This window comes from Carya illinoinensis, chromosome 5 (genome assembly GCF_018687715.1).
Source record: "Carya illinoinensis cultivar Pawnee chromosome 5, C.illinoinensisPawnee_v1, whole genome shotgun sequence".
NCBI lineage: Eukaryota > Viridiplantae > Streptophyta > Magnoliopsida > Fagales > Juglandaceae > Carya > Carya illinoinensis.
Window position 1 is genome coordinate 23,568,384 of NC_056756.1, and position 72,089 is coordinate 23,640,472.

A 72,089-nucleotide genomic window follows, 5' to 3' on the forward strand; every position below is an offset into this window, starting at 1 on the left:
AAAAATAGACGGGAATTACGGTTTCTTTTGAAAATTTCTTTTCTTTTCATGCCAGGATACAAAAGACTCCATATTTAAAAATAAAACTTGTTTTCTTAATTAAAAAGGTTATAGCGGAAAACATAAATTTTATAACTAATGTTTATCATACAAAATATCTTGCCTAGGCTTTCGTGCTCTTGCCCTTCGGTTGTGCCTGTGATGACCCGCTTTTAAGTGTACTTTCGCTGAAATAATTGTTTTTATTTTAATTAATATATCAGTTATTTTATTTTAATTTATTTGCATTTTTAAAATTGGTTTTTAATTTAATTTAATTTATTTGAGGTTGTGTTTTATTTCTTTTAGTTGTTTTGTGGTTTTAATCTTTTTTGGCGGTTTGTTTCGTTTTCCCGGAGTGAGGATTGGACCTCATCTCTTTTCACATCTTTTTCCTTTTTTCTCTTTTTCCTTTTTTCTTTTTCCCTTCTTTTCCTTTTTTCCTTCTTTTCCTTTTTTTCTTTTTTTCTTTTTTTCTTTTCTCTCTTCTTCTCCCGCGTTCGGACCCCCCCGTGCTCTCTCTCTCTCTCTCCTCCCTCTCCCTCACGCCGGCGCCACCTTCTCTCTACCCTACCGCTGCCGTCCGGCCACCGTTCGGCCTCCCACCGGTCCCATTTTCTTCCTCTCCCTCCGGTGCACCACCCCTCCAAAACCCACCCCCAACCGGCCGGCCGTTTGGCCGGAAAAGCACCAAGAAGGGCGCACGGATTTTGCTCCGATTCGCCGCCGTCGCTCCACCTCCGGCCACCATTTCTTCACCACTTCATCACCGACTCCTTGCCATCCTAACCCACCCATTTCCGGCCTCCAACGACCACCGGAACAGCTCCTACGAGCTTAGTTTCCGTTTTGGGTAATCTGGCCATTTCCGGCCATTCCGCCACCACCCACGGCCGTTCATCACTTCCAATAGCTTCACAACCATCCCTAGACCATTCCCTATCAATCTCGTGTCCTAGTTTGTCCCCGTTCAAAAGTGGGTTTTTCAGACCCACGGCCACAGTGAATTTTCACTGTGACGTTGCTGTTTTTCCGCCGCTTGCAACGCCGCTTGTTTTCTAAAATTGCCATATAGCGCTGTAAGTATTTTCCAAACCCTATTTTCAGATTTTAATATATATTGCTCATTCAATTATTTACTGTTGTTGGTTGTTGATTCCGGACTGAGTCCGAGGAGTTTCGGGGGTCGGATGGATGGAGGACGGAGTTGTCTGTTTAATTAATTTATGTTGGTTGGTTATTTTATTATGCATTGCTTTGGCATTTCATGGTGCATGCATGTGTATTTTTGTTCATGTGTGAAAAGCCTGTGTATTGGCGTGCGTGGTTTTACGGGTGCGTGTGTATCACGAGCCCAAGCCGGGATGGGTTATTATCTCGGTGGAGCTCCTCTGGTCACTCGGGAGCGGAATAAACTGAGTGATGTCCCCTGAGTTGTCGAGAGAGATGACGGGAGTGGGGCTAGGGGATGCTTGGCTACGAACGCGCCGGGCGCGGAACCGGGCATCGCCCTACTCACCGACTCCGTGGCCCTTCGCTGGCGAGGGCTAGAGGATGCTTGGCTACGCACGCGCGGGGCGCGGAATTGGGCATCGCTCGTTAGGTGTCACATGCGTGGTGGTACTCTACGGTGTGACACTGGAGCCAGGGTGTGCGGATGACCCCTAGGGGAGGTCATGGTGCATACGGTTAAAATTGGATAATGGTTTATGAGGCCAAATGGGACTTTTGGCGTGGGCCGGATGGACTTCTGGCGAGATATTGGGCCAGATGGACTTCTGGCGAGATATTGGGCCAAATGGACTTTTGGCGGCCAAATGTGACTTTTGGCGTGTTTTTCAGAAAGGATATGCTTTTGGGCCAAATGGGTTTTTGGCGTGTGTGGAAACCTTGGGTTTTTATGGGCTTTGTGCATTGGGCATGTTTCATGCATCTTGTTTGAGTTTTATGTGTTTTTATCTGGTAGTGTTTGGGTTTTACTTACCTGCGGTAGCATTCGTGGTTCCGTAGCTTTTGGTGCAGAGTTAGAGGACGAAGAGGAGGAGGCTGAGCCCGAGGATGCGGCTCCGCCGGGTTGCTGATGCTATCTTTTTTATTTGTTCAAAACTGTATTTGTGTTTTGTAATATTTATCTATATACGTTTTAAACAGCTTGTATTACGTTAAGAAAAATTCTGGTACTTAGTTATGACTTTCTTTATCCGCTGCGTGTTTCTCTGTACACATCCGTTGCCTTGCACACACTCGGCACCCGTCGATGGGATGGTGACCCGGGTTGTCACCATCCGGACGTCTCAATTTTCCCATGTTCGGGCGTGGGGATTTGGGGGCGTCACAGGTGGTATCAGAGCGGTTTGGCTCTGGGTAAAACCACATGTCCCGTAGGTAGTACCAGAATGTTTTTAAAGTTGCGTTTTGAAAATTATGTTAAGTATAGTTGTTTTATTTGTGTGAGCTTGTTTGTTTGTTTTTATTTATTTAGTTATGTTTTGGCATGCTGGTTTCTTTTGTTTCTTGCTGTGTAGTGCTGTTTTTGTTTTTGTTGGTTTTATGATGGTTTTATTTGTTTTCTTAAAGGAGGGTCAAGAGTAGTGTTGTGACGGGAATATGGGGAGACCAGGGAGACCAAGGAAAAATACTTAGGAACCGCAAGAAAATACCTCCAGAGATGACTCCATAGCCGAAGCAATTCGGCAGATGACAGAGTTTATGCAACAGAGTGCGAGGTCTCAACAGGCAGGGCCTTGGCCACCACAAGGACCTTGGCCACCACAAGGGGGTCCTTGGTCACCATCAGGAGGGCCTTGTCCACCATCAGGAGGACCTTATCCACCGTCAGGAGAACCTTGTCCGCAACAAGGAGGGTATTGGCCACAACCAGGAGGTCCTTGGCCATATCAGGGAGGGCCTTGGATGTATCTAGGAGGGTCCAGCAGCATGGTGCAAGCCGGATGCACCTATGAGCGCTTCCTAGCGCATCGGACTCCACACTTCACGGGAAATGAGGATCCAATTCAGGCTGGAAAATGGATCAAGGATCTGGAGAAGACTTTTGAGGTGTGTGGGTGCACTGAGGCACAACAAGTACTTTACGCCAGCTACCTCTTGCAGGGCACTGCTTCTGATTGGTGGGATACCAAGAGGGTGCTGTTGGAATCTGAATTGGGATCTTTCGCTGCGGTGACTTGGCAGCGTTTCAAGAAAGAGTTCAATGACCGCTTCTTTCCCACATCGGTAAGGAAGCAAAAGGCAAGAGAGTTCTCCAATCTGGTCCAAGGGGGCGCGACAGTGGAGCTGTACGCCCGGAGGTTCATAGAACTTGAGCGGTTTGCTCCTCACCTTGTCGCCACTGAGGAGATGCGAGCAGATCGTTTTCAGGAGGGGCTGCGTCATGATATACGCCGCATGGTGGTCAGCCATCGGATAACCACTTTTTAGGAGTTAGTGGATGTGGCCACCCTTATAGAGAGGGAAAATAATCTGAGTTTGGGCTCCCCTTCAGGGCAAAAGAGGCGGAGTTTTTCTGGTGAAGGAAGTAGCTCGGGTTCGCCTCAAAAGTTTGTTCAGCGGACTGGAACCCGATCTCAAGCATCCTCCAGTGTTCGCATGGGAGGACGTATGCCTGTTTGTGGAGTTTGTAATAGAGCTCATGAGGGCGAGTGTCGGACGAGTAGCGGACCCCAGTGTTATCGGTGCGGCCAAGTGGGACATATTGCTCGGGATTGCCCCGTTAGAGCTCAAGGAAGCCGTGGAGGTAGACACGGTGGAAGAACCAACCCGAGACAAGCAGTGCAAGCCTGGGTTTATGTTGTCACGCCCGGAGAGGTGGATGATGAGGCACCAGCGACCCATGATGCTGGAGTAATCACAGGTATGGATTAATTTAATTTTTTAAAGTTGGATTTAATTTTGGTGCATTTGGTTTCTTCGTTGTTTTTGGATTTCATGGGTTGTGTGTTTGGTTCAGGAAGAGTCCGTTTGTATGAGTTTTATGCTTGTACTTTGTTTGATTCCGGTGCTTCACGATCGTTTGTGTCTTCCACGTTTGCTCGGGTGTGTAACTTGGTCACGGAACCGTTGCCAAAGGCTATGGTAGTGGCGCTACCCGATGGCGAGATGGTGTGGTGTTCCAAGGTTGCTTTGGGATGCCCGTTAAATTTTGAGGGAAGATTCTTGGATGCCGATTTGGTGGTGTTCAAGCTGTTGGGTTTTGATATTATCCTCGGAATGGATTGGCTATACCGATATTCTGCGAGTATTAATTGCAGAAGTCGGATAATTAGCTTTCAGCTTCCAGATGGTGATTGTCTGGAATTTGTGGGGAGTAGGTTAAAAGAGAAACCGATAATTATATCAGCGATTCAGGCAAGGCGAGAGATTGCATGGGGAGCGGATGCATTCTTGGTGCAGATGGTGTCCACGCCATCTGAGAAGAAGTCTTTGGCAGACATTCCAGTTGTGGAAGAGTTCCCCGATGTATTTGTGGATGACTTGCCCGGACTACCCCCTGTTCGGGAGATGGAGTTTGTCATAGATTTGGAACCTGGAGCGGCTCCTGTGCATAAAGCTCCTTATCGCATGGCACCGGCTGAATTGAAAGAGTTGAAGACTCAGTTGCAAGAACTGGTAGAGAAGGGATTTATTCAGCCTAGTACGTCGCCGTGGGGTGCACCAGTTTTATTTGTTAAGAAGAAAGATGGAACCCTCCGTATGTGCATTGACTATCAGGAATTGAACAAGGTCACCATCAAAAATAAATACCCTCTCCTGCGGATTGATGATTTGTTTGACCAACTTCAAGGAGCAGCCGTGTTCTCTAAGATTGATCTGAGGTCGGGATACTACCAGCTGAGAATCAGAGACCAGGATGTGCCTAAAACTGCTTTCAGGTCGAGGTATGGGCATTATGAATTTAAGGTGATGCCGTTTGGGTTAGCTAATGCCCCTGCAGCATTCATGGATTTGATGAATAGGGTGTTTCAACCTTATCTGGATTCCTTTGTGGTAGTATTTATCGATGATATACTGATTTATTCCCGAGATGTTGAAGAGCATGTGTATCATCTTAGTCTGGTACTTGAGAGATTGAGAGAACACCAGCTGTACGCCAAGCTCAGCAAGTGTGAGTTCTGGTTGGAAGAGGTTAAATTTCTTGGGCATGTAATATCCCGGGGCGGAGTGGCAGTCGATCCTAGTAAGGTAGAAGCCATTTTGTCATGGCCACGCCCAACTACAGTACGCGAGATCAGGAGTTTCTTGGGACTCGCCGGTTACTACCGAAGGTTTGTAGAGGGTTTTGCTCGCCTATCCGGACCTCTCACAGCTTTGACTCGGAAGAATACAGAATTTGCTTGGTCAGAGAAGTGTGAGAGAAGCTTCCAGGAATTGAAGAACAGGTTGACAACGGCACCAGTGTTAGCACTTCCAGAACCGCATAAGCCGTTCGTAGTCTTCAGTGATGCGTCTAAGTTTGGTTTGGGTTGTGCCCTTATGCAGGAAGGACGGGTTGTAGCCTATGCATCTCGTTAGCTTAAGGACCATGAGAAGAATTATCCGACGCATGATCTAGAATTGGCTGCGATTGTTTTTGCACTCAAGATCTGGCGGCATTTCTTGTATGGGGAAGCTTGTGAGGTATTTACTGATCATAAGAGCTTGAAGCATTTGTTTTCCCAGAAAAATCTGAATATGAGGCAGAGGCGATGGCTGGAGCTAATCAGTGACTATCAGTGTGAGATCAAGTACCACCCGGGGAAGGCTAATATAGTTGCTGATGCTTTGAGCCGGAAGTCTCATTTGGAGGATGAAGCCGAACCGTCAGAAATGGATTCGTTACTTTATGGGATGAGAAGACTCCTTATAGAGAGTTCGCAGCAAGTAGAGATTTTGTCTTCAGTTCTTGACATTCGGGTAATAGATTTTGAAGAATTGAAAGCTCTCCAAAGAAAGGATCAGAAGCTGTTGAACATCAGGAAAAGAGTCCGAAAATCTCGAGGGCCGTTGCACTATAGCATGGATAGTGATGGGATACTTCGGTTTCGAGATCGCAGAGTGGTCCCGAAGGACTCAGATTTCAAAGAACGGATCTTGGCAGAAGCTCATGCGGCCCCGTATTCAGTTTATCCCGGCAGTACAAAGATGTACCGAGACTTGAAAAAAAATTACTGGTGGGATGGAATGAAGAAGGACGTTGCCTTATATGTGGAGAAATACCACACGTGTCGTCAGGTAAAGGCCGAGCATCAGAGACCTGCAGACATGCTCCAACCCCTCCCTATTCCTGAGTGGAAGTGGGATGACATCACGATGGACTTCGTAGTGGGTTTGCCGAGAACGCCTAGTGGGAAGAATTCTGTTTGGGTGATCGTGGACCGGTTAACGAAGAGTGCTCATTTTTTGCCTGTTAACAATACCGACTCTTTGGGTAAGTTGACCCGTTTGTATGTCAAGGAGATAGTGCGGCTACATGGCATACCAAAGAGTATAGTGTCGGATCGAGACCCGAGGTTCACATCGCAGTTCTGGAAGAGTTTGTAGGCAGCTTTGGGTACTAAGTTGAAGTTCAGCACTGCTTATCACCCGCAGACAGACGGCCAGTCAGAGCGCACCATACAGACCCTGGAAGACATGCTGCGAGCATGTGCCTTGGAATTCCAAGGAAGTTGGGAAAATCACTTGCCGCTCATTGAGTTTGCCTACAATAATAGCTACCATGCGACCATTCAGATGGCTCCCTACGAAGCTCTTTATGGGAGAAAGTGTAGGTCGCCCTTGTGTTGGGATGAAGTTGGGGAGAGTAGGGTAATTGGACCCGAAATAATTCAAGAAATGCAAAGCCAAGTCTGGATCATCAGAGACAAAATGGCGGCAGCTCAGAGTCGCCAGAAAAGCTACGCTGATACCAGGAGGAGAGAATTGTCATTTGAAGTTGGTGATTGAGTTTATCTTAAAGTCTCTCCCATGAGAGGTGTTAAGCGTTTTGGTAAGAAAAGGAAACTAGATCCGAGGTACGTCGGCCCTTTTCAGATTCTGGAGAGAGTAGGGTCCGTCTCCTATAGAGTTGCTTTGCCAGATTATTTTGGGGATGTTCATGATGTCTTCCACGTATCATCCCTGAAGAAGAGCTTTGGGCAGCAAGAGCCACGTTTCGTCGACCCAGCAGGTATTCAGTTGCAACCGGATCTCACTTACGAAGTTGTTCCGTCGCAGATTTTGGATTGGAAGGAGCAACAGTTGAGGTCCAAGACGATACCTTTAGTTAAAGTGGCTTGGGGAGATCCGTTAGCTCAAGACTTCTCGTGGGAGCGAGCAGCGGACATGAGGGAGCAGTACCCGTATCTGTTCGAATGATGAAGGTATGTATTTTAATCTTGATCTCATTTGGTTTATGAGCGTTTATGTGGCTTGCTTTAAGTTGGTGGTTGATTTGCAATTTCGAGGACGAAATTGTTTTTAAGGAGGGGAGGATGTGATGACCCGCTTTTAAGTGTACTTTCGCTGAAATAATTGTTTTTATTTTAATTAATATATCAGTTATTTTATTTTAATTTATTTGCATTTTTAAAATTGGTTTTTAATTTAATTTAATTTATTTGAGGTTGTGTTTTATTTCTTTTAGTTGTTTTGTGGTTTTAATCTTTTTTGGCGGTTTGTTTCGTTTTCCCGGAGTGAGGATTGGACCTCATCTCTTTTCACATCTTTTTCCTTTTTTCTCTTTTTCCTTTTTTCTTTTTCCCTTCTTTTCCTTTTTTCCTTCTTTTCCTTTTTTTCTTTTTTTCTTTTTTTCTTTTTTTCTTTTCTCTCTTCTTCTCCCGCGTTCGGACCCCCCCGTGCTCTCTCTCTCTCTCTCCTCCCTCTCCCTCACGCCGGCGCCACCTTCTCTCTACCCTACCGCCGCCGTCCGGCCACCGTTCGGCCTCCCACCGGTCCCATTTTCTTCCTCTCCCTCCGGTGCACCACCCCTCCAAAACCCACCCCCAACCGGCCGGCCATTTGGCCGGAAAAGCACCAAGAAGGGCGCACGGATTTTGCTCCGATCCGCCGCCGTCGCTCCACCTCCGGCCACCATTTCTTCACCACTTCATCACCGACTCCTTGCCATCCTAACCCACCCATTTCCGGCCTCCAACGACCACCGGAACAGCTCCTACGAGCTTAGTTTCCGTTTTGGGTAATCCGGCCATTTCCGGCCATTCCGCCGCCACCCACGGCCGTTCATCACTTCCAATAGCTTCACAACCATCCCTAGACCATTCCCTATCAATCTCGTGTCCTAGTTTGTCCCCGTTCAAAAGTGGGTTTTTCAGACCCACGGCCACAGTGAATTTTCACTGTGATGTTGCTGTTTGTCCGCCGCTTGTAACGCCGCTTGTTTTCTAAAATTGCCATATAGCGCTGTAAGTATTTTCCAAACCCTATTTTCAGATTTTAATATATATTGCTCATTCAATTATTTACTGTTGTTGGTTGTTGATTCCGGACTGAGTCCGAGGAGTTTCGGGGGTCGGATGGATGGAGGACGGAGTTGTCTGTTTAATTAATTTATGTTGGTTGGTTATTTTATTATGCATTGCTTTGGCATTTCATGGTGCATGCATGTGTGTTTTTGTTCATGTGTGAAAAGCCTGTGTATTGGCGTGAGTGGTTTTACGGGTGCGTGTGTATCACGAGCCCAAGCCGGGATGGGTTATTATCTCGGTGGAGCTCCTCTGGTCACTCGGGAGCGGAATAAACTGAGTGATGTCCCCTGAGTTGTCGAGAGAGATGACGGGAGCGGGGCTAGGGGATGCTTGGCTACGAACGCGCCGGGCGCGGAACCGGGCATCGCCCTACTCACCGACTCCGTGGCCCTTCGCTGGCGAGGGCTAGAGGATGCTTGGCTACGCACGCGCGGGGCGAGGAACTGGGCATCACTCGTTAGGTGTCACATGCGTGGTGGTACTCTACGGTGTGACACTGGAGCCAGGGTGTGCGGATGACCCCTAGGGGAGGTCATGGTGCATACGGTTAAAATTGGATAATGGTTTATGAGGCCAAATGGGACTTTTGGCGTGGGCCGGATGGACTTCTGGCGAGATATTGGGCCAAATGGACTTTTGGCGGCCAAATGTGACTTTTGGCGTGTTTTTCAGAAAGGATATGCTTTTGGGCCAAATGGGTTTTTGGCGTGTGTGGAAACCTTGGGTTTTTATGGGCTTTGTGCATTGGGCATGTTTCATGCATCTTGTTTGAGTTTTATGTGTTTTTATCTGGTAGTGTTTGGGTTTTACTTACCTGCGGTACCATTCGTGGTTCCGTAGCTTTTGGTGCAGAGTTAGAGGACGAAGAGGAGGAGGCTGAGCCCGAGGATGCGGCTCCGCCGGGTTGCTGATGCTATCTTTTTTATTTGTTCAAAACTGTATTTGTGTTTTGTAATATTTATCTATATACGTTTTAAACAGCTTGTATTACGTTAAGAAAAATTCTGGTACTTAGTTATGACTTTCTTTATCCGCTGCGTGTTTCTCTGTACACATCCGTTGCCTTGCACACACTCGGCACCCGTCGATGGGATGGTGACCCGGGTTGTCACCATCCGGACGTCTCAATTTTCCCGTGTTCGGGCGTGGGGATTTGGGGGCGTCACAGTGCCCATCCTGATACGTCACACTCATCTTATCCCTGGAAGGGCACACATAAAAACTAAAATGAGTTGATGATTCGTAAGCATTACTTCATACAGTTAAAATATAATAACATAGATTTTCAGTCATGCATTCATCACTCCATACATACATATCATACTTATCATGCATAGACATGCAGTTCGTTTTAAAAACGTTGTGAGGTGAGGTTTTTATTTAAAAAAAAAATATTTTCTTTCTTAAAACAATTCCCCACGCTTCGCTGCCTTCATTTCTTAAAGAGTCTGTTCATGCATATATCTTTTTTTATATACATTCATGCATTCATCTTTTCTTACATGCATTCATGCATACGTCTTTTCATACACACATGCATTCTTTCTTAACATGCATGCATTTTTTTCTTACCACTTTCATTGGCTGTAACACATTATTATGCCCTGTGTGATAGGATTAGCAGTCTTTTGGACCTGATTCCGCCAATAGCCACGGGTTGGAAATCCATTTTGTCAGGGTGCAACACTGTGTGCACTACCAGTACTACTTACCTGGCATTACAATCTGCCCACTCTATTCATTCGGTACCTTTTCCTTTTCCATTCATGTGGCCGTTACATATCTTCATACATTATGCATTTAGTCCATTCATTCTTTTACAGTCATTTCCTTTCTTTTCAGTCCATTCAGTCTTTTACAGTTCTTTCAGTCCTTACATTCTTACAGTTCTTATAGTTCTTCAATTCATTTCATTCGTAAAGTCATTTTAAAAAATAGTTTTCTTTCTTTTCATAAAAGTCGTTTAAAAGCAGTTTTCTTTCATTTGCATCTTTTAAAAACGTCGGTTTGTGTATCTTTTAAAGCTTCCTTTTGTTTCCTTTCGTGAACATACATACAATACGTACCACGTATAGCATCCATCCACATGCATACACATACATACTTTGGGTGTGTGAAAAGGGGCTACTAAAGAAGGCCGTTACATACTTATACTTGAAAACTTATGCTTAATTTTCCTTTTCGTAAAGCGTGTCTCGTAGAGAAAAGTTTCATTTTCATTTTAGAGAAAAAGCTTTCGTTTTCTTCCTTTATTATTTAGGAAAAACTCTAAAAGAGTATGAACGTAATACTTACCTGGATTTCATGCCATACTCATTCCATGCAGTCCACTCGTGTGCGTGTCAAATGGCAACCTACATGCATACACATAACCTTACATCATCATCTATCTAATGGATAAGCAACTATACTAAAAAAACTATGCCCACTTGGAACACTTTCCATCCATCCCTAGGCTTTTACGCGCCATTTACTATGCTAAAACTTTCAGGATCTTATTCCTTAAAGTGAACCCCCGTGATTCACCTTAAGATACTAAGATCTCTGTCTCATTCTTCTATTTCTACATTCCGACGCATGATTCCGACCGATAGAGTCATGAGTTCTAAACTTAGACTAAATACTCGTCACTACCTTCACGTATCCTAACCCATACTAAATCTTCATTCCCATCTTGGTAGAATACATGACTTTAAGCCAACTCTGGGACTAAAACATCATGTAACCATGCTGAGGACATATTACCCATTTATATATGGTGAACCTGTCCGGCACACGTCTCGCCAGAGGCACATGTACCTTATCCCTTTTATCACCTAAGACCAACTTATAATTCCAATGAATGCCCGCTTGTATAAACAAACTCTGTACTCTGATACCAACTTGCTTAGACCAGATCGATAGGACTGTTCCTACTTTTGGGCCCTATACAAGTTCATCCCAACACTTGACAAGAGGACTGCATCCACAAATGCACCTCTGTCACTTCACTTAGCTTGAGACCAAATCCCGAGTCACGTCACAATGCCCGTCATGTTTTCGCTACACTCTCTAATACTTTTCCATCACTTCACACATACTCTTAGTCATAAGTCAATTACAAGGTGACACTCGTTACCTTGGACGACAGGCCACATCACCACTGCTTCAGAACACTGTTACACAATTCCCGATACTACACCATACACTCTACGCTTCTCAGCTATGCCATCCAATCCTCTTTGATATGTTGTTCGGTGTATCACGATGTAGCACAGAGTACACTCGTGTGAAGTCTCTTCCATCCATACTATGACACACAATGCGATGCACGCCTTGCAGTGCATCGCTACACAACACGGAATAGCACCATGTGTACTCCCTTCATTACATCACTTATTATCACGACGCACATCATACGGTGCATCGCTACATGATACGGAGCACACAGCACGTGTACTCCCTTCACAATAACCACAACTATGGCATACACCTCACGCCCATACTACACAGCACAGTCTACAACACTACATGATTATGCCAAACACTTCACAATTACACTTCACTTCACAACTTTGTAGTGAACTCCATAATTACTAACTACACGATCTACAGTCTAACAAACCAACTAATATTAACATAAATAATAAGAGATGGAGGGTTATACCATTGATGGGATAACTCGTGTGTTGCTCGCTGACCATTACTATCAAGGCATCAGAGGAGTTGTACATGGCGGTTAACACCACGTACGCTAGCCATCCACCACGTAAAGTGGCGGTTTGGGCTTGAGAATAGTTATGCGTGGTCTTGGAAAGGCTTAAGGTGGCCTCGTGGTGGTCTGAGGTGGCGGAGCATAGCAGCATCATGCCATGAACAGTGCATCCAAGGGAGAGTGAGGGTGCTTGAGGTGGAGGAAGGCTATGGAACTTCATGGGAAGCTAAGGAGAGGTAGAGGGAGGTGTGGTGGAGCTATAGTGGTGAGGTAGTGGCTGGACGATAGCTCACGATGGCAGATCGGCCATAAATGGTGCAACCTATGCCTTGGAGAGTAAGGGAGAGTGAGAGCTGTGTACAGCTCGGATGGACATGAAAATGGTTGGGGAAGGTCGTGGTGGTGAGAGGAACAAGATGGTGGTGGTGAGGTGCCGTGGGTAGTCGTGCACGGTGGTGGAACCCAACGTGTGTGGTTGTAGAGACTTATCAGAGAAAGAGAGAGGTAGGGGGAAAGGGGACCATGGATAGGAATCCCATGAGGTGGTAAAGCCGTTGGTGGTATTTGTTGGCCATTTTGGCCATGTACAGCGACGCTAGGTGGAGAAATGGGCTTGAAACCCATTTTTGCTAAGTTGCCGTGGGAGGTGGAGGAGGGCACGTGGAGGCTTGCCGGTGGGAGGGAGTGTTGGCAGGCATGAGGGGAGTGATCGGTGACCGGTGGTGAAGCCAACGGTGGCTGGTGGTCGCTGGGCTGTTGGAGAGAAGTGCAACACGGTGGAGAAGGGCATATCGTCGTGTTCAAGAGAGGGAGAGGAGAGAGAGAGAGCTACTGGTGTAACTCACCACTGGTTCGGTTGAGCTCGTCGGTGAGAGGGGGACATGCCGATGGTAGAGATGAGGCACGGCGGCTGGAGGTGACGCCGGCTGGGAGGCAAGAGCTGCACGGTGGAGGGAGGGAAGCAGGGGCACGTTGGGCATGAGAGAGAGAGAGAGAGAGAGAGAGAGAGAGAGAGAGAGAGAGAGAGAGAGAGAGAGAGAGAGAGAGAGAGAGAGAAGGAAAAGAGAAAAGTGATGAAAAGAAGAGATGTGCTTGGGTATTTAATCCAAGTCTTTTGTTTTGGGATCCTTAAAATGATCTATTGGTGAGTTTAAACACTTTTGAAAACACATAAGTGTTTTATTTAAAATAAAACACTAAGAGAAATTAAGATAGAATATTATAATATTCCTTCATCATTATTTAAAATGATGAAGTATTGTTAATTTTTCAAAGAGAATAAAATCATTTAAATTAATTTAGAGTTTTCAATGTAAGGTTAAATCTCTTAGTATTTTAAAATGACTTAAAATATTTAACTTAAATAATTATCCATAATTATAATACTTTTAAAGCTCATCAAAATATTATAATTGTATTACTTTAAAAACAAGTTTGTCTAATAATACTGGAAATATTATATATAAATATTTCTAGAATATTTAAAATATCTGTAAATTTTAAAATATCTATCTCGCTCTGAAATCTGCTAGATAACTTTTAAAACATGCAATCGAGGTACGGCACATAAAACGAGACTCAGCATGTTGATCGAAACTCATAATTAAAGAATAAAGAAGGAGCGGGTTATCACATACATACATTGAAAAATCATCCAAAATAGATGTAGCTTCCAGAGTATACATACACAATTCCAAAGCATGCAAGGCATCTAAATTCATCATAAACAAACAAAAATGGAGCCACTCACACACATATATATACATATACATATACATCTACATATATATATATATATGTATGCATGTATATATATATGTATGCATATATATATGTGTGCTTTATTTTTGTTGGGTATAACTTTTTTATTTTTATTTTTATCTGTTATGGCGCAAGCCAATTTAAGGCTAGAAATTGATTGGGTTTGAGCTAGCTAATTGTGCTTCATCCAACCAACACTTAAAAATCTTTTTCACCAAACGGGTGGGTCTCTCTACACTATAAATAATCATTCTACAGAAATTATCATTTTAAAATATAATTGCAAGGTCACTACTTCCCATTTGACTTATTTGGATCTCTTCAACCCGTTTTCTTAAAAAAATAATTGTAACTCTACATGATAAGGTGGACTACCTAAAATTTATTAGATATAAACAATTACCCCAAGAATTTTAATAAAATAATATTTTTAATACATTATACAATAAATAAGGCCCTTGGAAATATTGTAATGTTTTGAAATTCTCAATTCTCACAAACTTCGTTTTATTCGTGAAAAGAATGACCAACAACCATATATATAACATTAAGGTTAGATATGGATGGTGAGTTGAGATGAAATGAGTTGAAATGAAAATTGAATAAAATATTATTTTTTTTATATTTGAAAAAAGTTGAATTGTTTATTGTATTTTATGTAAAAGTTTCTGAAAGTTGTAATGATATGTCATAGGTGTTCTTGGGGGCAAAGACCATGAAGAGGGTTGTGATTTTGTATTGCAAAAGAAGAGATGGAAGCTAGAAAGGAAGAGTAATGAGATTAACTGAAGGAAGTTATGGTAGTTAGTGATACGAGGCGTTTTGTGGTGCATGGCTTTCGACGACATGTGTTGTGGGTTTTAATAAAATAGTGAGTTTAGTAGTTGTGTCGTTGTAAGTGAAAGTATGAGTTTATGGAAACGTGAGTTTAAGCAATTTGAAGTTTGGGGAGCATTTTGTGTTGTAAGTAGTTGCGTTTTGATTCATTCTCATCTATTTGCAAGTATAAAAAGCAGAATTGATGATGCATGTACTCACTTTTTGATGAATAAGAATCTTGAAGTTTTAGAGCTTGGGAATTTCTCGAAAATTCCCTGATCAGATTCATCATGGAATCTGGTGTTTGATCAATCTTGTGTTGCGATTTAATCTATGTGTTGTACTTGATCCTTAATGTTTTGGGCTGTTCTTGTTAAGCAAGCATAAGAGTGTTCTGGGTTGTTCTTGATCATTAAGAATGTTACAAGTGGTATCGGTTGTAGTTTATTCTGGGAGATTCTAATGGTAAAAGGTACTCGTGCAGCATTGAGGGGTCAGCAAGAAGGGTCTCAAAGACTGCAAGAAATGGTTTAGAAGCAATTGAAGCATCATCAGCAAGCCATTAATGGCATAACAGAAAGGTTAGACCAAGTCTCTGACATGTTATGTGCTTTGATTGAAACTATAAATGTCATTTCTCATAGAGATAGAGAGGTGTTTAATGAGCCCAGAAATCATGAGGAGTGATGTATTTATCAGAGGAGTTTTAGATTGGATTTATCACATTTTAGTGGACTGATCCTGCTAGTTCAATCTTTAAGGCCAATCAGTACTTTGATTGTTTTCAAGTACATTTTCATCAAAAGTTAATGGTGGCATCGCACCATATGGAAGGAGAGGCATTTGTGTGGTACCAAAATGTTGTGGATTCAAGGCAGTTCAATTCTTTGGAATCTTTAATTGTGGAAATGCAAGTAGGTTTGGGCCATCAACATTTGATGACCCAACAGAGGCTTTAACCAATCCAAAAAAACTAATTTTTTAGTTTTAATACATCACAATTTGAGGCCTTGTCAAATAGGCTAAAAGGGTTGTATGAGAGGCATAAGTTTAATTGCTTTGTCAGTTGGTTAAAAGATAATATTAGAATACCTGTGAAGATGTTTCATCCACTGAATCTAGGGGTTGGATTTGTATTGGAGAAATTGCAAGAAGAATATGTCTTGTCCTTGAGAAGACTTTGGAGATAGAATGGCATTATGTTGATAAGTGGCCTGTTGATACCATGGTTCCTGTTCATTTAGCTAATAAAGGTCCAAGGAGTATGTTTCCTATGAGAAAGGTCAATTCTTCCCATGGATGAAAAAATAAAAAAATGATTGTGTTTCTACTGTGATGAAAAGTGGAATCCCAATCATGTGTGCAAGACCCCTACAATGTATTTCTTACATGGGAAAAATAGTGATGACTAAGATGACTAAGAGGTAGTTGATAGTTTTGAAGAAGTTGAGGCACAACTCTTACCAGAATCTAAAGAAGTGGTGCAAAAGGGTTCTGAAGTTCTTGAGGTATCTATACATGCCATTTCTTGTGATGTCAATAGCAATGCCATAAAGCTGTTGGGCAGAACTGATTATTTTACTGTGGAAATTCTAATGAATTCAAAAATCACTCGTAACTTCTTGGATCCACTGGTAGTTAAGGCAGCTAATTTAAAGGTTGAGAAGGATGTGTGGGGTTGAAAGACAAAGTTGCAAATGGAGCAAAGGTTATCAATCAAGGCAGATGTGTAGAAGCTGTTAACATTCAGGGTTCTAAGTTCATAGTCCCATTTCATGTCCTAACCTTAGGGGGATGTGACATTATTTTTGGAGTCCAACGACTCAAGACATTAGGTCCAATTCAATGGGACTTTGCCAACATGTCTATGGAATTTCAAGTAAGTGGCAAGAAGTTGTTACAAGGCCTTGTTTCTGGAAAAGTTGAGGTGGAAGCTGGAGTGAATATGTTAAAGTCCTCTTTTGTGAGGAAGCAATGGTGGCTTTTGCAATTAGTAGTAGTACAAGAGGGGGAAGAAAGGGGGAAGATACAACCAGAAGTTTAAGACTGTTTGAGGAACTAGTGGGTTTACCTACATCTCGGGCTTTTGACCATTAGATTGTCTTAAAGAGTGGTTCTACCCTAGTATCAGTGAAGCCTTATAGGTACCATCATTATCATAAATCTAATATTAAAAAGATTGTGCAAGGCTTACTGAGCAATTGAGTGATTAGGCCTAGTCAAAGTCCATTCTCCTCACCTGTTCCTTGTTAAGAAAGCTGATAGAACATCGAGAATGTGTATAGATTATAGAGCTCTCAATCAAGAAACCATTAAAGACAAATTTCTAATTGTTGTCATTGATGAACTTCTTGATGAGTTTTATAGAGCACAATATTTTTCGAAACTTGATTTAAAGTCAAGCTATCATCAAATTAGGGTGAGAGAGGAAGACATCCCTAAAACAACATTTAGAACTCATGAAGGCCACTATGAGTTCTTGGTAATGCCATTTCAGCTTACCAATGCACCTATCACCTTTCAAAGATTAATGAGCCAAGTCTTTAAACCATATCTTAGAAAATTTGTTTTAGTTTTGTTTGATGATATTCTGGTTTATAGTAAAGACTTGAATGGACACCTTGCACACATGAAAACAGTTTTATATGTTGTAGAGCAACATGCTATCTTTGCTAAGATGTCTAAGTGTCATTTTGGGGTAGGTGGATTGTCTTGGCAACATTATCTCTGTGGAAGGGGTTAAAGTTGACCCTACAAAAATAGCTGCTATGATAAAGTGGCCAGTTCGTAGAAATGTGAAAGCATTGAGAGGCTTTTTTGGTCTTATTGGATACTATAGAAAATTTATAAGAGGCTATGGATCTATAGCTGCTCCCTTAACTCTTTTGTTGAAAAAGAACTCCTTTTTGTGGTCTAAAGAAGCTGAAGAGGCTTTTCGTAGTTTGAAGAATGTAGTAGCCAAGCCTTTAGTTTTAAAGCTGTTAGATTTTAATAAAGAATTTACTATTGAATGTGATGCATCTGGAGTGGGTTTGGGGGCTATTTTGATTCAAGAAGGACATCCAATAGCCTTCTTTAGCAAGGCTTTGAAAAGCAAAGCACTACTTTTGTCCACCTATGAAAAAGAATTTTTGGCCTTGGTGACTGTAGTGGGCAAATGAAGACCTTACCTACTTGGTCAGACTTTTAAGATAAAAATGGACTAACATGCTTTGAAATTTGTTTTAAAACAAAAATTAGCTACTGAGGCTCAGCAAAAGTAGATCTCAAAACTTATGGGTTATAATTTTCGAGTAGAATACAAGGGGCAGAGATAACAAAATTGTTGATGCACTTTCAAGAAAAATGGAGGAAGAGTCAGCTATATTGGCCTTGATTTCTTTTCCTACATCCTTGTGGTTAGATTGGTTAAATGAATTGAAACAAAGTTATTCTCTTTCTGTTGAGATTACTAATCTTGTTGATGCCTTGCAGTAGGGTTAACAAGTCTCTAAGGAATATTCTTTGCAACAAGGCCTTCCTTTTAGTAAAGGTAAATTGGTGATAGTGCTTGGATCCCATTTCTACAAAGGGTCTTGCAGCACATTCATTATAGTCCAAAGGCAGGTCATGTTGGTATCATAAGATCCTTTAGAAAGCAAGGTTGGGTTTCTACTAGCCAACTATGAGAAATGATATAAGGAAAATGGTAAGGGAATGTCAAACCTATCAGGTTAATAAATATGAAAATGTTTGTCCAACTGGGTTACTTCAACCCTTGGCCATTCCTCAGAATCATTGATTTGATATTGCCATGGATTTCATTGAAGGACTTCTAGGTTCGAAGGGCATGACAGTTATAATAACTGTAGTGAACAAGTTGACCAAGTATGGTCATTTTTTTCCTTTGGCACATCCTTACACAGCTAGCAAGGTAGCTGAAATATTTTTCTCTGGGGTGTTCAAACTTCACTTCCCTAGCCTTTTCTGGAGGGAATTGTTTAAAATGCAAGGAACCATACTAGCTTTTAGTTTAGCTTACCATCATCAATCTGATGGTCAAGCTGAAGGTTTAAACAAGTGTGTGAAGGCTTATTTGAGGGCATAGGAGTCTAAACCAAGAGATTGGTGCAATTGGTTACCTATGGCTGAGTGGTGTTACAATACCACTGCCCATTCATCTACAGGGCTTTCATGTTTCCAAGCTTTGTATGGAATTCCACTTCCAAAGCTCCTTACTTATGTATAGGGCATTACTGCCAATGCATTAGTGGATTAGCACTTGAGATCTCGAGAAGAAGTCCTAAGCCTCTTGAAAACAATTTGACGAAAGCATAAAATAGAATGAAGATGCATGCAGATAGAAGGAGAATTGAAAGAAGTTTTGAAGTTGGAGATTGGGTTTCTCTCAAATTACAGCCTTATAGGTAGAAAATCGTGGCTATGAGACATAACCTAAGACTATCCCTTAGATATTTTGGACCTTCCAAGGTGCTTGAAAGGATTGGTTCTATAGCTTATAATCTCAGTTTGCCTCCCTCATAAAAAAAATTCACCCTACATTTCATGTCTCCTATCTTAAGAAAAAATGGCAAGATTTCTCCATTACCCACTTTACCATCAGTTGATAGTGAAGGTGTTGTTCAGCCAGAGCCTAAGAAGATTCTTGAGAGAAGAATGAAAAAATTAGGGAACCATGCTTATACTGAAGTTTTAATCAAATGGCTTGGTGCTGCTTTAGAAGACAGTTCATTAGAATTACTTTGAAACCTCAAGAATTTATACCCTCACTTGGTAGGACAGTTTTATGATCTTGTCACGGGTGTGCTTTGGGATCAAGGCCTTAAAGAGGTGGGGATTGTCACCGGTGTTCTTGGGGACAAAGGCCTTGAAGAGGGTTGTGATGTTGCATTGTAGAAGAAGAGATGGAAGCTGAAAAGGAAGAGTAACGAGATTAACTAAAGAAAGTTACGACAATTAGTGATATGGGGTGTTTTGTGGTGTGCATGGCTTTCGACAACATGTGTTGTGGGTTTTAATAAAAGGGTGAGTTTAGTGGTTGTCTCATTGTAAGTGAAAGTCTGAGTTTAATGAAACGGTGAGTTCAAGTAGTTAGAAGTTTGAGATGCATTTTGTGTTGTAAGTGGTTAAGTTTTGATTCATTCTCATTAGTCTGCTATAAAGGTGGAATTGATGATGCATGTACTCACTTTTTGATGAATAAGAATCTTGAACGGAAAAGTCTTATTGCAAGAGAGTAGCAGACCGAATTGTGCACCAATTGCTGATGTGGACTAATGAAACGGCGCCTTTCATTTGAAGCGGGAAGAGATGAAATTCAACCATTCCTTTTTCCTTTTTGGTTTCTCTCTTTTTTCATTCTGAGTTGTATCAGCTTTGCCTTCCCATGTCTGAAACTCCTCATCGAGATCTACTCCCCTATCAATCTCCCCCCACACTCACTCTCGCTAAAGACTGATGCTGTAAGACTCCTCCCCCATCTGATGGTTTCTTCTTCATTTTGGTTGTTGTTATTTGTGGACTCTGTAGCATAAATTTAAGGAGTTTGGAAAACCATAAATCGAGATTAACAGCTCTCTCTCTCTCTCTCTCTCTCTCTCTCTCTCTCTCTCTCTCTCTCTCTCTCTCTCTCTCCCCTACTTTGGTTATTTGATCTATTATCTATGATATATTTCTATTTTGGTTTTCATTTTGATCGTTGTTGTTCCTGAACTCTACACCGTAGATTCGAGGAGTTTGGGAAATCCTAAATTAAGCTCAATAGGTCGGTCTCTCTCTCTCTCTCTCTCTCTCTCTCTCTCACTTTTGGTTATTCGATCTATTATCTATGATATATATTGTGGTTTTGGTTATTCGATCTGTACGTCTTGCTGCATTTTAATTATGATTTTTTTTTATTTAATGAATTTTTAGAAGCCCCTAATCTATACGAAGATTTTTTTTAGGTTTTCTATGAGAAAATTAATTCATTGAGTGATGTCTAGTCTTTTAATTTTGAGACCCGTAATAGTTTTGGTTTTGATGTCATGTTTGGCTACCAAGAAAGTGGAAGAGAATATAAAGAAAATTTGAACTTTTTTTATTTGTAAAAATAAAATTTTTCTTCAAGTATGTTACGTTGATTAATTTTCGTTGAAAATATCTTTTATTAAACCAATTTGTGTGTTTAGATTATTTTGTTGAAGACCTTTGAATCGAAGGTGTCCTAATATGAAACAATCAAAATCTCCTCCTCCATTGAAATGGCCTCCCCTATCTGAAGTTTGTCCTCCCCCATCTAAAGGTTGAAAATCACTAACCCTAATCCCTCCCCCCATCTAAAGAGTGAAATCACTAACCTAACCCCTCCCTAACCCGTCGCACTCCCTAAACCATATTTATAAGTTTTGATTCTTTGGATATTCTAGTTCTTTGAATTAGCTTTCTGCATTGTGTCGATACTAAAGGGTTTTAATTGGTTCTAGAATAATTATTTTGGAGATATGAAATTGTACACCCGTGGAATTTTGGCATGCATTAAAGTGCATAAACACTCGTGGAATTTCACTATACAAAGAGTAAAGTAGGTAATACTTCCCTTTAAATTCATAGGAACATGATGTTGGCTGCATCCACTACTCATCTATTTTTGTTTTCCCCAGTTTTCTTTTTCGCCTAGCTATGTATTTGACATGTAAGGATTCCAACCTTAAACTTCCACTACTCAGATTATAATATAAGTTGATCAGTTGGAAAACTTATAGAAAGTGATATTTTGAGCTAGTTTTCTGATAAACCAACTAGTTAAATGTATATGTCATTTTAACATTTAATATATTCCATTTAATCTACAAGCTCTCTCATGATCTTTACTAAATTATATATTAAAGTAAAATTATTTAATACAGCTAATATTGTTATACGTAATCTATCCTTAGTTAGACCTGGCCATGAACTCAAGTAGCATTTAACTCTACAAGTGAACCTAGCTTCTCAGGTATTGTAAAATGATTTGTATAGTTCTAGAATGTGCAAGTGATCTCGTACATTTTTTCTTATGCAATTTTGTCCATTGACTGAAAATACTACAATTCTGTGCATCAAAAGATATGCCCCACGTGAAGTTGATTGGGTTGGGTCTATTATTTATGGATAAGAAAAAAATTTTGTTTATGTTTTTGTTCATGACATTAAGACTCTTATTGCCCTAACACATATGCAGAAAATCCATATATGAGAAAATCTATGTATGATCTTCTTTCATTTGTAATAGAAGTAGTGGGGAGTGCCAATTTGGTTGATTAATTAATCTTATCACTATTGTGTCAACTTGGTTTAACTTCATGATTTCTTTGTTTTTCACTAATACTCCCATAATCTTAACTAAGTTGGTCCACCTCTCTTCTTTAAAAGAATACTTCTAAACCCCAACATAAACTAAAAATGAAAAACACTTTTTTTTTTTTTTTAGCAACAGTTACTCCATCGTAGATTGGAAAAATGTTGTTTGAAAAAAAGGTATTGAGTAAAGATTCTTCTTCTTCACTTGTTAATCATACTTTGAGAAACAACCCAATGTGTACTTGTAGGTCACCCGCTTCACTTAGAACATCGAATATGCCAATAAATCCAAGCTGATCAATCTTTGGGTGCTCAAAGTACAATACAAAGGTACACAAAATTTAATTACTTTAACATGCATTTTGGTTTGAGTCAACATTTTGATATTTTACTATGCCTTCGTTTGTTTGTTTATATAAGGGTTACCACACTACAACTATTTCAAACAGGCAGATAGCGATTAGGAAAGAGAAAAGAACTTTTGAAAATAGAAATTGAAATGTTGAGGAATGAGGAAGAGCTTCAGAAAACATAGGTAATATTAGTGCATAAGCGTTCCAGATACAAAGCCCATAAAGTGACTTATTGCCACGGTTGTGAACCAGTCCAGCTATCTAGCTGGGTTCCATCAATCCCAAGTTGCATCTGTGAATATAATATAGCAATTAAAAATTAAACCAACATACTCACAAAATATGAAACACTTAAAGAGTATGACCAAATTAAAGGGAGTAGAAATTTTACACTTTCTAGAGTCTCAATCACTGCAAAGCCTAACTTGGTGGCACTAAAATCCAACACTTTGGTAGTGTTTTGAAGCCACTAACAATACATAAGCAAAATATTAGGTCAAAGTAACCCATATAGCATAGAATCTTTCCTAGTATTAAAAACACAATATAATTTGTGCTAGCATTAAAAACCCGTATGTAACCTGAACAGGAACACTTTGTTGTGTCCCAACATCTGTTTGTCCAAATAAATTCCTATATGTTCCAACAACTTTGCCCTTCTATTCCATGCGGTTACAAAGAAAAAAAAAATATGTATAAATTAACCTCGTATTACTCTTAACAAACACTTACACAATATTGTATTAAAATATTTAGAATAGAGAATTGAGTTTACCTGTTTACGTTTGCCTTTCTACGTAGCCTTCTTCGCCTTGGGTTTCACTCTCCCAATCATTGATTTTTTTCCTTAGAGATGATGGTCTGCCTTTTCCTCTCACTACAAGGGGACTTAGTGCTTTCTTAGAACTCCCAACTGTCATTGTATTGGCAGTTGTAACTACAACCTTTGAACAAGTTTGATGTGCCAGCTTGTTCGTGCAATAGCCTAAGTTCATTGTATCTAACTTAGCTAGCATATCCTCAGTATGCTCATCACATGAAGTTACATTTGTGGCTACTTGGTAGCATTTCTCGATGATACGTGAATATCTGCTCACTTCAGGCCTCTCATCAACTATGTCATAACAATTTCGTATAAGAGTGTATGTCCTTTTTATGTCTTTCCTTCATCGATCTAGGATGTGTTTTTCTAGCACTGAACAGACTTTGTTAACTCTCATAATGCCTATACATGTCTACACAATATCCCTCTCATCTCGAACAAAGCACATAAACACTTCACCTCGCATTCGGCCTCATTAAAGTATACTGAGTGGGTCACCTACTTGATGAAATCATTAACATTCACTTCATCCTTTACATGGTATGTTGCAATTACATCATCCTTCAGGTGTAGAGTTGCAAGGGTTGCAAGCATCCCTGTTAATTCTTTCTGAACTTCTCTAAATTTATTGTAAGTGTATTTGTTCTGAAATATCTTCTCAAGTAGAGAAGGAGAGACGATGGGAATTGTGACATTGAATGAGTGGAAGTCTACCGCATTTTCATTCTCAATCTTCTTCCTCAATGCATTATCAAATTGTTTGACAAAATCTTTCAAGTTCGTCCTAGCATAAACATACCCTTCAAAAAAAGCATTCATGCTCTCACTGCATTGGGTTGTACTCATTCCATCTCAAAAAACTTCTTTCATGAATACTAGTGCCCAATACATATGCTCAACGTATAAATTCTGCGACTAAGCATTCTCGCCTGTAAGTTGTACTTCGTAATTAACACTTCCCAAGACCCCTCAAACTCCTCTATTGTTAAAGAGTCATACACAATTTAGCAACTGACTTTTCAACCCAATTTTGTATGCACCATGTGAACCTAACTTCTCAGTAATTTTTTTCAATATGTGCCATAAGCAAAATTTGTGTCGGCTATTTGGGAAGACAAGCACAATTGCATTTTTCATGACTCTATCTTGATCTATGATAATAGCCTTCGGAGCTTCACCATCCATATAGTTCAACTAAGTTCGAAATAACCATGTCAACGTCTTTGTATCCTCATTAGAAATTAATTATGCTCCTAAAAGGACTGACTGGCCATGGTGGTTTACAGCAAAAAAATGGTGCAAACAACATCCCATATTTGTTTGTAAAATATGTCGTGTCGAATTTGACGACATCACTAAAATATTTGTGGGCTGCCCTACTTCGTGCATTCGCCCAGAATACATTCTTCAATCGTCTGTCATCATCCATATCCATTAGTGAAAAGAATCAGTCATTCTTGTATCGCATCCCAGCAAAATACTCACGGATGGCTTCAGCGCCACTTTTTCCAAGTCAAAAGTGGCGTGCCTTGTCAATATAATTATGACAGTCTTTTTCATTGAATGGTAAGTTCTCAAACCCACTATCTTCTTGCACAAGAGAGGCGAAACTCTTGTTCATTTTGATCCTAGCCTAATCATTTATATCTAACACTCTCTTAATAGACTATCTCACTTCTCTATTGCAGCGAAAGAATCTCGACTTTTATGGACTTAGGTCGTGATTATGGGAATTGTTAACATTCGACACCTTCAACACCCCTTTTTCTAACGTAGCATTTATCCTTACCTTATAGTTTGTCTTTGATGTCAGACGTGGCCTTCCCACCACGAGCACAACTCAATGTGACATATCTAATGCACCCATCCTCAAACCTATGACTCATTTGTGTCATTATCCCAAAATCGCATTGTTGCCCATATCTTTTATGATAAGAAAGCAACTTATCTTTAGATTTAAACACCATCCCCAACTTCAGCTCCTCAACGATATTGGCCTCCTCAGTATGCATAATATTTTGTAATCCAGACAGATCGACATCTTTGGATTCAACGGTATCATAAATAGAGGACATAGACATACTTTTTTCAGTAGAGACAGGTGATATATTTTGGATTTCATCCACATGGCTTGAACTTGTGGAGTGTAAACCAATCGAATGGTTAATTGATGAGTGAAAGGGGGAGACGAATTTCCCTGCAGTTTACACCCACAAAATAAATTAAATTGATTATAAACATGGATAAAAATAAGCACACTACTTAATAAATGAATTTATCACCTAACTAGTCCATGCAGATGGGTTGGCATCAGGATGCTCCACAAATGGCGGTAACAACGCATGTGACATTGGTGGATGGCAACCATGCATATAGTTTGACAAATCTGGATAAAATGGTATTGATATCACCTAACATATAAAACAACAATGATTATGAAACAAAGATATACTAATATAGCTAAAAATCATTTGTAGTGGGAGGCGTTGATCCAAGTGGATAGAATGGTCTTGTGGCCATCTACGGAAAAAAAACCAGTCATGATAATGAACAAAAACTAAATTTTAACATTGATCAATGAATAGCTGGGTTATGGATTTGTTTCTGGATCTGCGGTAAAAGGTGTTATAGAAGATGCATGCTCCTTCGTTTTCTCCATCTAGAGAATATTTTAGAAAATTAAAAATCATCTTATATAAATTTATTCAAATGCAATAAAGTAATTACTTGGTTATTAAATTAGTTGGCAAAGCTGGTAACTTATAAATTCTTAATCAAATTGCACTGAATCCTCCCTCCTTGATTGTAATTATGAATAACATATATATTAAACAAAATATATCTTTATTGAGATTGTGTATTCCCAGAAGAAAAATGCTAGCATGCTAGTGTATTGGTATATATTTAAAATATTTAAATATATTAAAAAAATATAAAAAAGAAAAGAAGAAAAAAATTGGCATATTATTTCACATATATAGGGACCTGAAAACTTCTAGTCAGTTTTTATTATTGTCAATATTGGCATGAAAAATAAAAAAACAAGAACCCAACTCCTAGTGGATAAGTAGGGTTCTTAAACTAAAAACTAAAAACTGAGACAGAGTTATCCAGCTTCTCTTTTTTGGGGTTTTAAGATGCTAAAAACCTCTCATTAACATATTCAAAGCTTTTAGATTTGCAAAAGGTGATTAAGAATTGAAACTATTACCATTTACATGGATGATAATTGAAAACTATTGACTTATATACATTAGAAAATTTCTGCTTCAAGAAACAGGTGGAAGTTTATACTCAAAGTCAAGATCTTTATGCAAGGGAAGATGAAGTGTCTTCCATTCTTTTTTTCTTTTTCTTTGTGCATGAATTGGAAAATTGACTTTGGCATACTAATTGCCTAAAAGCTTATCCATTTGGTGTCTTCAAAACTTGGTGGCTCTATTCTTGGAATGGCAGCATTTGATAAATGAAAATACAAAATTTTTTGGGTTCCAGAATTATCTCTATCTTGTGTGTGAAAAGATTACTTGTTAGCAAAAGATTACTAGACTTGCATTGTAAGCAGTCCTATATAATACATATCAAGTAAAATCATGTCAAGCATTTTAATGTGAACAAATTTGTTTTATCAGGTAAGACTGCTACGATATGAAGATTTTCAGAAGGCAATGACTGTCATTAGACAAAGCTTAAACAAAAGCAAGTATGAAGAGCTTGAACAGTGGAACCAGGAGTATGGATCTAATTGAATTCCTATTAAGATTCTTTTTGCAGTGGACTTCAAACCCAAAGGGGAATAGTCAAAAAAGAAGAAAAGAAGCAAATAATGGTGCATCCACTCTATAAATGTCACTCCTCCAGTCCTCATAACCTGAACTCTACAAGTAATCAGTATTCTTCTGCACATAAGTGCTATTTATAGTAATGGTGTTGTTTTCTTTTAATGGACAACACTAGAGATGGCTATGCATGGTAACAACAAATGACACTTCCATGTAAAGTAACTAATGATGGAATCATTCCTGACCTTGTATTAGTTTGGACTTCAAAATTATTGTTTCTTATGAATATTGCTTGTTGAATGGAGTGTCTTTTTTGGCTGCATAAGTTGATTTTTCTTTTAACTTTTTTGGAATGATCGAAGTGGCCTACCCATACATGTAGCTGCTATGCTATCATAAAAGGTTATAGTGGTGTTGCTTTTAGGTATGTTAAAGTCCAGGACCCCACATAAAATTTTAGATACTAATCACATGACATATGTTTTTTATTTGTAATCGGTTTTATTGGTTTTTCACTTATAAAAAAAAATGGTTATAGACTTATGGTAGTGTGTTTCTGAGCTAAGGGTTAAAATTAGTGTTGCTTGTGTAATTGTTGTCCTATAAATAGTACACTATGATCAAAGTCCAAAATTAATTCATTAGTAGATCTTAGGAGCTAATGAAATGTCAAAGTTATCTACTCCATGTAGCTCAATTGCTTGCTGCTTGAACATATCTAAATCACTTTTCTTTCGTAAATGTTACAATATTAATCAAATTTTCTACAAGCTTCGGTGTGGACTAGGGGATGCAGTTGATATGTCCACTACATGCGCAGTTCCAAGGGTCTTCCGCCATTCAAACTGGGTGAGAAGGTACTCCATGAAATTCATAATACAAGATGGTATCATTATAAAAAGGGCGTTTGCTTTACCTTAAGAGAATGTAAACAATGCCACCCCTTTTGAAATTAGTTGCTATCCAGATTTAGTATTATTTTTGTTGTTCTTAATTCATCTCTCTCTGTTTTTGTATTTGATAGGTTGAGGATGGTAAACTTAATGAGTTTGAATTTGGCATGATCTAGCAAATTTATACTCTAATATTACTCATTGGAAGGATGTGGAAATATGTTTGGGAAAGCCGAAGAGCTTAAAACAGTACTCTGTCAAAGCTCTGCACACTGGATTTCTCTTACCAAGTTTTAGAACTCTTTATTAACTAGTGAATTCAAAACCAATTTTAGATGTCTTTTACATTTTACTGGTTGTCAACCTATTAGAAAGACTGTACGCTCTAACTAAGGCAGCTGAAAGAAGTGTTGCAAATTGATAATACTAAAAGGATCACAAATCCAACAAGCTTACCTGAAGGTCTGCCACCAATTGAATTTTGTCGGCTCAATGATCCAGATGAAGCACCTTTGACACTTCAATGCCTTTCATTGCCCTATTTCCCTAGCTTCCAAGATGAGGAAAACCTCCCCTGCTTTCAGGAAACCTATAAACGTAGCCTCAACCCCACCTTTGACTTGTTTCCTGGATCCGCAGGTATGTAAACTATGTTTGGTTGTAAACGAAAATGAATAACACTTTATCTGTCAATAGGGTAAAGAAAAGCATCATCTCGTAACCTCATTTATCTTCAAGAGTTCTAAATGTTGAAAAGTTTCATTCTTTCTTAGATAAACAATAAAACTAAAAATGTAGCACCGAATACCTTTCCGGGAAGACAATTTTTACATATGAAAGTTGAATGTTGGATGTGATTCTCTCGCTGTAAGCTACTATGTATTCTTATGGTAAAAAATGGAGCTAAATAGGGGGTAACGTGTAATGCTTCAGGAAGATATGAAAATGAGAGAAGAAAATAGAGAAAGTGAGAAAGGAGTTGGTGTGTAAAGATGAAAATGGCGAAGGAGATCCGTGGAGGTGGCCGCGAGGTGCTCGCAGTGGAGTAGACACCACGTATGGGAGAGAGGATGAAAATGGTTCTGCTTCTTTTCTTCTATGTATTTCATTTCCCTTTTGTTCCTTTTTTATTTAATTAAATGACTGCCATGTCAAAAGTGGTGTGCAATTTGGTGCGCATCTTGCTTGCCTATAGAAGAGATCTTAAAGTCTTGGAGGTTGGGAAAAATTCCCTAATCAGATTCATCATGGAATTTGGTGTTTGATCAATCTTATGTTGCGATTTAATTTGTATTGCTCTTGATTCTTAGTGTTTTGGGTTGTTCTTGATCATCAAAAATGTTACATAATAAAATAAGATGAGATGAGATAAGTTGAAAGTGTTTCTCAATACAAATTGAGCCTAAATTTAATTTAATAAAAAATTGGTGAGATAGTTGATGATGTGGCTTCCCGAGAACAAAGTTTATGTTTTGAAAATTATATAGTATATAAATATAGATATTGCTACTCTCTAGTTGGAGGTTTCTTTCACAATTTTGCTATTATATCCTCTCCAAGTCCAAGACATGGAAAACAATTTCATGTCCTTGCTAATTCCATTGAGCAACTGCAGAAAGTGGTAAAAAGCCAAATTGTCCATAGAACAAACGCTTGTGAAGCTGCAAATACAATCATCGCGTAAAGAGAATTGTCATTCAGTAAGTTAAATTTGTGACGCCAGAAACAAACCCTACTTTTTAATGAACATTTTCCTGAACTCGTCGTTGGACTTGGGCTTTTCATCTCCCTCAGTTTCTGGTTTGTTAGCAGACCAACCAAGTGGTTTAACATTTCTTGGTACTGCAAATGTGTTCTTCCCCGTAATCTCGATATCGACATTTCCACGTCTACGATTAGCATATTGTGGTGCCCGACTAGCTTCCTTGGAGGTTCCAACAGATGCATTCAAGGCAGATCCCCCAATCGCATCGATTTGATTAGCAGCATCGACTGCCATTTTTTTAGCTTACAGAAGTCAGGGGAGACCAAAAACAAAAAAAAACAAAAAAAAGAACCAATAAAAAAGGAGCATAGCGAATAATAGGATAGAAGTGAATACATAAGGCCAAACTAAATACAGGACACCAATGAGGAAAGGAACCTTTAATCAAAGGGAGACCCAACAATCAGGTTATCACAACATTTCTAAGAAATATATAAAAGTCCGAACTGTACCGTAGAGATGCAAGTTTTGTTTGACAAGTAGAGTGATGCAAAAATATTTACCTAATTTTTTGGGGAGGGTACGTACATAATTCTTATAAGAATTGCAGGCCAAGTTCAACATCAAACTTCAAACAACAAAATGAAGCTCACAAAACATATAACTTAAACACGATATGTCAACATCATATGTCTAGTCCAAATGTTAAAATATGTTCATTATATGGAGCTAAAGAACTTTAATAACCGTCCCCAGATATACTACAATCACCCCGCAAAAATTTCTGCATCTTTCATAATTTTTCAATTAAAAATAATTTGATATGCTACTACTTTTACCATCTTAACATAAACATCTTGCCCCATGGTCCGTCTGATATTGGATATCCAGTTGGAAATTTCTATATTAAAGCAACTAATGCAGGCAGTACACAACCTTTGTTATGAAGTATAAAAAACTGGGTAACTATTGAAACTGGCACAAAGGTATGTGAACACTGCAAGACACCTGACATTTTTTCAGTGTTGCCGAGCAACCACTTGGACAACCATAGAAATTCATACAAGGTATTGCAAGCACACCACACAAGTCCACACACAAGCATGTTTTCCCTAACGTGCATGCACAAAGTCAAGAAAAATAAAATCCATTAGCCTACCATGCTCCATTTGACTATCATGGCCAGATAAATCTTTTCTGCTTTTCCTTGGATTTGACCGGGCAATGCTAAGCCTCTTTCCAAGTAACATCTGTTTATTCTTTGCTACAGCTGCAGCAAGGTGTGCTTCATCGGAGAAATCCACGTAGGCCAGTCCCTTTACAAATCAATTTACGTAAATTTAAACACCACATTAAAATTTAAAGATCACCATGCAATGTTGCAGATACAAGTTCTTTTTTCTTTCTTTCTTTTTTTTTTTTTTTTAATTTTTTTTTAGAAAAAGAATGCTAAATGTGCAGCACCATTAAAGAGATCTTAAGCCAATTTTAAACAGCATATTGTCTTGTATTCTGCACCAGGGGCAAAGCCCTTGGAGGGGTTATTAAGAGGAGGTAGGCACCCAAAACTACGCTCCTGGTTACATGGGAATAATCACGTTGTGCATCCTTAGGGGGACTCCCCCCTCCCCCACCAAAAAGAAAAACATCCGGCCAACACAAGCCAGCCCATTAGTTTGATTCTATCACCACAAATTCAAATGAAAAGATAGTTTTAATAATCCCATTCAATGAAACAGTGGATCAAACGCCAATGATTTACTCAATCCTTGTGATGTGGACACATTAAATGGGTCCAGGGTTTAATCGGGTACAAGACATATTGTGTTTGCATGGTCCCCAGGTTGCCTCATAAAAACTAAAAAGAATATATCCTATGTTCTTGGGCTATACCCTTGGCATTTTCTTAATGAAGTATTCGATTACTTAATATAAAAAGAGCAAATTTTTATCCCAAAACCTTTATATTCTAAAGCATCCACCCTACCTTCAACTTACCATTAATGATCACTTCAGCATCATGAAAAAATATTAACATACACAAAGAACCTCATGCTTGCTTGATGGAATAAACTTAGCCACAATCAATGCAAAGAGATAATGGGTTAATACTAATTTTTTATGCCAAACCATGATTAAAGTAAACTCGCTCGTGATACTTCTGTACACCAAAAGCACTAGATTGAAAGGTGCATTTGAAGATTCAAAGCACAAAATGCCACACAAGAAGATTGAAAGACACAAAAAGGTAAAACAATGAGAGACATACCCTTGATTTTCCAGTGAACTTGTCATGCAGTATACGGATATCATGTACTCCACCAACATCACTGAAGAAGTTTCGCAGATCTTCACAGTTTGCCTGCAAAAGTTGAACCATCAATAGCAGTGCACCGGTCCAAGATCAAGAAGAAAAGGAGGGGGAAGAGTTTGTACTTGCCTTAAGGTTAATGTTTGATATGAATGCAGTGCACTGATCCTTGTATACTTTAGCTTTTCCAGTCATAGCATCTTTCATCTGTTGTTCAATTCTGCTATTTTCTTTCTCAACCTTGGCATTGATTTCTTTCACTTTATTTGGCATGACTAAGTTTGAGTCTTCAGCTTTATCCTTCCCATACAATTTCTTTAAATTTTGAGCTGCATTTTTTTGCCTCTTTGCAGGAGACTGTTCTTTAATTATGTCTGAACCTGGCTTTCTCTTTTCACGAGCATCCTTCTTAAGAGGATTTTCCCTTTCAACTATTGATTTGGATTCCTGCTGTAACCTAAATAACTGTAGCTCTTCCAGGCGAGGGGTAACCTAAGACAGCAAATGAGAGATAATTCTATAGCAAGAAGAGAACTCCACAGAGAGACCTATAATTTGATAACAACAAAGGATTGACATGTGGGTTCACTACTTCAGATATAGCCCAGATCCAGAGAACTCAAACACAAAACAGGATCCATTTTGCAAAACACACTAGTTTAAAAGCAGAGTAAGTAACCAAGGGAAAGAGAAACTCTTCAAACAGTTCTCTTCGATGAAGAAAGAATCAAAATATATTTTTCAGTTCTTTTACACATCCAATTACCTTCAATATACCCAAGATAAAGGTTCTAAGATGCTCCAGTTTCAACCCAAGAAAGGATAATTGCTATTTCAACCAACTGAAGTGGAAAATCCCATTCAGAAGGCATACCACAATATTCAACTCGATCAAGTGAAGGTGGAATCTGTCAATCTGTTAATCATAAAGAATTAAGAGATTCTTTATTCTATCAAAATAAAGCAATGTGCCCTCATGAAAATTCCAGCGTAATATGCTTTTCTTTAATGCATTTATAACTTATATATACATTAATAACACTACTTTCTATCCTGAAAACGATGGCCAACACCATGTAAAACATGGTACCAATAAACAGCAGCAGAGAGGAATTTACCTTTTGTACAGCATGGTCAAAATCTTCCAGTGTACCGAATTGCCTTTCAAAGCGTAACCACGAACGGCAGATGTCCTGAACGATTCTGTTTTTTAGGAAGGGGAGATATCATCTAATCCAAAACATATTACATAGAGAGAGAGAGAGAGAGAGAGAGAGAGAGAGAGCCAAACAAAAATGTTGATGAGTAGCAGAGTGCAAAAAAAGCTCCCCTATGAGAGTTGGCCAACAACAAAGCATTATTCTTTAAATACTGCTCACAATTTTTTTATGGTAATGCTGCTCACTAATAGATTTGTGAATTTATGTAAAAATCTGCTACTCATTCATGAAGATCAAAATCCATATTTAAATAGAGGAGCTGGCAAACAAACTAAGAAAAAAAGTTATGCAAAAGGTTTCCATAAAAAAATGATACCTCTGAACCAGTCCCAGGGAATCTTTTACTGTAGCATCTCTTATAGAGGGACCTAGCCTCATTAATATGGCCCAATTCAATTTCCATTGCTATATAACCCTGCCAGGCTTCCAACATTGAACCGCTGTGAAAACATGCAGCAGGTTGATACAAATGTTAAGAAAAACAGGAAAAAAAGGCTGACAGAAACTATATGGCAGAGAAAGATATAGTTAGACCAGATCCTGAGCAAACTCTCCCACACTCCACGAGCTGCAACTAAATCTGTACCCAGACTTAGCTCTAAACGGGCCCAATAACCATGCAAATGCACCAAACCATCCGTGTTCTTCAAGTGCTGTAACAAGTAATCCGATGCATTCTGGAAGTAATAAACCAAAAGAACTTAAGGAAATTTTGATGAAAAAATCAATAACAATAATTGAAAATCTCACACTTCAAAATATCTGGTTATCTATATATCTACACATGCACACTCACACACTCTCTTAAAGTTTATTGAAGGCCAAAACAGTAATACATTTGTCGTTTAATCATACAAACTACAACGAGGACCACAGCCAAACCAAGATGATCTACTAATATAAATACAGCAAAGTAAATATGGTGACCAACTCAGTCAAAAATCTAAATCTAACACTTTCAAGAGTCTTGAGTAGATAATGATCCTTCAGTTCAGTTTCTCTCCCCTCAAGGTGGTCGCGAATAAATGTGAGATGTTCAAAACTGAAAAAAAGGTTTGCACCAAAAGTCATATGGCACTCTTAACTGGAAAAGTGAGGGGGGGGAGGATAAACTTCTTCAAATTCATATAAATGAATATATAGGATATAGCCGGTTGATTTCAGTAATTAGTAACTTTATGCTTAATTACCCGGGGTTGTGTCTAATGAAAACATATTCTTCCTACCTATCACAAAAAAAAAAAAAAAAATGAAAACATATTCTTCCTGTTCGAGTAAAGAAAATAACAACAATTAATAGGTCAAGTCAAATTCAGCAACAACTTTAATTAAAAATGATATTTGTAAGCCTTTTAGAAAAATGACATCAAATGATTGGAACCTTTTTTTATTTTAAGTAAATTTAGTTTTATGAAAACAAGTAAACCGGGCGTTGCCCAAGCACACAATACAAAATAAGTACACCTAAAAAAATGATTGGAACCTTTTAACCATTACCCTTCCAATATTTGATGCCACGTCAGACCGTGATGAAAGGACTTTGTTCCTTTGGGCAACCACTATAGATTTTAACGAGCTAACCAGTCATGGTTTTCTTTTGTCTTTTTCTATTTCCATTTAGGAGTTCTTCTTATACAAGTCTTGCATACTCAGTCTATGCCCTTTGCATTTTCTAATGATCAAATTTATAGTACTTATAAAACAATCATAAATAGCATTTTCTCGTGATATTATTGTCTGGTATAAATAATCAGATGATTACTTCCGTGATTGAGTACAAATCGATTACAACATTGATAAAAGCACTTCACAACATATTTTAAGTCTTTTTTCTCGGTAGTGACCATCAAATAACAAAGATTCGAACTCTGACACCATCCTACTGCATCATGCCCACCCTCACTCAGCAGACCAACAGATACCAACACAGTCATCCAGGCAACTAGAACTCCCGATATTCAAATTTTACCAAATCAGGTGTGAAAAAAATTGATGAGCAAAATATATAATAATACCTGAAAGGTTTCCCTTATTAATGAATAATTTAATACATCCTCTACTTCAGTAGTAAATAAGAGTCTTCGTCTTAGGCCATCTACTCGAGTGAGGAACAGATCCAGGTACTGAATAAAAGGTCCAGTAAATAGAGTAGTCAGCACACACAGATGTATGCAAGCATGTAATATGTAAATGTGCATGTAGTTAACCTATAATACATAATTACATGTTACCCACACCTCGTCAATGGTAGAAAAGGTGCATTGCAGCGACTTCCCAAATACCTGAAATTAATGAGAAAATTGCCTGAGATTGTTTATTCCCTGATAAGTTCACCTGAATAACTTGAGAACAAGATGTGGAAACTCTACATCAAGGCATAATGGACTGGAGGGTACCATGATTCTTCAAATCTAATGTTAAGCTTAAAATTTTTGTTAAGGCCTCTCTTTGTTTTTTCACCGGTAAATAATAATTTTATTGATGAGACCTAAGCATAGTCCAAGTACATGGGACATATACAAGAGTAACACCTAGGCCTGATTGACTAGGGATGCAAGGAATTCATCAATATTCAGTCCATTGAAGTCCATTACAATCGACCATAGAGTAAAGTGTTAAGAAAGAAAATTCTAAGCTCATCTATTGACAGCTCACAATCTCTCTTTTTAATAAGAAGAAAGACAATAACAATACTGAAGTTAATGACTAGTGGAGAAATAGGCATAGGAAAAGAAGAAAGAATAGGAAGAAATATCTTTATATACTTATTGGAAATATTCAGCTTATCAAAATAACCAAAAGGCAACGGGAAAGCAATAGACATACAATAACATTGCATGATGAGGAAAGCTAAGTCTGCATAAATGTGAAGGGAAAAAAATCCTTTCTGGTGGGAAATTCATTGTTTGGACTCTCTTTAGGGGCAGTTTTAAGAGTAAAGACCAAATTTTTAACCCCAATGAGTTATGCTTACAATGACTCAAAATTGCCCAAGTCTTGAGGCATACCCTTGAGTTACAACTAGTAAAAAGCTCCATCAACACTAGGCCAGTTACACAGCCCACATGCACACACACACGCACACACAATCACTCAGTAACATTAGACATAAAAACCTTACTGGTCGAGACTAATTGCAGACCTAAACATGGGGGCCTATAGTGACATTAGATACTAGAAAAGTTACATACAAACCACGTATTAGAGTGCCATAAGAGTCACCAAAAACAAAAGTGCATGGTTGCTGGAAATTTCTGCCCATGCACCCTCCATTATTCATAAGGCTAAATGTGAAGAAAAAGGCAGCAGTTCTAATGACTCAAGTCAGTGATATTTGTTGATTTTTTTAAAAGAATTATCAATCATAGAAGAGATAAGAAAGTGAAGTTATGTTTAGCACATTAAGATGCACAAAAACAAGTCAAGCGTTTACTACATAAGTAGCAAGTCAATCTACAAGGTATTATGTGAGTAGTTATGAACAAAAAGATTATCTTCTTTAAAATGAAAGTCAAGCAATGGGAAATCAGATCTGTATCTATTTACAAAATCATGATAAAAAGACTCAAAACATTAGCATGAGTTAAAAGGAATATTGGTAATGGATATGAACTTTTTCCTTGAGTTGCGAAAGAAGTCTTAATATTTGCAAGCTAAGGAAATAAGGTAAGTAATGATGTTATGCCTTTAACAATTATTGGAGCCCTTCCCTCTTACGACCTATTTAGAAAGAAAGTCTTGAGCTGGAGAGAGAGAGAGAGAGAGCACCGTAACCCTACATATCACCACCCTTGGTCCAGCGAGTGGCATCTCACCTCCGGCACAGACAAGGTCAATGGGTCCCCGCAACCTCGTTGAGGGCCGTCCAACGCTGTTCTCCTTCTGGCGACCGAGGTTTTCACAAGGGCAGTTATCGGGTAGTGGAATAGTGATCGTACCAATATCGGATCCAACGGCCGTCGACACAGAAAAGGTCGACAGTGACTGGCAAACCTTCTGGGAGTAATTTGGCACCGATAACTTCTCCAGCAACAATGGAAACACTTTCTGTCTACTTTTTGCACAGAAATTTCCATATAAGAGTTTTTTTTGGGGTCTTTGTTTGATTGTGCTGCATTGTTGTTTCTGATTTGGGTCATCGTTTAATCGGGGCTATTAGTTGATCGTGCTGTATTGGAGTCGGGATACATTTGAGTGGATCTGTGGTAGTTCTTCTCCGGCGTCTGGGAGTCCTTCCAGTGGCTCTACCCTAGATTTGTAGTGGGCACAGAACTAATCTTTTCTTTAAGAGGATGAAGCCCAGCAGTAGGGTATCTCTGATTTGGGATTTGAGATCTATTGATGATGACGCGCGATGCGGATTCATCTCTATTGGAAGGCAAGAGATGGTTGAAAGTGGAATAAAAAACTTCCATTTTTACGAAAGAGGGAGGTAATAGTATTCGTATTTCTGAACGTAGCAAAATGATAGCTAAGTTCATGTGTCTAGGTGGGATGACAGCTTCATGGTTGGCTAAGGGGATTGAGGATTGTTTAGAACTTAACTGTCATGAAGGTTTCTTCAGAGAGTTAAAGATGGGTAATGGAGTTTTTATAATTCAACATCATGTTAATGCAAAGGATAGCTTTCTGCAACTCTCAGAATTCCAGAATGGAAGGAGGAAAGGTTTGTTGGTTATTCCGGAGGGCGCAAATGGCTTTGGTTGGAGAGGCTCTCAGCAGTCCATTCAAAGTGTTACAGAGTCCAAAACCACTATTCTAAAGCATGCAAACAGGGGAGAGTTTGTTGATGGAAAAATGATCGAAAAGCCTCATTCAAAGGTGCTTCATATGTTGAGGTGTTGAGGTCACTAGCGAGTAGTCCGGTTGAGTTCAGCTCAGCGGTAGAAAGAAAGGGGAAGGCACTTGTAGGAGACAAAGGCCGTTAGGTGATACTGGAGTGGAGGGGGTCTTGTAGGATGTTAAAGCTCAATTGAATGGAGTTATGGAGTATGTGAGAGATCTAACGATTAAAGTGGATAAGCAACTGGACCTAGTCAAGGGTTTTGGTGTTGGGTCGAGAATGGATGAGGGAGGGAGGGAGGGAGGGAGGGAGGGAGCGCCCCCGGGGGGGGGGGGGGTGTTAATATACTTCGGGTTTGAAGGCCACAAGTGTGCCGGCAAAGGTTTCAACGCCATCATAGATAGAGTCGTTGGATGTTGGCATCTTTGTTAGTGCTAGTGTCGCCATGCCTCCTAAGGGAGCAATAGGGCCACAGACACCAGTTGTAGGAGTTGGTACTTCTATACAAGGTTCATTTTTAGTTGAAGATGGGGGTCCCTCTAGGGTCTTGTGTACTTTGGAAGAAACAGTCGAGCCTCTTTTAGAAGATGCAAACGGGATAACAGAAGGTTATGTTTCCCCTCCTATTCTATGTCTCCTGAGGGAGCAGTAGGTGATGGAGTACATACACACAATGTTGATGGAGGGGAGGAACCTATAATGGCAAAAACAATGGACAGCAATCATATAGCTGTTGAACAACCATTTGGCAGGAATGAAATTATCGGTTTATCGTTGGTGCCTTTTGTGGAGGAAGGTTTAGAGTCGGGAGTGCAGTTGGGTACTTTGTTGAGGATAATGTCGTTCCCCCGGTTTCTCTTCCTCCGGTAAACGATATAGTGGGTTCTCCATTGGATTAGGTTTTGAATAAAATTAACGAGTGTCAGCAAATCCTAGGGCTTTCACATGGAGAATATGAAGACCAATTTAAAGCAACACTCATTGCGATCGAGGCGAGCCACACGCTTGAAACCAAATCACATTTCAAGAAAAGCAAGAAGTTAAAGCGTCTTTCATGGGCAATCAACTATGATGCTAAGGGAGGTAACTCAAGTCGAGGGAAGGGAGGACATTGTGAAGAGGATTTTCGGGCATTCTTGTAGTAGGATTTTTGGGTAGATGATTAGTTTAATAGGAAAAGAAGGGGCTGGGGTTGGGGAGGTGTGCTCCATTCAAATTCGGGCTTGGTGTATTTTGGGTAGTTTTCATGGGTTTTCTGGGTCATTAGGGGCTTTTTAGTATGGGCTAGGTGTTTTCTTGTATACATCCAGTGTACTTGGGTACTCCTATTGATATATATAATAAAACAAAAAATATTACTTATAAAAAAAAATAACAATTATTGGAAAAAGTTCTTCAACTTATATGCTATATTGACCTTTCACAGTCATCAAAAGATATTTACCTATAATGTAAACCCATTTTTATGCACCTTCTATACGATGTCATGAAAACCTACTATCCAAAGGATTTAATGATATGCATGTGCCACTTGAAAGTGATGAACATGTTTATGTTGTGAATGCTTTTGATGTGAAAGGTATTATTATTCCCATGTTACGAAAATTATGAGAAAATATATTATGAGTGAAATAGTATTTTTTTTTTTTAATAAGTAAATGATAGTATTAATAAGAATAGGCATAGCCCAAGCACACAAGGAGGTATACAAGAGATAACACCTATCTAGGTTGCTAAATAGGACAAAAGGAAATCATGTACATTTAGACCATTGAAATCTATGGCAATAGCCCATTGAAATAAAGTGCTGAAAAATAACATGCGAAGCTCCTCTAGTGTGTGCTCCTTCTCTTCGAAGGTCCTCTCGTTACGCTCTCGCCATAAGCACCACATAATGTAGATAGAGACCATCTTCCAGATAGCTTTGATTTGTGAAGTACCGCCCGGCATCACCCAACTCGCCAAAAGCTCAACCACTGAAGCTGGCATCACCCAGTTTAGGCCTACACGACTGAAAATTTCACACCATGGAACTCTGGCTGTCTCAGTGTAGTAAGAGATGATCCACTGTCTCACCGGCTTTCTTACACATACAACACTAATCTGAAATAATTATCCATCGCTTTCTCAAATTATCGGAGGTCAGAATTTTACCTAGGGCTACCATCCATGTGAAAAATAGTGCTTTAGGAGGCGCCTTGTTCCTCCACAGTCTTCTCCATGGGAATTGAGAATTCGGTAAAGCTGTAAGGGCCTTATAAAAAGAGCGAACTGAAAATATACCCTTACCTGCTGGCATCCACCAAAATTCGTCAACGTGCAATCCATTCGGTTTCTTGGAATATAGTAGATGGAAGAAGGCCTCAAAATTGTCTATTTCCCAATCTTGGGCTGCTCTAGTAAAGGTCACATTCCATTGAACTTGATCTCCTGAAAGGATCATGAGATCTGCCACCGCAACTTCTTGATTGCTTGCCACTCGAAAGCTAAAGGAAAAGAGTCCTTTAGTGCCACCTCCCCACACCAAATATCCTTCCTGAATTTTATGCGTGTACCTTCCCCCACCACCAAACTAGTATGGTTAGCAAACACCCTCCATCCTCGTTTTATACGCCTCCAGATCCCCACACCGATTGGCCCATTCCCCTCTCTAGTATACCAACCTCCCCAAGACCGACCATAGTTACAATCAACTACTAGTTTCCAGAGAGCGTCCAGTTCCACATTGTATCTCTATAGCCATTTTCCCAAGAGTGCTTGATTAAACAATCTCAAGTTCTTTATCCCTAGTCCACCTGAAGGAATTGGTCCACACACATTGTCCCAACCAACTAGATGGAACTTAAATTCTTCCCCCATCCCACTCCATAGAAAATCCCAGTATAGTTTTTCAAGCCATGCCGCCACACATGTTGGGATAGCAAATAGTGATAAAAAATAAGTAGGTAAGTTAGAAAGAGTGCTTTTGATAAGGGTCACCCTCCCTCCTTTTGACAAATATAATCTTTTCCATCTTGCCAATCTTCATTCTATTTTCTCAATAACTGTATCCCAGATCGTTAAGGCCCTTGAAACAACCCCCAACGGTAAGCCCAGATAAGTCATTGGGAAAGAAGAAACTTTGCACCCAAGCAGCCCGCCAACTGGAGTATTACTTATACTACCAATTGATAATAACTAAGACTTATCAAAGTTCACTCTCAGCCATGATACTGCCTCGAAGCACAGAAGGAGTGCCTTCAGAGTACTAAGTTGGTCCTGCTCTGCCTCACAGAATATTAAAGTATCATCTGCGAAAAGCAAGTGTGAAATCGAAATAAAGCCCCTATTTAATTCACCCACTGAAAATCCTACCATAAAACCATTGTTAACTAGGGCCATTAACATCCTGCTTAGTGCTTCCATGATGATAACAAAGAGAAGTGGTGACAACGGATCTCCCTGTCTTAAACCCCGAGAACTATTAAAGAAACCTTCTGGGTTGCCGTTGATCAGAACTGAAAATTTGGCCGTTGAGATACACCATCTGATCCACATACACCATTTCTCCCCAAAACCACATCTCTTCAATGAATAAAGGAGGAATTCCCAATTTACATGATCGTATGCTTTTTCCATGTCTAGCTTACAAATAATCCCTGCATATCCAAACTTTAATCTGCTATCCAGGCATTCATTGGCTATTAAGACAGAATCTAGAATTTGGCAACCCCTTACAAAAGCATTTTGTGGTTTTGAGATTATCTTATCCAAGGTCGCCCCTAACTTGTTTGCAAGCACCTTTGAGACGATTTTGTAAACCTCATTTATGAGGCTAATAGGCCTAAAGTCTTTCACCTCCAATGCCCCAGTTTTATTCGGGATTAAAGCAATGAAAGTAGCATTCAGACTTTTCTGGAATTTTCTGCCCACAAATAATTCCTGAAACACATTCATAATATCCTCTTTCACAACCTCCCAACATGTTTGAAAGAACCCTATTGAGAAACCATCTGATCCTGGTGTTTTATCTTTTACCATTCTTCTGACTACTTCAAGTACCTCAGTATCCTCAAAAGCTCTTTCCAACCATGAGGTAGTTCGTGGCTCAATAGAATCAAAGCTGAGTCCATCCAAATTTGGCCTCCATCTCTCGTTTTCTGTAAAAAGTTGTTCATAGAAACTTACCACATGTTCTTGGATCATAGGAGCCTCCGTACATTCGCTATCATTAATCTACAGCATCTCAATTGTGTTGTTTCTCCTATGAGAGTTGGCCACTCCATGGAAAGATTTTGTGCTTTGGTCCCCTTCTTTTAGCCACAATGCTCGACTTCTAATGCCAAGAAATTTCTTCCAAAGATAATACTCTCTCTATTTCTGAGCTCAACTCTCCCTTGCATGAAATTTTCTATGGGGTAAGAACTCTATCTTCCATGAGCCTCTCTACACTCTGTAGTTCCTCCAGCATGGTTTTCTTTTGTTCCCCTAAGTCACCAAAAGTTTAAGAATTCCAAAGCTTTAAATCATTCTTTAGAACTTTTAATGTATCTGCAAGTATATGAGAGGGACTACCAAAAAACTGATATGATGTCCACCAATGTCTTACCCTTTCCACAAAACGCTCACTTTTAAGCCACATATTTTCAAATTCGAAATAACGCCGACCGCCTTGAATGCCTCCTCTGTCTAGTAAAATAGGGAAGTGATTTGAGCCCACTTGTGAAAATCTCTTCTGTCACACCTCTGGAAATCTACTTTCCCACTCCGGCGAAATAAGGAATCGGTCTAAGTGAGACCACGTTTGGCAATTAGACCAGGTAAATGGACCTCCTATGAGTGGGAGATTTGGGAGATCTAATAGGTTCAAGTCAAAGATGCAGTCTGAGAAATCTGTCATAACTGAGCGAAGGCGGTTATCTCCAGATCTTTCACTAGGGAATCTTGTGATATTAAAATCACCACCAATGCACCATGGAAGGTCCCACCAAGTGTGTAGTCCAGCAATTTCATCCCATAATTATTTTCTGATATTATCAACATTTGGTCCGTAAATACCTGCAAAGGCCCACATAAAATTATCTTCCACCATCTTAAACGAGCAAGCCACTGTGTAGTCCCCTATACACTCCTCCATTTTTTCCATCACTCTTTTATCCCACATCACAAGAATACAGCCAGAGGCCCCATTTGAAGCCAAATACACCCAATCTACATACGAACAGCTCCACACACTTCTCATAATTTTTCTGGTCACCAACTTCAACTTTGTTTCTTGAAAACAAAGAATGTCCGCCCTCCATTCCCGAAGCAAATTTTTTATGCGCTGGCAGTTATTAATCTCATTTAGCCCACGCACATTCCAAGACACAATTTTAGGATTCATAAAGAAACAGCAGTGCCCTTCCCTTTAGATCTATCCTGACTTGAGCTACCTTCATTTAATGACCAGTTAAGTCTCTTGAGTTCCCTCTGTTTCTTGGATCCCATTTTTTTATCATGCAAATGTCCCGCCTCAACAGCCGTAAGGAGTGCTAAAAATTGTTCCTCATACCTTACACACTTCAATCCCACCACATGTTAAATATCTTTTACCTTATTGAACACCCAATTTGATGTCTCAAACTCACCAGGTAACACACAATTCAGTGGGAGTGGAGTGCTGTCCCCAGTCTCTATATCCCTTTCCAACGAGTTGCAACCTTCCCATTCAACCACATAGGTCATATTATTTATCTCTTGAGACTCCAGCACCAACGAGGTGTCAATACTCTCCCCTAAATTTCTTTGAGGAAGCCCCACGATGCTGTCATCCACTACCTCCAAGTTCGGCTCATCTCCATCTTCCACAATTAAATCAAGATGCTCCACCATGGCAAGAAAGGTCTCATTCTGATTGACTTTCGTTTCCATTGATGGAGTTGGTAGCCTCTGTACACAAATTGCAGGAAGAACGAGGACAGATGATCTCTTACTGCAAAACTCTCCTCACATGACGGTAAAATCTGCTCCTCCGTCGTCACCGGCATTTTCTGTTTCACCTGCAAATATTCTACTGTCGCCGGAGTTAAACGAGCCATCTCCCCCGAAATATTCTGTGTCGGATCCAGTCCAAAATGTTCTCCAGGGCCAACTAAGATGTTCTCCAACGCCAACTGTATCGTTGGTACATTGCCTTCGCCATCAACGTCTATCCCATCACCAGCACAGGTGGCCATGGAACCGCATCATCAACCTTAGTGTTTAATTTGGCCATATGATGATGCTTGGTACCGATTCCATGGGTAGATGTGCAAGCAACACTAAAGGACTGTGAGAATGTGTGGTCCATCAAGATGTTTGCGTTCAAGGCTGTGGGATTAATGCACAACCTTCCACACAAGGAGTGTGTGGACCACTACAACTGTAAAAAGTTTAAAAATAGATGCTTTATGATGTATGCAATACTTAAGGAGAAATACTTTAGCCACAAAGATATATCACAAAAGTAAACCCACAAACTAACATGGCTTGATGTAGTACGTTACATTTACTTTACAATAAAAGTAGTTTTACAATCTAATGTACCACATCAAGCCACGTCAATTTGTGGATTTACTTTTGTAGGATCCCTTTGTGGCTATAACACTTTTCATAATGTTTTCACAAGGAAAAACCATATTCAAAATATTATACTGTATAATGCACGATTTATTGAGTATTCAATTCACTTACTTGTCTTTATGTTTTAAATGTCCCAAGTAATGATGATGAGGATGAGTTGCCAAGCCAGAACCAGAAATGAAGACCATGACCTAATTGAGCTTATAAAAAGTGTTCAACACAGTTGTTAGGTTTTGGCTCATGTTGGCATGGTGATATTAAGGATATTTGTTTACTTTGAGTTCATTTAATTTTGTGGTTATGGATCTCTTAATAGCTAGCAGCATGTAATGGTATGACATGGAGTCCCTAGCACTATGGGAAGGAGGTGTTACAACTAGAGTATTTATACTATACTATCAATCCCAGGGAAAAGAGAAGAACCTCAAAAGAATTACACCTAAGTAATCTCACGGGCCAAAATCAGTTTTCTTTTAACTAACTGAGTCTTCTTCTATTTAAAGTTTTGAGGCAAAACTTGACAGTTCATAAAAATTTCAAGGATTTCAAATGTATGATTGAATTGCATTTAAGAACTAATGCATTTCAAATCTTAGGTACATCTAAAAGGCATGTCACTTTCCTCCCAAAGGTCCATAAAGGAAAACAAAAACAAAAACAAAAAACTATAGAAATTAGAATTTACTCTGGCCCTACTTTTGTTTTTTTTTTTGGCTAGGATGCCCTACAGATTAAATCCATTAACTACAAGGAAGTTGATGTATCATGATTATATGTATTTCTTTGGTTTGTAGCTTTTAAAAAATGGAAAATAAGGAAAATCTGTAATTGAGGCTTGGAAAGACCAATGCAACTTTAAACATAAAGAGTTGCATTTGTCTCTTAATCACCAGTGATGGTTTTCCTTATCAACCACATAAATACATAAGTACAACACTTGCTAATCATAATAGGTCAAAAAGTTAAAAAAAAAATTCCAATCAAAGAACAACCACAGCTATAAAAGTTTCCAACTGATACATACAGAGGCTAATTCTTTCTCAGAAGCATTGCCGCGTTCCAAGCAGAGCAAATATCGAACCCAAAGTTCCCCAACCCAGGGACAATTCTTTGTGGCCCTGCAATAAACCTCTCTAACAATCTTGCCTCCCTGAAGAAAAAGAAATACATAAGGGTTTGGATTGCAAGTATCTTGGGGAAAACCTGAGAGTAAGAAATTTAAGTGGGAAAACCTTAAAGGTTTTGTCCAAATAGCGAGTATAATCAAGCCAGAGGTCACTTGATAAAGGGAAGTCAGCAATAGCGCGTTCATACAGAACTTGTACCCTGGCTGGGTCTCCAGAAGACTGTTCAAATTTCAAGTAGATCTGCAAAATCATCTGTTTAGGACCCATCTAAAAAAATGATACCTCTGTAGCACAAACAAAAGAAGGCTAAAAATGACAGCAAGTTAAAATAAGATACCAAAACTATATATTTACCTTTTTTGATAGGTAAAAAAGTAACATATAATTTCAAAACTACATATTACTTCATCACATGCAAGTAAAATGCTGATTTTGAATGCCATATACCATGTATTGTTGAAGTTTTTCTGACTCAGACATATCCTGCCTCAAAATCTGTTCTTCAAGATGAACACGAGCATTATACCCTTCTAAAGCTCTCTGGTAAGCAGAGGCAATGTGAGAAGGCACCCCATCCAAGTCACTAGATTCAACAGCAAGATCATTTCTTTGTTCCATCTCCCAAGCACTATAAGCCTGAAGTGTTGACCTCATGTTAACAAGAGGAACAGATAACTGACGGTGGAATATAGTTCTTATGCGCTGAATCTGCTTTTCTTTTGCCTACAAATAAGAAAACCTGTTATGTATAGATTTCAGTGAAAAAAAAATGTTATTTTTTGCAATACAGTAGATTTCCCAGTCAATGCCACTGATAAGTAGATTTATCTAATCAATAGAAGACACTATTGTCATTTGAGCATTTAGATTAACCCACGATTTAGACTTTCATTGTAAAACTCCCCAAAAATATTGCAACTACAAGTAAATAGAGTTGGAGCATCAAAGCACAGTAACTTATGTAAACCAAGAAAGTGACATAACACATATTAGAGATAACACAGGATTCATGTTCCAAGATTGCCCAAACCATTATGTGCCTTCAAAAATAGGTTTCTTCTATGGCAACACTAGTTAGGATCATGACTACAACCTTCCACCATTTCCCCCTTTTTTGTGCAAGTAACCTTTCACTATTTCCTTGGCTAGATGGATACATCCTTTTCCAACTAGCCAACCATCTCTCAGAAAACATTTTTTTTATAAGTAAAAATGTACATATATAAGGTTCTGTTTTTTAATTTTTAACTTTTTGCGTCCAAAGATAATATATCTACAGACATGTAAAGGCTATGTCACAAGGAAATGCCACCAGGTTGTAAAATATTTTCGGTTCTCCCACTTCTAAACACAAGGATAACACGTAACATAAAAACTCCACAAAGTGTACAAGAACCAAAGATGAAGGGCTAGAACATTGCCACCCAGATATTGAACAACATATTTAAAATGTAGGTCTGGGGCATTGCCACTCAGATATTGAACAACATATTTAAAACGCTCATTAGATTGTTCTGCTCAATAAGAATATAAACCAACAACATAAAACAGGTTACTTAACAAGTTCTGACCTGAATGTCAGATGGATCAATAGTTTGAAAAATAGTTTGCTCAAAGTCCCTATATGCCTCCCATATTTTCATGCCTTCAGCAACATGCAAACCAGCTGCTGTGAGGGCACTCTCAAACAGATTTCTTGCCTTTGAAATATCAGCAGACGAGCAGTCACGCACCATTTCCTCAGATTTGAGAACAAAACTCAAGTACTCACACCATAGAGAGACAGACTGCATAAGAAAACATTATAGGCAATTGTCTCAATCTTCAAGAAATCCATCCACATGGATGCAAAACAATGGGTTAATAAGTCTTCTGGGTTTCCACAATCAAAATCTAGGGAAACTGCCACAACTGAATCATTGTTCTAAATTTTCACATATAAAATCTTAAAGTAATTTTTTCCACAAAAAAGGATCGTTTTCCACAAAAAAATGACCATTTTCAACTTATTCAATTTTTTTTTTTTTTTTAAAACAAGGGATCTCGAAGACCATGTAAACGAATTATGTCTTTTACACGGTTAAACCCCGGACCCGTGTAAATGCGTCCTCATCAAATGGATCAGGTTAATCATCGATTTTTCACCAATGGAACATTGTCCTTAGAAATTGTTTGTACCCAAAGTTTCAAACCTTAGTGGAGGCAGCATACTTCCAAGACCAAAGCCCTGGCCAATTGAGTCAACACCTAGGGATTGTTTTCAAATTTATTCAATTAAAATGCAGAAGTGTCAAAGCCCTAATACTAGGCATGGAAAATTTTAGTTGTACAATGGTTCATGACCATACAGACAAAAGCAAGGTAAATGCATCAGACTAAAAACATAAATTGATATCCAATATCATGCTCTTGTCGTTTCAGATAATTGAGTTTTCTTTTCCCCCATCTCTGATTCTTTTTTAATCATGGGAAGTGAACAAGTTTTTATATATCTCAAAAATAAAAGTATCAGAGTTTTCAAAAGACAACTAACATCCCAGAAACAATTTCGAGCCATCAGAGCAACATTACAAATGTGCTACATGTTCCTATGTAATGCCAGCTTAATTTAACTAAGAAACTTATGGCATATGATGTTGCAGTCAACTTTTCTCTCACTGAGAGCAGTTTGCACCTATGGGGATATGAACATAATAGGATATAACAAAACAAGTGCATTATCGTGAGGCCACTATGCTTTTAACCTATGATGATGCATAACAAAATTTTGGGTAAGTTTTTCTTTTTTGGAGTAAATGTAGAATTTATTAATAATTAGTGATAAGGCTTTTTATAATATCAAAGAAAAAAATGAAAACAGGGAAATAGTAAAAGGAAGCCAATTAGAAACTGGGCTTCTTGTGTCGCAAGACCTGTAAATAGTATGTACAGGTAATGACGCAGAACAAAATAAGAGTAGAAAAAAATGTGTTATTAAAATCCAAAACAAACCAGATAATCAAGCACCCCTCGCTGGTAAATCTTCTCAATTGCATGAACAGCCTCCGGCCTGTATAAAGAATTGCAACAAATTCAACCAAGAGTTATACTAAAATGTAAAATCGTGTGAAATTGTAAATAAGAAGGAAACCAAACTAATTTAATTTCATGATTAAACTAACGCTCAATGACATTGTTAATACTTGTTCGCCCAAAGACACGCGGAATACTTCAAAAGCCAGCATTTGAAACTGCATATATGTTCTTTTCCTCACTTCTTCTTCCAAGAGAAACCCATGGTACACTTGAAGATGGACTAAAAGCAAAAGTAATTCCCAAAATAAAACGTATAGAATGATACCCAGTGCCAATAGATGCTTCATCTTTAGCCCATTCCTGCCACATAGTAGGTGTCAATGGAAAGAGCTCGCTCATGGCTTCCCTTGCCAGTCTCAGCTTCTCAATGGCACCCATTTTCCGCAGAAGCCTTATATACTGAGAAGAACCAAAATTAAATAATATACATATTCGCTTTCTTTTGGTGGGTTTTCTAAGCAACAAAACAGATTATTCATACCTGTACATGAGCTTCGTAGTTGCAAGGGTTGGAGGAAAGCTCCGCCTCCAAAGTTTGAAGCTGAAGGTTCTGTTCGACTTCGTCTTCGGAATCAGAATCGGATCCCGACTCGCAATCGGAGTCAGGCCCATCTGAACCAGTAGAGGTAGGGTTTTGGGCCGCCCCCGGCATGGGTGGGTTTCCGTTAACAATGGTTTCTTGATATTGTGCAGAATTTGGCGGTATTGAATCGGTTTCTCCTTCCAGGCTTAGGATTTCCTCCATAGGAATTACGCCACAGAATGTCGTCGCTACTGTCGAGGAAATGTCGAGGAAAAGCGGTCGAGAACTTGTGAACGAGGGTGCGACCGGTCCGATTGTATTTTTTATAAGAATAAAATGCTTACTATCCTTCAATTAATTTTTTATTATTCTTTTTATTTTTCTAATTTTTTATTTATTTAATTATTAAAAAAATAATTATTAGTAAAGTTATATATATCTTTTAATTTTTTTAATGATTAAAAATGTTAAAAAATAATTAAAATAAAATGATAAAAATAAAAAATAAAAATCTCAAATATACTAAAGTAGTAAATAAGTGGTAAACAGGTAATAAGTCATCCTTTGTATAATTTTTTAGAATATACCGATTTTAAAATTTTAAAAATTAATATCGGACCGATTAATTAATTGAATTGAAACTTTTGGTCTTTCCTATTTTGGTCCTGTCCGACTCCATTTTCTCAATTTTATAGGGTTTTTTTAAAACAATAAGAGGTAAATTTTATTGATAGAAATAGGCAAAATCCGTATACACAAGAAATATATAAAAAAACACATAAATATATTCTAGGATCTAGAAATTAAAACCAGGAAATCATGAACATTGTTTCCATTAAGCACAATAGCTATAAACCAAAGCAATAAAGTATGTAAAAAAAAGTTAAGAAGCTTCGCCGTTGTACAATCCCTATTTTCAAAGCACCGTACATTTCTTTCCAACCAAGGGCACCACATAATATACAATGGAATTATCTTCTACGCCACCGCCACTTAGAGACAACCTTGAATCCCTTTCCAACAAGCGAGTAAGTCCACTACCCTCAATGGCATTACCCAAGTTACACCAACTCTTTTAAATATTGTAGAAAAATGGAGAAATAAAATTTACGAAAATTGAATGTAAAACCAACAAAATAGTGACACTCCAGTTAGAATATTTGTCCCACAAGTTGGTGATAGGCAAAAGGAATTGAATTCCTTGAATGTGCACCAATGACCCCCTACTTATAAGCCATGAGACACTAGTTGACAAGGGTTACAACCATTGACAATACAATGGTTGGTAAAAAGTACGATCCTAAATAAATGATACAACCTTTTGAATAAATCAAAAAGTTGTGTCTTTTGACACTTAATCGTCAGCCCTCATGGGATCTATCACCATGGAGAGGGTATCATTCCAAAAGATATACTGTTTAGTTATCACACCCCTTAGAACTATATATAACACTTGATCACATAAAACAATGATAATCCAATAGAGTAAAATTACATTGGTATCAATATGAGCTATCTACTACTCAACTCTCATTTGCATACTCTTGCATATTGGCATCAAAGCATGATAAGTCTAAACGTGTGCATGTTTTTGTCAATTTACAATCTTTTTAAATTTCGAACTACATTCCATATTATTCAAAAAAATACATTTGAGGAAAAAAACCAAAGTGATGATTTTTTTTATTTTTTTCCTCAACATACATTTTACTTTATTTGATATTAAAAATGTTTTAATATGTAACACCTAAATAATTTAATTTTTTTTGTTGAAAATCTTTTAAATCTATTTAAATACTTTTTAAAACTCTTATCACAACTCCAAAAAGACCCTTAAACTTTTCTCATAACTCTCTCTCTCTCTCTCTCTCTCTCTCTCTCTCTCTCTCTCTCTCTCTCTCTCTCTCTCTCTCTCTCTCTCTCTCTATCTATATATAATGGTTGTAACAGCCTGCTAGAAATTTAATGATGAAATTTCTATTAGTTTTAGGAATCTTGTGAAATCTCCATAAGTTTTCACGAATCTATTAATCGTATAGGTTTTAGTCTAACTATATAGTTAGTGTTATTACTCACTATGGTATCAGAAGTGTGTTTTTTATTATTAGAAATAGTTAGAAAAGTTTTAATTGGAAATAATTAGAAAAGTTTTAATTGGACACATGGAAAGATCTTAGCCACCTCACTCTTCCAAGTTTACTCTCCACCTTTAGAAAATAGTTTAAGTTGATTTTTGTAGATATTATTAGGTAAGAGAGATCTACACTCAACTCTCACTCTGAGTAAGAGAGACCTACACTCAATTCTCACTCCAGCCTCATCTTCTCCCATATTTTGTCCATAAATACCTCCAGCCACTTCCCACGAAATTATCTTCCTTTACACCTTTCATTGAAAGAACACCAAACTCTCTCGGATAGCTTTTAAGTATTCTTTTGCACGTCCATTTCGAAACTTTTGTAAGTGTTTTATCATAAAATTTCCTTCATACAAGTTGTTTCTTTTTTAGTCTAGTTTACGTGGATATATTATTTGTTCCATTTAAAGGTCATTTGGTTAGTCAAATATTGTTTAAACTCTAGAAAAGTCATTCTGAGAGATAAACTGGAAAATATGTTATAGTTTGAAGGTTTTGACCAACCTAATGGATAGATATTGGTCCGAAATTTTTATGAAGTATTGTTAACATGTGTATATGATTATTGGTTGAGGATTGTTGTATGATTAAAGGTTTTGATAAAAGATTTTCTTAGATCTAGAAACTTAGAAACTGGAAGAGGAAAAACAGTTTTTGTTTTGAGAAAGTTTAATTCTTTGGTGGTTTAAACCTATTCCAATGGTTTTGATAATTTTATTGAAGGATCTTAATCCTCTTATATACATGTTATAATATTATTTTGGAAATATTTGATATTAGTTTCAAAGATATGAAATTTTATGCAAAGAGATATTCGGATAGGCCAAAGTGTGGATGTTCTTGGCTAAATTTATATTTTGGTTAATTTTTAACCATCTGATCTTGAATTAGAAGTTTATATATGTTTTAGGACATCTTTTTAAATCATGTGATGGTTTGGTTTGAAGATCACATCTTTATAAGTCATAGATCAAAAGGTTAATCAAAACAAGTTAGAAACAAAAATCAATGAAAATAGCATATGGGGATTTTGGCCCTATGAAGTTTTAATAGTTGTGATTAGTTTTAAATTTTTCTAAATTGATATATTTGAGTTTAGGATAAAATTTACATGAGGCATGTAAATTTTGGTGACTTTTGGAGTTAGCATGCAAAATCCTTAAGTTATGGGTAAAACGGTCATTTTTCTACATGTAGAGGGTAAAATGGAAATTTTACTCTTTAAGCTAGTATTTTCCATATTTCAAATTATTAGTGATTTAGTTCTAACTTTTAAAATCACTAATTACAGTTCCTCGTGATCGCGCTTGAAGTTTTATAAGAAACGCGGAGATCAATATAAGTTAGCTTTTAACTTACTAGCAGTCTACTGTGTATGTGTGCTAAGTAAAGGAACTACAGTGTATGTATGTGTGTTATCATATATGTCATGTCATGTTCACTGTTGCAAGCATGTCATGTTAAGTATGTTTCCGTTACATGTGATATCATGATATGAAATATTGTATGTTACGTGTTTAAGACATGTCACGATATGACCCTATCTCAAGTTGGTCATGTCTTTCAAGTTATATTCAAGTCACGTTATGTTACGTCAGGGCTTCTGTCTTTTTGTATTCCAGTCACGTTTCATCTTGAGTTACATTTAGTTTCATGGGGTCCACAACAACTGTGGCACACGAAATATGGGATCACAACAATTGTGACGCATACACTACGTGAGACACAGCAATTGTGACACGTAGAATACATGGAACCACAACAACTGTGGAGTATGTATTTAACTGCATTGTGACACGTAAAATACATGGGGCCACAACAACTGTGGATTATGTATTTACACGTAGAATACATGGAGTCACAACAAATGTGGAGTATGTATTTAAACAGTTAAAGAATAAGTTTCAAATTACGTTCATGTTAAGTCAAGTTTCAGAGCAAGTTCATCTTAAGTCAAGTTTCAGATTAAGTTCATGTCAAGTCAAGTTCAGTTTACGTTTCAATTTAAGTTATGTCAGTTATGCTATGTTGAACGTCAAGTTATGCTTTAATTACTTATGAAATTGATTATGCATTTATTCTTTTACTGTCATCCATGCATCATTAGCCTGTACGGAAGTTTTTTTGTTAACTTACTGAGATTTGTAATCAAATCTCACTGTGATAGTCCCAACTACCATCCCTCCCGAATGGTAAATCTTGTTACAGGACCTGAAGGAAAATCAGGAGCTGACCAACTAGACACAATTGACTGAGCAACGATGCGACGTTAATGTTAATATAGTAGTTAACGTAAATTACTACTTGTATTATGGAGTTGCATCTCCAGTACTTTTTGGATCATAAGCATTTTGGACTAGTGTTGTGATCTTAGTTGTTCAACGGGTCTTTATATATGAAGTATGTTTTAAGCATTTGAGATATTTTCAATTTGGTGCATAGTATTGCTAAAGAAAAAATTTATCTGCTGCAAATATTACATAATTTTATATGTATGTTAAGAATATTGCATCTTATATGTTATGAACGGGGACAGGTAACCTTGTATTGTATGTCTCGACGCTTCAAATGTCCGTCCGATCCCAAACGGAATTTGGGGACATCACAATGGTTCTCCAAAAAATTTAATAATTCCATTATGTTCTACAAGATTTTCTAAAGTTTCTATATACATAGAAATGCCTCTTTATTTATTTATTTTTTATTTTTGTGTAGCCCTAAAATTGTGTATAATTTCTCTATTTTTTAGATGTGACCTGTCCAAAATTAAAGTAAAACAAAGTATAAGATAAATAATAAATTTATTAATTTGTATTCCAAATTTTTTTATTATACAATATTAAGCTTCTTAATATGAAATCTAAATTGAAATAAATACAAAAAAATTATATAAGTTTAATGATATATATAAAAAATAGGTGATAAGTTTTTCCCCTAGACTTCATTGAATAAGACAAAATGTATCTTAAGATCTTAATTGTAGCATAATATGCTTAATGTGGTATCAAAAAATATATATCTTATATTAAATTTGATAAACTAGCTTATAAATTAGAATGAAAGATGAGTTTCCAACAGATTACTTGATAGTTTTTATGAAAAAACAAATTCTAAATATTTCATTAAAAAATTATTATAGATAAATATTATTTCATGAAATACTATAGTCAGAAATTTGAAACATATGTTAAATTGTGTTTTTAGAATTTTATTTCTACATATATATAGCAAATTATCGAAATCTGATTTCTATATATAGTTATATTTTTTTTATAATTTCAAACAAAGATATTAAAAAGAATTATGTACACAATATTTTTAAGAAACTTTTGTTATCCTATGTAAAATGAAATATAGTTGCAGAAAAATTAAAACTAAATTAAACGATCAAATAAAATAAAATCTAATTAAAAACCTTAACATTTGACACTAACAAATTGAATTTGGCCTCAAAATTTGTGTTATACTTGTATAGACTAAAATACCATTCGTGCTGATTATGGTAGTAGTTATGATTTTCGATAAATAAGTGACATTGTATTTTGTAGTACCAGTACCCTCATGTTAGGCCTCTTCTTTACATTTAGCATTTTCTCTTGTCATTTGAGCAAATCTCTTTCTTATGTGCAACCATTTTTGTTGTTGCTGAGCCCAACAAAGTTTTGAGCACGTTGCTTACCTTTGTTCCCATGGTTTGGGCAAGCACTTAAGCTTGCGATGATCATGCTAGCTTGCTAGGGAGCCGAGCTCCCCGACAAATTGACAATCTGATTAACTTCATTGGTGCTTGAAATTTGGTTGAGGTTGAGGTGAGGCAAGCACGCTTGTGGTGACCAAGCTCAAGAGCCAAGCTCTAGCATGATCCGATTAAATTAATCGATGCTAAGATCCTGTGTCATATTGGATAGGTTAAACCTGCGCTCCTTATCAAAGTTAAACAAATTGGTTGGATCGAGCTCCTAGTCATGAAAAGCCCACCCTCAATCGCCAAAAGTATCATACCCCTAATGAAGTTGGTCAAATCACACTAAATTCAACACCTGAGCATGTCAAGTGTAGAGTGACTGTGTAGTTTAGTCCTATAATCTCAAAGGAAACAAACAAATACTACCCAATGCCTGGGGACCAGCAACAACGAGGAAAAATAAACAAAGAGTATCTGTGTGATGTGGACTGTGATGACCCGTTTTTGAGTGTATTTTCGCTGAAATAATTGTTTTTATTTTAATTAATATATCAGTTATTTATTTTAATTTATTTGCATTTTAAAATTGGTTTTTAATTTATTTGATGTTGTGTTTTATTTCTTTAAGTTGTTTTGTGGTTTTTAATTTTTTTGGCGGTTTAGTTTTGTTTTCCCGGAGTGAGGATTGGACCTCATTTCTTTTCACATCTTTTTCCTTTTTTTCTTTTTTTCTTTTTCCTTTCTTTTTCTTTTTTTCTTCTTTTTCTTTTTTCTTTTCTCTCTCCCCGCGTCCGAACCCCCCCCGATCGGCTCTCTCTCTCTCTTCTCTCTCCCTCACGGCCGAAGCCTTCTCTCTACCGGCCCACCGCCGTCCGGCCACCATTCGGCTCGCCACCGGTCCCAAACTCTTCCCCTCCCTCCGGCGCACCACCCCTCCAAAGCCCACCCCCAACCGGCCGGCCGTTTGGCCGGAAAACACCCAACAAAGCCGCACGGATTTTGCTCCGATCCACCGTCGTCCCTCCACCTTCGGCCACCATTACTTCACCACTTCATCACCGACTCCTTGCCGTCCTAACCCACCCATTTTCAGCCTCCAACAACCACCGGAACAGCTCCTACGAGCTTAGTTTCCGATTTGCACTTTCCGACCATTTCCGGCGATTCCGCCGCCACCCACGGCCGTTCATCACTTCCAATAGCTTCACAACCATCCTTAGACCATTCCCTATCAATTTCGTGTCCTAGTTTGTCCCCGTTCAAAAGTGGGTTTTTTCAAACCCACGGCCACAGTGAATTTTCACTGTGACGTTGCTTTTCAGCCGCCGTTTGCAACGCCGCTTGTTTTCTAAAATTACCGTATAGTGCTGTAAGTATTTTCCAAACCCTATTTTCAGATTTAAATATATATTGCTCATTCAATTTATTTATTGTTGTTGGTTGTTGATTCCGGACTGAGTCCGAGGAGTTTCGGGGGTCGGATGGATGGAGGACGGAGTTGTCTGTTTAATTGTTTTATGTTGTTTGATTATTTTATTATGCATGGTTATGGCATTGCATGGTGCATGCACGTGTGTTTGTGGAATTGTATGAAAAGCCTGTGTATTGGCGTGAGTGGTTTTACGGGTGCGTGTGTATCACGACCCCAAGCCGGGATGGGGTATTATCCCGGTGGAGCTCCTCTGGTCACTCGGGAGCGGAATAAACTGAGTGATGTCCCCTGAGTTGTCGCTAGACGACGGGAGCGGGGGCTAGGGGTTGCTTGGCTACGAACGCGCCGGGCGCGGAACCGGGCATCGCCCTACGCACCGACTCCGTGGCCCTTCTCTGGTGAGGGCTAGAGGATGCTTGGCTACGCACGCGCGGGGCGCGGAACTGGGCATCGCTTGTTAGGTGTCACACGCGTGGTGGTACTCTGCGGTGTGGCACTTGAGCCAGGGTGTGCGGATGACCCCTAGGGGAGGTCATGGTGCACGCGGTTAAAATTGGATAATGGTTTGAGAGGCCAAATGGGACTTTTGGCGTGGTATTGGGCCAAATGGACTTTTGGCGAGATATTGGGCCAAATGTGACTTTTGGCGTGTTAGTTAGAAAGGTTGTGTGTTTTTGGGCCAAATGGGTTTTTGGCGTGTGTGGAAAACTTGTGTTTTATGGGCTTTGTGCATTGGGCATGTTTCATGCATCTTGTTTGAGTTTTATGTGTTTTTATCTGGTAGTGTTTGGGTTTTTACTTACCTGCGGTACCATTTTTGGTTCCGTAGCTTTTAGTGCAGAGTTAGAGGACGAAGAGGAGGAGGCTGAGCCCGAGGATGCGGCTCCGCCGGGCTGCTGATGCTATGTTTTATATTTGTTTAAAACTGTATTTGTGTTTTTGTAATATTTTATCTATGTACGTTTTAAACAGCTTGTATTACGTTAAGAAAAATTCTGGTACTTAGTTATGACTTTCGTTATCCGCTGCGTGTTCTTTCATGCACATTGTTGCCTTTGTACACACTTGGCACCCGTCGATAGGATGGTGACCCGGGTTGTCACCATCCGGACGTCTCGATTTCCCCGTGTTCGGGCGTGGGGATTTGGGGACGTCACAGGTGGTATCAGAGCCAGGTTTGGCTCTGGGTAAAACCACCTGTCCCGTAGGCAGTACCAGAATGCTTTTTAAAGTTGTGTTTTAAAATTTATGTTAAGTATAGTTGTTTTATTTGTTTTATTTGTGTGAGCTTGTTTGCTTGTTTTTATTTATTTAGTTATGTTTTTGCATGTTGGTTTCTTTTGTTTCTTGCTGTGTAGTGTTGTTTTTGTTTTGTTGGTTTTATGATGGTTTTATTTGTTTTCTTAAAGGAGGGTCAAGGGTGGTGTTGTGGCAGGATTATGGGGAGACCAAGGAAAAATACTCAGGAGTCACGGGAGAATATCTCCAGGGATGACTCCATAGCCGAAGCAATTTGGCAGATGACGGAGTTTATGCAACAGAGTGCGAGGTCTCAACAGGCAGGGCCTTGGCCACCACAAGGACCTTGGCCACCACAAGGGGGTCCTTGGCCACCATCAGGAGGACCGTATCCACCGTCAGGAGAGCCTTGTCCGCAACAAGGAGGGTTTTGGCCACAACCAGGAGGTCCCTGGCCATATCAGGGAGGGCCTTGGATGTATCCAGGAGGGTCCAGTAGCATGGTGCAAGCCGGATGCACCTATGAGCGCTTCCTAGCGCATAGGACTCCACACTTCACTAGAAATGAGGATCCACTTCAGGCTGGAAAATGGATCAAAGATCTGGAGAAAACTTTTGAGGTGTGTGGATGCACCGAGGCATAGCAAGTACTCTACGCCAACTATCTCTTGCAAGGTACCGCTTCTGATTGGTGGGATACCAAGAGGGTGCTGTTGGAATCTGAACTGGGATCTTTCGTTGCGGTGACCTGGCAGCGTTTCAAGAAGGAGTTCAATGACCGCTTCTTTCCCGCATCGGTAAGGAAGCAAAAGGCAAGAGAGTTCTCCAATCTGGTCCAAGGGGGCGCGACAGTGGAACAGTACGCCCGGAGGTTCATAGAACTTGAGCAGTTTGCTCCTCACCTTGTCGCCACTGAGGAGATGCGAGCAGATCGTTTCCAGGAGGGGCTGCGTCATGACATACGCCGTATGGTGGTCAGCCATCGGATATCCACTTTTCAGGAGTTAGTGGATGTGGCCACCCTTGTAGAGCGGGAAAATAATCTGAGTATGGGCTCCCCTCCAGGGCATAAGAGGCGGAGTTTCTCTGGTGAAGGAAGCAGCTCGGGTTCGCCCCAGAAATTCGTTCAGCGGACCGGAACTCGACCTCAAGCATCCTCAAGTGTTCGCATGGGAGGACGTGTGCCTGTTTGTGGAGCTTGTAACAGAGCTCATGAGGGCGAGTGTCGAACGAGTAGCGGACCCCAGTGTTACCGATGCGGCCAAGTGGGACATATTGCTCGGGATTGCCCCGTCAGAGTTCAAGGAAGCCGTGGAGGTAGACACGGTGGAAGAACCAACCCGAGACAAGCAGTGCAAGCTCGGGTTTATGCTGTCACACCCGGAGAGGTGGATGAAGAGGCACCAGCGACCCATGATGCTGGAGTAATCACAGGTATGGATTAATTTAATTTTTTAAGTTGGATTTAATTTTTGGTGCATTTGGTTTCTTCGTTGTTTTTTTTGGATTTCATGGGTTGTGTGTTTGGTTCAGGAAGAGTCCGTTTGTATGAGTTTTATGCTGGTACTTTGTTTGATTCCGGTGCTTCACGATCGTTTGTGTCTTCCACGTTTGCTCGGGTGTGTAATTTGGTCATGGAACCGTTGCCGAAGGCTATGGTAGTGGCTCTACCCGATGGTGAGATGGTGTGGTGTTCCAAGGTTGCTTTGGGATGCCCGTTAAATTTTGAGGGAAGATTCTTGGATGCTGATTTGGTGGTGTTCAAGCTGTTGGGTTTTGATATCATCCTCGGGATGGATTGGCTATACCGATATTCTGCGAGTATTAATTGCAGAAGTTGGATAATTAGCTTTCAGCTTCCAGATGGTGATTGTCTGGAATTTGCGGGGAGTAGATTAAAAGAAAAGCCAATGATTATATCGGCGATTCAGGCAAGACGAGAGATTGCATGGGGAGCGGATGCATTCTTGGTGCAGATGGTGTCCACGCCGTCTGAGAAGAAGTCTTTGGCAGACATCCCAGTTGTGGAAGAATTCCCCGATGTGTTTGTGGATGACTTGCCCGGACTTACCCCTGTTCGGGAGATGGAGTTTGTTATAGATTTGGAACCTGGAGCGGCTCCTGTGCATAAAGCTCCTTATCGCATGGCACCGGCTAAATTGAAAGAGTTGAAGACTCAGTTGCAAGAACTGGTAGAGAAGGGATTTATTCAGCCTAGTACGTCGCCGTGGGGTGCACCAGTTTTATTTGTTAAGAAGAAAGATGGAACCCTCCGTATGTGCATTGACTATCGGGAATTGAACAAGGTGACAATCAAAAATAAATACCCTCTCCCGCGGATTGATGATTTGTTTGACCAGCTTCAAGGAGCAGCCGTGTTCTCTAAGATTGATTTGAGGTCGGGATACTACCAGCTGAGAATCAGAGACCAGGATGTGCCTAAAACTGCTTTCAGGTCGAGGTATGGGCATTATGAATTTAAGGTGATGCCGTTTGGGTTAGCTAATGCCCCTGCAACGTTCATAGATTTGATGAATCGAGTGTTTCGACCTTATCTGGATTCCTTTGTGGTAGTATTTATTGATGATATACTGATTTATTCCCGAGATGTTGAAGAGCATGTATATCATCTTAGTCTGGTACTAGAAAGATTGAGAGAACACCAGCTATACGCCAAGCTCAGCAAGTGTGAATTCTGGTTGGAAGAAGTTAAATTTCTTGGGCATGTAATTTCCCGGGGCGGAGTGGCAGTTGATCCTAGTAAGGTAGAAGCCATATTGTCATGGCAGCGCCCGACAACAGTGCGCGAGGTCAGGAGTTTCTTGGGGCTCGCCGGATACTACCGAAGATTTGTAGAAGGTTTTGCTCGCCTATCCGGACCTCTCACAACTTTGACTCAGAAGAATACAAAATTTGTTTGGTCAGAGAAATGTGAGAGAGGCTTCCAGGAATTGAAGAACAGGTTGACGACGGCACTAGTGTTAGCACTCCCAGAACCGCATAAGCCATTCGTAGTCTTCAGTGATGCGTCTAAGTTCGGTTTGGGTTGTGTCCTTATGCAGGAAGGACGGGTTGTAGCCTATGCATCTCGTCAGCTAAAGGACCATGAGAAGAATTATCCGACGCACGATCTAGAATTGGCTGCGATTGTTTTCGCCCTTAAGATCTAGCGACACTTCTTGTATGGGGAAGCTTGCGAGGTATTTACTGATCATAAGAGCTTGAAGCATTTGTTTTCCCAGAAAAATCTGAATATGAGGCAGAGGCGATGGCTGGAGCTAATCAGTGACTATCAGTGTGAGATCAAGTACCATCCGGGGAAGGCTAATATAGTTGCTGATGCTTTGAGCCGGAAGTCACACTTGGAAGATGAAGTAGAGCCGTCAGAATTGGAATCGTTGCTTTGTGGGATGAGAAGGCTCCTTATAGAGAGTTCGCAGCAAGTAGAGATTTTGTCTTCAGTTCTTGATATTCGGGTAACTGATTTTGAAGAATTGAAAGCTCTCCAAAGAAGGATCCGAAGCTGCTGAACATCAGGAAAAGAGTCCGAAAATCTCGAGGGCCATTGCATTATAGCATGGATAACGATGGGATACTTCGGTTCCGAGATCGCAGAGTGGTCCCCAAGGACTCTGAATTCAAAGAGCGGATCATGGCGGAAGCTCATGCGGCCCCTTATTCAGTTCATCTCGGCAGTACAAAGATGTATCGGGACTTGAAGAAAAATTACTGGTGGGATGGAATGAAGAAGGACGTTGCCTTATATGTGGAGAAATGCCACACATGCCGTCAGGTGAAGGCCGAGTATCAGAGACCTGCAGGTATGCTCCAACCCCTCCCTATTCCTGAGTGGAAATTGGATGATATCACGATGGACTTCGTAGTGGGTTTGCCGAGAACGCCTAGTGGGAAGAATTCCGTTTGGGTGATTGTGGACCGGTTAACGAAGAGTGCTCATTTTCTGCCTGTTAATAACGCCGACTCTTTGGGTAAGTTGACCCGTTTGTATGTCAAAGAGATAGTGCGGCTACACGGCATACCAAAGAGTATAGTGTCGGATCGAGACCCGAGATTCACATCGCAGTTCTGGAAGAGTTTGCAGGCAGCTTTGGGTACTAAGTTGAAGTTCAGTACTGCTTATCACCCGCAGACAGACGGCCAGTCAGAGCGTACCATTCAGACCCTGGAAGACATGTTGCGAGCATGTGTCATGGAATTCCAAGGGAGTTGGGAAAATCATTTGCCGCTCATTGAGTTTGCCTACAATAACAGCTTCCATGCGACTATTCAGATGGCTCCCTATGAAGCTCTTTATGGGAGAAAGTGCAGGTCGCCCTTGTGTTGGGATGAAGTTGGGGAGAGTAGGATAATCGGACCCGAAATAATTCAAGAGATGCAAAGCCAAGTCCGGATCATTAGAGATAAAATGGCGGCAGCTCAGAGTCGCCAGAAAAGCTACGCTGATACCAGGAGAAGAGAATTGTCATTTGAAGTTGGTGATTGGGTTTATCTTAAAGTCTCTCCCATTAGAGGTGTTAAGCGTTTTGGTAAGAAAAGGAAGCTAGATCCGAGGTACGTCGGCCCTTTTCAGATTCTGGAGAGAGTAGGGTCCGTCGCCTATAGAGTTGCTTTGCCAGATTATTTTGGGGATGTTCATGATGTCTTCCACGTATCATCCCTGAAGAAGAGCTTTGGACAGCAAGAGCCACGCTTCGTCGACCCAGCGGGTATTCAGTTGCAACCGGATCTCACTTATGAAGTTGTTCCGTCACAGATCATGGATTGGAAGGAGCAACAGTTGAGGTCCAAGACGATACCTTTGGTTAAAGTGGCTTGGGGAGATCCGTTAGCCCAAGACTTCTCTTGGGAGCGAGCAACGGACGTGAGGGAGCAGTACCCGTATTTGTTCGAATAAGGAAGGTATGTGTCTTAATCTTGGTCACAGATGGTTTATGTGCTTTCTTGTGGCTTGTTTTGAGTTGGTGGTTGATCTGTAATTTCGAGGACGAAATTGTTTTTAAGGAGGGGAGGATGTGATGACCCGTTTTTGAGTGTATTTTCGCTGAAATAATTGTTTTTATTTTAATTAATATATCAGTTATTTATTTTAATTTATTTGCGTTTTAAAATTGGTTTTTAATTTATTTGATGTTGTGTTTTATTTCTTTAAGTTGTTTTGTGGTTTTTAATCTTTTTGGCGGTTTAGTTTTGTTTTCCCGGAGTGAGGATTGGACCTCATTTCTTTTCACATCTTTTTCCTTTTCTCTTTTTCCTTTTTTTATTTTTTTCTTTTTCCTTCTTCTTTTCTTTTTCCTTTCTTTTTCTTTTTTTTCTTTTTTCTTTTCTCTCTCCCCGCGTCCGAACCCCCCCGATTGTCTCTCTCTCTCTCTTCTCTCTCCCTCACGGCCGAAGCCTTCTTTCTACCGGCCCACCGCCGTCCGGCCACCATTCGGCTCGCCACCGGTCCCAAACTCTTCCCCTCCCTCCGGCGCACCACCCCTCCAAAGCCCACCCCCAACCGGCCGGCCGTTTGGCCGGAAAACACCCAACAAAGCCTCACGGATTTTGCTCCGATCCGCCGCCGTCGCTCCACCTCCGGCCACCATTTCTTCACCACTTCATCACCGACTCCTTGCCGTCCTAACCCACCCATTTTCGGCCTCCAACGACCACCGGAACAGCTCCTACGAGCTTAGTTTCCGATTTGCACTTTCCAGCCATTTCCGGCGATTCCGCCGCCACCCACGGCCGTTCATCACTTCCAATAGCTTCACAACCATCCCTAGACCATTCCCTATTAATTTCGTGTCCTAGTTTGTCCCCGTTCAAAAGTGGATTTTTTCAAACCCACGGCCACAGTGAATTTTCACTGTGACGTTGCTTTTCCGCCACCGTTTGCAACGTCGCTTGTTTTCTAAAATTACCGTATAGCGCTGTAAGTATTTTCCAAACCCTATTTTCAGATTTAAATATATATCGCTCATTCAATTTATTTATTGTTGTTGGTTGTTGATTCCGGACTGAGTCCGAGGAGTTTCGGGGGTCGGATGGATGGAGGACGGAGTTGTCTGTTTAATTGTTTTATGTTGTTTGATTATTTTATTATGCATGGTTATGGCATTGCATGGTGCATGCACGTGTGTTTGTGGAATTGTGTGAAAAGCCTGTGTATTGGCGTGAGTGGTTTTACTGGTGCGTGTGTATCACGACCCCAAGCCGGGATGGGGAATTATCCCCGTGGAGCTCCTTTGGTCACTCGGGAGCGGAATAAACTGAGTGATGTCCCCTGAGTTGTCGCTAGACGACGGGAGCGGGGGCTAGGGGTTGCTTGGCTACGAACGCGCCGGGCGCGGAACCGGGCATCGCCCTACGCACCGACTCCGTGGCCCTTCGCTGGTGAGGGCTAGAGGATGCTTGGCTACGCACGCGCGGGGCGCGGAACTGGGCATCGCTTGTTAGGTGTCACACGCGTGGTGGTACTCTGCGGTGTGGCACTTGAGCCAGGGTGTGCGGATGACCCCTAGGAGAGGTCATGGTGCACGCGGTTAAAATTGGATAATGGTTTGAGAGGCCAAATGGGACTTTTGGCGTGGTATTGGGCCAAATGGACTTTTGGCGAGATATTGGGCCAAATGTGACTTTTGGCGTATTAGTTAGAAAGGTTGTGTGTTTTTGGGCCAAATGGGTTTTTGGCGTGTGTGGAAAACTTGTGTTTTATGGGCTTTGTGCATTGGGCATGTTTCATGCATCTTGTTTGAGTTTTATGTGTTTTTATCTGGTAGTGTTTGGGTTTTTACTTACCTGCGGTACCATTCTTGGTTCCGTAGCTTTTAGTGCAGAGTTAGAGGACGGAGAGGAGGAGGCTGAGCCCGAGGATGCGGCTCCGCCGGGCTGCTGATGCTATATTTTATATTTGTTTAAAACTGTATTTGTGTTTTTGTAATATTTTATCTATGTACGTTTTAAACAGCTTGTATTACGTTAAGAAAAATTCTGGTACTTAGTTATGACTTTCGTTATCCGCTGCGTGTTCTTTCGTGCACATTGTTGCCTTTGTACACACTTGGCACCCGTCGATAGGATGGTGACCCGGGTTGTCACCATCCGGACGTCTCGATTTCCCCGTGTTCGGGCGTGGGGATTTGGGGACGTCACATGGACAATTCTTAGGTGCTCAAGAACAAGAAGTTCTCAAACCCTAGAGTAAGCAATGCGAGTTGGAACATTACGGCGTGATTATAAATGAGGAATACCACAAATGTTGTGATTTACCTATGATAAGTCCAATAGTTCATTCAAGAACAATAGGAGATAAACTCAACTTACAATGAATAAAATTCATCAAATTTTATAAATTTTCATAAACTAGGTAAAATGAGGTTACAAAAAGTATTTAAATCAAGGTTTTGAATTTTATTCTGTTCTGGCTGAAATTTGCCGTTCCGGTGGAGTGTCCGGTACATTCTACCACCCCGTTCTGTTTCGCTTCAAATTCCGGTGATTCAGGTCCCGTTTTGGCCATTCCAGTCAAATTCCGGCCATTTCAGCCAGAATTGAGCGTTTCAATCCCCATTTCATTTTGGACTGTTTTTGTAATTGTTTTATACTTAGATGACATTTTTGTAAATTTTAAATTCAAATGGTATTTAATTAATTCTAAAATATAAATCTATTTATATAGTTTTAATTTTTTATAATTTTAAATATGTTCCCTCATTCTCTATTTTTTTTAAATATTATTATTTTTAATAATTTATCTATTCTTTTATTTTTTTTTCTTTATTTTTGTGTCTTAACTCAAGTTTGTGATTTTTTTCAACATATATTCATTTTATAAATATTCAATTCTTCTATATATATACACCTATACATGATATACATTTACATATATATGCATTTATTTTATTAGTTGTTAGTTTATATATACATATAAATATTTATATATAGTATATAATTAATCCCGAAACGGTACACTAAAACATACCGGTACTGAAATATTTCGTTTCAGTGCCTTAACCGAAATGGTTATCGAAACGGTATTCAAAATTTTGATTTAAACCAAAACCTAATTAAAACCTGAGCAAAAAAATACCCATGAGTGAATAGTGTACGGTTACAGTACCACTACAATAACTTAGCCTCTTGATACTCTAGTTCAACAAAATAAAACATATGTGGACCAAGCATCCTTAAGCACAATTATTCTAGGCTAATTTTTATAATTAATTAAAAGTCATTTTAATTAAATAAACAAGTTCAAGGCCTTCAATAACAATAGTCTCAAGTCGTATCTTCCATAACGTATCATATGGATGAAAACTGGATCTCCTCATCTCAAGCTTATTTTGAGTATTGGGCTCTTGCTAGCTTTATCTCAAGTGAATTGCACACATCCTTACATAACTTTCTTGAATTTCTTAGCTCTTGATCTTATATTGCCCTATTTGTAACTTGTAAAAGATATTTAAGACTTGGTCCATCTTAGTATCCATCAGATGATGAAGAAATGAAGATAAGATAGAAAAATATAGATAGGACTGTAAAATAGAGATAAGACGGGAACATATAGATAAGAAGGAAAAATAGAGATAGGATGGAAAATAGAAATATAACGTAAAAATGCATATAGGATGGAAAAAAAGGTCATAGGACGGAAAAATAAAGATATGACAGAAAAATAGAGCTACCATGGAAAAATGTAGAAAGGATGAAAAAGATAGATAAGATGGAAAAATATAGATAAGATGAAAAAATCAAGATAAAAAAAAAAATTAAGATAAGACGGAAAAATGAAAATAAAACGAAAAAATAGAGATAAGACAGGAAAACCAAAGATACGATAGATAAATATAGATAAGACAAAAAATCGAGTAAGATGGAAACATATAGCTGAAATGGAAAAAAGGGGATATGAGAAATTATATATAGTGTTGGTACTTTTAATAAATAGAATTGTTTTTTTAACTTTTTTTTCAAGTGCAATAATGTTGGCATTTAAGTTTGAAAATAGTAATTAAAGTGTTTTTTTTAATTCTTAAATTATTAATATTTTTATTGGTTAAGCGTTATTTTACGTTTGTAGCAAAATAAAGCAAAACCCTTTATTCTTTTTTTTGTAAGCAAAACCCTTTATTCATTCCTACCGAGTGTTGCATTTTTTTTTTTACAGATAATAAATGTTTGACTATTTATTTTGGTTAGCGTTACACTCTTAATTGGTAAAATTTAGGCCATGTTCGGATATAAAAAGTGTTTTATCTCATCTTATTTAATCTCATCTCATTATTATAATTTTTTCAAATTTTCACATAAAATATAATAAATAATTTAATTTTTTCAAATCTTAAAACAATAATAATATTAAAAAAATAATATATTAACAATATTTTATTCAACTTTCATCTCAACTCACTATCCAAATGACACATAAATTTCATTTGCTCAGTATATTCAAGTGGCTAAACTTTTTTTTAAGTTTATTGCTCCAACATCTTACTCTTCATTGTTGCCATAAGTGTGTCCCATTCCTCTGGTTTTTAATTCCAACATTTAAACTTTCTACCGAATAGTTTTTAAGAGCTAGTTCGAGCTATACAATAATTAGTTAGACTGTTGTATCTTAAAGAAAACAAATCAAGATGAGGTATGTCGCATGGATTCATTTGAAACTTTGTACACTGCAAAAGGATTGAATCTCTTTAAAAAGAGCAAGATTTTCATACCTCAGCCTAAACTGGTTTCATTTATATTTTAATTTTAATTTTATTATTATGTATTTCACTAACAATCTAACAATTTTAAGTGGAATCCAGATGTAGTCTACAATCAAAAAATGCACAAAAAGTATTAGAGATCTCAATAAGCCCTTCTGATTTAATGGAGTCTGTTCTAGACGTGTTTTGCACCAAACCTACTACCAAGGAAATGGAAAGGCCTGAAGGGTATAGAAACACATCTAATGCCTATATTAGATGAATTGCTTAATCTTTCATGGAATCAAAGCGTAATTTTTTTGTAGTTGATGGAGGGTCATTGATGGATATACATAGAGTGATAAGGGGACGCCCCTCGAGCTTTGTAACAACCTAATGTCTTTTTAAAAATCAAGTTTGGGGTTTATTATTTGAATTTCCCTTGTTATCTCAACCTTATTAGTCCTCATGAGTTTGTTGGACTTTCTTAGCCAATATGAACTTGATAAACCTTTATCCAATGGGCTTACCACAGACCTGCAGGCCATAGCCTACACGAGATGTGTGCTCGGGTCCCATCTACCTTGGCCCTACCCTTGGGGATACACAGTTGAGCCCATCAAGTCAGGAAGGGAATTTAGGCCCTTCTAGAGGCTAAACATGGAAGTGCAAATTGCTTTTCTATCTAAGCCTTTTGGATGTCTCGTATGTTCTCACGACAAAAGTAAATTAAAAAAAATGAAAATTGTGTCTTACCCAAAAGTCAGAATTCAATAATTAGTAATTTGAACCCTCAAAGAAAAAACTTCAAAAAAATTTAGTAGACCTCACAAAAATGGCTTTCCAAGCCAAAATAATAAGAACCAATGACCCCTGCAAAAAATCTAGCTTCTTTTGTCAGTGAAAAAAGTGCACATTTTGCTTGTATTTGCAAGTTTTGAAAGCAAGAAAATAATCCTTAAATTAATGTAACTAAGGAACCATTTGTAGCAATGGTTACAGACATGAATATGGTTCAATTTGTTGAAGGATGGTGGACAGGTTTCGGTGGCAATCGGCAAGTATGCTATAATAAATATTGGTTTAAAAATTATGCTCCCTTTGAAGAAGATAAAATTATTATGCTTGGTGATTCAAGTAAAACCAAGGTTCTTGGGAGTGGTGAGGTCCAACTGAAATTTACCTCAGGACATATACTGAAGCTCAAATATGTGTTTTATACGCCGTCTATGAGGAATAATTTAATGTCAAGTTTTTTACTCAACAAATTTGGCTTCAAATAAACTATGGAATCTGATCAATACTTAATTACAAAATAATGGAGTTCTTGTAGGCAAGGGCTCTATGCTTGTGATAGAATGTTTAAAATGAACATTGAGAATAAAGTATTAAATGTTTATGCTTATATGTTTTTGTTGAGGACGTGTTTCACACCACCAACCACATAGATGACCTGCAACAAACAAAGGGACGACATTAGTTGCCCTGGAGACATTTTGATGTCAAAGTCAGAATAATAATATGAGGGTAAGTGTATGTAGAAAATGAAATAAATCAAGTCAAGAATTTGTAACCTTATGTAGGCTATTTATAGAATTTGTTTCCTTGGAGTGATTGGAGTCCAATTAGCCTTTTGAAGCATTTTCCTTTTTGAAGTAGGAGCCTATCTCCTCTTAGGAATTCGAGTCAACTCCCTCTTAAGAGTCTGAGTCTATTTCCCCCTTTGGAGTCTGATTCTCTTCTTGACTTTATCTCTTAGCTAAATTATAGGTTATGAGCTTGATTACTAGAGGGTACAAATATCCCTTTCAGTTACCCCGCTAATTTTCTTTGTGCTGGCACATTGAAAATTAAATACTTTACATTCCCTATACCTGCCTTTTACCCTGTCGGCTTGTGGGTACCAGCCTTTTTTTCCCCTACCTCGTTGAGGGTCCATACTAGTGAGTGTATGGGTGTCTCCATGCTCTTGTGAAGCCTTAAAAAGGCCTTGAGAATCTTCAAGTCAATAATCTACAAAATAAAATTTGAAAATTGATCTCTAGCTTTCTATTTGGTTCTTGATTTTCTGTTTGTTTTGTACCAAATGATGAAGAGCTCATCTTTGAGAGATAGGCAGGAGATGTGACTGCACTAGGAGCGAGCTCGGAGCACAATTTTGATTTTGTCTATTTGCATGGACGTTTGCCTGAGAGATTGTTTATTTTCAGCAAAAAGCGTATATTTCCATGATTGGTTTTTTGTGTATATTTTCGTGGTCATTTTTTCTATTGTTGCTAGTAGTGGATTTTCTACCCCTTAGTGTAAATTGTTGTTGGTGTTCTCATTTTGTTGTTGGTGTTATTGTTTTGTTGTCATTTTTGTCGTTTTGTTGTTGTTGTTGTTATTGTAGTAACCCGCACTTTAGTGGTTAGAAAACCTGTCGACTCCTTGGGTCCACATTAGGAGGTTGCTGAACTCGTCAACTTGTTCCTGAAGGAAGCCCTGACTATGCGGTTGTTGAGCTCGATTGCTCATTCCTGTAGGTACCTGTTGGTGGCAGTTGTGGCACTAGCATAGACACTCAATGTTTGCTAGAGAAGATGTTGTGCTAGTATTACTGTCTAGGTGAGAGAGGTCAAGCAATCCAGAGAGTTGCTCGCCTATTAGGTGCCTGGAAGGTCAAGCAGTCCTTGACCTTTCCCGCCTATTTTCTTGTCATGAGGGTGGTCAGATAATCTGACAACTTATCCCACCTGTTGACTCTCGGCGAGGTGTGAGTGGTATTGAGCAGTCCCAGACCTTTCGCTTTCTTGTGGGCACTACGAGTTTATAACTCGACACTGGTGTTAAGGGTGAAGTGGTCTAATAAGTTTCGTGCCCTTTTTACATGGCACCGTAAGTGTGTAACTCGACACTGGTGGCTAACTGTTGAGGGAGACCCCACACCCTTTTTGGTTGCACCGCGAGTGTGTGTGTGTAACTCGATACTGGTGTCTAACTGTTGGGGGGTCATGGGTTCTTTTGACCTCCACACCCTTTGTGGTTGCACCGCGAGTGTGTAACTCGACCTTTGGTGGCTAATTGTTGAGGGGGTCATGGGGTCTTTTGACCTCCATGTCTTTTGGCTGCATTGTGATTCCTTGACTCGTCCTTGATCGCTAAGTATGGGGGCCGTAGGGTCTCTTGACCTCCATGCCCATTTAATTGCACCGTGAGTCATTGACTCGTCTTTGGTGGCTAAGTGTAGGGGTCGTGGGGTCTCTTGACCTCCATGCCCATTTTACTTGCACTGCAAGTGTGTAACTCGACACTGGTGGCTAACTATTGGGGGGTCATGGGGTTTTTTTTTTTTTTACCTCCACACCCTTTTTGATTGCACCACGTCTGAGAAGTTCTGATAAAAAACAAAATGGGTAAGTGTAATACAAATTGCAAGTTTAAGATTTGTAAACCTGAGCCATGCCGCTAAAGTGTGGTAAAGGCTGGTGACACATGGGCGATGCCTGCGAGTAGCCATACTTTGGTATTGATAAAGGCCTGGCATGCTCGCGATACTACACAGTCTGCTTTGTTGACAACAAATTGAGATGCCAAAACAATGCCCGTGATGGGCTTCGTAGTTGGTACTTTGATTCTAAGATTGTTTGTTGCTGACTATTGTTCACTTTGTTTGTATTTTGATTATATATATATATATATATATTTGTTTTTGATTTTCTAGTTTGCATATCTTCTTTCGCTTTTTGTTGCCACGAGCTAGCTATGCTTGCCTTGCATGCCTCCCCATGGTTGGGGACCTCATGCCTAGCAGTGGAAGAAATAATCGTTGTCAGTTCTGAGCACCTTGCCAGTGGGCTTCTAGGGGCAGGTGTTGTGGGGGTGTAATATCCCACTCCATTCTATCTCTTATAGTTGAGAGTCTCGTTCTGCATGGCTAGCCTCGACAGCGTGTTTTGAAGATATTAAGCAATTTCTAAAGCGAGCCCAATATTTTAAAGCCTTTGAATATTTTAAATGTCCTATAAATATTTATATTGGATATTTTCAGTATTATTGGACCAAACTTGATTTTAAGTAAGACAATTATAATATTTTTTAGGAGCTTCAAAGATATTATAATTGTGGAAAATTATTTTAATTGAATGATTTTAGTCATTTAAAAATATTATAACATTTAAATTATGTTGAAAACTCTAAATTTATTAAATGGTTTTATTCTCTTAAAAATAATTAGCAAAACTTCATCATTTATTTAAGGATGAAGATTATATTTTACAAACTAAAATATAGTTAAATAATATTTTATTTTAATTCCTCTCAGTGTTTTTAAGTTAAATTAGTGTTTTAATTTCTTACCATTAGATCATTTTGGAGATCCCAAGATGAAGGGTCTGGATTAAATACCCAAGGTTCTAGCTTTTCCCCTCACTTTTTTCCTTTACCCTCTCTCTCCTCCCTCTCCCTCAACTCGCAAGATAGCCTCCATTCCTCCCTCCACCGTAGCTTCTTCTCCTCCAACCCAAGCCACCGTTGGCCACCCAGCCTCACCACCACCACCGGCAACCTCCTCTCATGCTGGCGAACATGTCCCAGCCACGACAACCTTCCTCTCTCTCTTGTCTCTTCCCAAAGCAGATCCTCCCTCTCACGGTT

The 72,089-nt window shown here is 39.1% G+C and overlaps 1 protein-coding gene across 1 annotated transcript; it reads right to left on the reverse strand.

The window, feature by feature from the left end:
• Window positions 1-29,512: 29,512 nt before the first annotated feature.
• On the reverse strand, window positions 29,513-49,575 carry LOC122309829 (squamous cell carcinoma antigen recognized by T-cells 3). The gene is made up of 16 exons (XM_043123516.1): window positions 49,228-49,575; window positions 49,012-49,145; window positions 48,663-48,720; window positions 47,243-47,458; window positions 46,119-46,394; window positions 45,777-45,911; window positions 45,569-45,694; window positions 35,417-35,461; window positions 35,195-35,302; window positions 33,714-33,856; window positions 33,496-33,619; window positions 33,078-33,152; window positions 32,089-32,451; window positions 31,918-32,010; window positions 30,808-30,964; window positions 29,513-29,935 (listed from the first exon to the last, which is right to left on the reverse strand). Exons 1-16 carry the CDS (start codon window positions 49,489-49,491, stop codon window positions 29,676-29,678), a joined length of 2,577 nt encoding a protein of 858 aa, XP_042979450.1. The 5' UTR covers window positions 49,492-49,575; the 3' UTR covers window positions 29,513-29,675.
• Between the last annotated feature and the right edge of the window lie 22,514 nt (window positions 49,576-72,089).

Bases quoted from the DNA above. Each gene is read 5' to 3' on its own strand.
- LOC122309829 (XM_043123516.1), bottom strand. From the start codon at position 49,491: ATGGAGGAAATCCTAAGCCTGGAAGGAGAAACCGATTCAATACCGCCA. The intron at 45,695-45,776 runs GTTTTCCCACTT...CTTTTTCTTCAG, and splicing joins ATTTGGACAAAACCTTTAAG to GGAGGCAAGATTGTTAGAGA. The intron at 29,936-30,807 runs GTAGGCTAATGG...AAAAAATGGCAG, and splicing joins TGATAGTCAAATGGAGCATG to TCGATGCTGCTAATCAAATC.